General features: G+C 32.3%; 2 protein-coding genes and 1 long non-coding RNA gene across 9 annotated transcripts; all 3 read left to right on the top strand.

Annotated features, from left to right (window-relative positions):
- The first annotated feature begins 7,611 nt into the window (after positions 1–7,611).
- Positions 7,612–9,117, top strand: LOC123203624. Its single transcript, XR_006499325.1, has 3 exons — positions 7,612–8,144; positions 8,438–8,520; positions 9,039–9,117. It is a non-coding gene; the product is annotated as an uncharacterized LOC123203624 (long non-coding RNA).
- Positions 9,118–17,921: 8,804 nt separating this feature from the next.
- On the top strand, positions 17,922–54,217 carry LOC123203206 (disease resistance protein RPV1-like). Of its 7 annotated transcripts, XR_006499237.1 has the most exons (8): positions 17,923–18,480; positions 19,400–20,477; positions 20,684–20,992; positions 22,612–23,138; positions 46,047–46,808; positions 52,045–52,482; positions 52,871–53,840; positions 54,134–54,217. XR_006499237.1 is itself a non-coding variant. In XM_044619451.1 (4 exons), exons 1-4 carry the CDS (start codon positions 17,966–17,968, stop codon positions 22,497–22,499), a joined length of 2,886 nt encoding a protein of 961 aa, XP_044475386.1. In that variant the 5' UTR covers positions 17,922–17,965; the 3' UTR covers positions 22,500–22,605. The 7 variants fall into 7 exon arrangements, 2 of the variants coding, with proteins under 2 accessions (XP_044475386.1, XP_044475387.1); XR_006499241.1 differs by lacking the exons at positions 46,047–46,808; positions 52,045–52,482 and having other exon boundaries at positions 52,868–53,840; XR_006499240.1 differs by lacking the exons at positions 52,045–52,482; positions 52,871–53,840; positions 54,134–54,217 and having other exon boundaries at positions 46,047–46,203; positions 46,435–47,082.
- Positions 54,218–59,418: 5,201 nt separating this feature from the next.
- Positions 59,419–62,581, top strand: LOC123203207 (disease resistance protein RPV1-like). The gene is made up of 2 exons (XM_044619453.1): positions 59,419–60,073; positions 62,248–62,581. Exons 1-2 carry the CDS (start codon positions 59,559–59,561, stop codon positions 62,276–62,278), a joined length of 546 nt encoding a protein of 181 aa, XP_044475388.1. The 5' UTR covers positions 59,419–59,558; the 3' UTR covers positions 62,279–62,581.
- Positions 62,582–72,089: the final 9,508 nt, after the last annotated feature.

Genomic DNA, 72,089 nt, shown 5'->3' with positions numbered 1-72,089 from the left:
AATAATGAAAAGAAACCCAAGATCCTTTTCTCTTCAAGTGTGAAGCATTAATGCATATCACTAGACAACAGAATTGTTGGAATCCTTATATTGAACAATCCATACATATGAAGAAAAACTTGAACCTATTTTTTAGACCGATATCAATACATCTCATGGTTCTCAGGTTTTTAAGCTTCAAATTATGACAATACTTACGTAATAGCAGGAAAGACTCTTTGGGAGATCCTTGTAATGCATTTAGTGCATATGTTTTGGCACCCACACTTGCATGTAGGAAATGTCGATTTTGTACTTGTTTACCATGTCTAAAATAATTTTCTTCAATTGATAAATACGATCAATCACAAACATTGATTTAAGTATGTTCCTCAACAACTTTACACCAGCGTGTCTATGGTGTGGCAATATTTGATCTTGTGGATAAGTGTGTCTCATCCATACGTTGTAACACCCAATAGTCTTTATCTTTCTCTCTTGTTGATTATGCACACCATTTATATAATAGATGTACGCACTTAATCTCGTACTATATATTATTAGAGTGATCGGCTTTATATTGAATTCATGTCTCTAATGTATATATCTAAAATAATGATTTCAATTCTATTTTTGAATTATAAAAACCCATCACTTGCAAATGATTGTCCCTTTGTGTCACCTGATTACTAATGCCTAAATTCTTAATATCAACAACAGGCTCAAGAACCCGTTGAAATGGATTTGGATTATAAATATGACTTAGATATGTTCCAATATTTATAGAGTCATGACGTCTTGTGCTACATTCAATCCTCATAAACTTCTTGCTTCAACCATCAAATACTTTAGATTATTATCATCTACAATCTTTATTTAACCTATATCATCTACGATAAATATGTGCACATTTGATTGACTTCGATCGAATCTTAGACTATAACTTATTCTCTTTATGAATCATTCAAAATCAACACTTGTGCCAATGCATATCTCTCTCTCATTCCTATCAATATATCTCGTAACATTATCATCACCTGATATCCATTGCCCCTCATAACGAATCTTAAATGCAGTTTTTTCTATCTTGACTTAAAATAAACCTAAAAACATAAAAACACTTGTGTTTAAAGCCTAGGTGTTAAAAGGCATGCAATGGATTGACATTGACATTAAACAACTGTATTTAAATAGATATGTGGGACTAGGAGGGTTAGCAAAAAGTCAAGGGTTGGTGTTAATGCCAACCCTTAGTGTTCTTCATCTGGTTTTTATCCAGAATTGAATTTTCATATTTTTTAACCATCAATACAATATTAATCAATATAACAACATGAAATCATAACAAAATTAAATTTTAGATAAAACCATAAATATGAATCTATATTACATTATTTGATTTTCAATTGTTAAACAAAAAACACATAAGGGCTTGAATAAAGATTGACCTGAATGTGGATAATTTCGCTGTGAAATCTTTCCAACAAATATGAATTCTCTAAAGAAATTTGACAATTTCGTCTCTCTCTCCCTTATGTCCAAGTTGAATCTTTTATAATAGTTTTTTCTTACATGTTTTATTGTTCAATTATAGGTGTCTTCTTTATTGAATAATTTTTTTTTATATTGTAGATATTTTTTCCCTTGCTAGAAGGCTAAGGAAAAAGAGAGAGATTACTATTATGACATTTTTTCTTTCTACATAAGTTTCATCAGTGGGGGTATTTTGGAAAAATAGATTATTGTTGTGATATTTTTGTTTAGGGTTTGAGATGAGTGACATATATGTATATACAATTTTAAAAAGGGTAAAAAATTCAATATCCTTACTTTTTATATGTCTTACACCAAGACCTTCCTTTAGACTGCATGCTCTTCACAAGTGGCTTATTAGATTATTTTTTCATGTAATGCTTTAATATTAGATTAATGCTAACTAGAATTTAGGGAGATAAGATCAAGTAAGTTTAAAATTTTTTAGATTTTCAAAAATTTTTAAATTCGTTCGATCTTATCTAACACATATATAAATCTTATTTCAAATATTTATATAAAATATCTACATATGTTCTTTCTTTGCAATACATAATAAGAAATAGTGTTACCTTGTTTGGGTTCTCAAGGTTGAAGATAAAAACAATTTAGATATTTTATCATATAAAGTGGTAAACATATTTAAGATGAGAAAAGTGTGATATATATGTATAAGTAGGCCTAATTTAGGGTAAAAATTCAATTTTCCTTGTTTAAGGTGTGAGTCTCCTCTCCTCTTTTATTTCACTTGTAAAAAGCTTGCGTTAGAGTTCATGGAGCAAATGAATTATTCATATAGTCCTTGAAATTTTAAGTTCTGATACCTACATTATTTTCAGGCTATGTTTTCCTCCTTCCCTGTAACGAGTTTATTTCCTCTACATTTGATATTTCTCTGTCGATCGACTCTTTTTCCATCAACGGTTTCCTTTCTGTCAAGTGGTGCTCTCTTTGGCTTGTTTTCTTCTTCATTGGACAATACTGTCATTTTTCTTTATTAGTCGTTTGTGTCTAGGACCAGTTTTCAGTTGACCGGCCTCGACCAGAGCACCCACTGTAGTCGTTGTTCCTATTGTTTGTGGTTGTAGAATTATTGATATTCATGGTAGCTTCAATATCCACCACCTAAGAAGCACGAAAACGCACAACAGGATGCGTTTCCATGAATTTGAAACGTTTTAGTTTCTGAAACGACCTGAAACTAGTACGAAACATTTCGGGGCCGTTTCGATAATTTTAGATAAAAGGGAAACACGTTTCTTTAACAGAAACAAATTCCTATGCATACAAGGATTCTAAAAGTGTATCATAAAAGGATTTTGAAAATAAATAACAAAAATAGTTTCCTATGCATAATAGTCTTCTAGGCGTCTTCTTCTCTTCTTTGCTGTCTATCTTCTGGGCGTCTTCTTCTTCTTTGAACAGTGGTTAGAAGAAAGAAAACTCTGAAAAAAGTGTGCGTTTTCTTGCCCTTCTATGATACAAATTAGTTTATATGGATTTAAATTTAATGCATCTCTATTCCCAAGTTTAATTTTTTTTTATAAAATACATATTAATTTATTATATATACTCTATTCCAAGACTACAATTTTGCATGCCTCTTCCAGATTTGTTAGCTTTCTAAGATTTGTTAGTTTTCCAAGATTTTTATTTTATTATAAAACATATATTAAATTATTATATATATACTCCATTAGCTTGCCTTTTGCTCAAAGATTTTATATATCTTAGGCAATGCATGCTTTCTTCCAGATGTGTCAACGTTTGAATTCTAATTTATTATAAAATATATTTTAAAACATTAAATTATTTTATATGCTCTATTCCCCTTGAAATATATATATATATATATTTATTTATTTATATCAATGCAATTTGGTTAATTTTTGCAATATATATATATCATGAATATAATTTGTAATTGTAATCCATAATTTATTTTATTAATAATTATTGAATATTTGATTTTATATAATTTAATCGAATAATTTTATAGTCTGTAATTTAGTTATTCTTGTTTGATTTGAATATTACTTATAAATAAAAGTTTTCCTATAATTAAACTGATTTATTTATGTTTTCAATTTGTGATTTTATTTCAGTTGTGTAGTAAGCTGCCAAGAAGAATAGTCGGTGATTAATGTGATTTGGTTGATTTTTTTGATAAATTTTAGCAAATTGTTGGTGATACTGAATTTGGGTTAATCATTAATGGATTCTGCTACTGGTAAGAAAAATTCTAATTCTAAAAGTAGTAGTAGTAGTATGGGTTCTGCAAAAAAGAATAACGATGAAGACCAAAATCCATTGTGGAAATATGTCACAAAAATTGAGAAACTTGGAGAATCAGGGGGTACATACAAATGGGTTTGTAATTTTTGTCATAAAGAAAGGCAAGGGACTTATACTAGAGGTAAAGCTCACCTATTAAAAATTACGGGGAAAGGAATCGATGCTTGTTTTAAAGTGAAATTTGAAGATTTAGTAGAAATGAGAAAATTATATGATGAAGCTACCAATAAGATTTATAATTCTCAACCTAAGGAAGTGTCATTGCCTAGTAGTACTACTAATGTAAATCAATCATTGTCTTTATCCTTACCGTCACCGAGTGGGTCAAATCTTTTTTCAAAGAAGAGAAAAGTTGATGATTCTCCTATTGCTATATCTTTTGACATACAAACTAGAGCTCAATTAAATGAGAAAATTGCTAGAATGTTTTACACTGGTGGTCTTCCTTTTAACGTTGCTAGGAATCCAAACTATATTAGTGCCTTTTCATTTGCAGCTAATCATTCATTGGGTGGTTATGTGCCTCCTGGGTACAATAAATTAAGAACTACACTACTTCAGCAAGAGAAAACAAATGTGGACAGGTTATTGGAACCTATTAAAAGCACTTGGATGGAAAAAGGGGTTAGTATTGTTGCTGATGGATGGAGTGACCCACAAAGGAGACCTTTAATTAACTTCATGGTTGTTTGTGAATCAAGCCCGATGTTTATTAAAACTGTTAATTGTGCAGGTGAAGTTAAAGATAAATATTTCATTGCTAATTTATTGAAGGAGATAATTGATGAGGTTGGTCATCAAAAAGTAGTTCAAGTAATAACTGATAATGTTAAAAATTGTAAAGGTGTTGGGGAAATCATTGAAGGTATGTTTCCACATATTTATTGTACTCCATGTGTTGTGCATACTTTGAATCTAGCTTTGAAAAATATATGTGTAGCTAAAAATGTGGAATCTAATCAAGAGACATATGATGAATGTCATTGGATAACTGATGTTTATGGTGATGTTATGGTAATTAAAAACTTCATAATGAACCATTCAATGCGATTGGCTACGTTTAACCGATTTAGTCTTTTGAAATTACTTTCAGTTGCGGACACTCATTTTGCTTCTATTGTTATTATGCTCAAAAGATTTAAATTAATTAAGGGTGCTCTAGAATCAATGATTGTAAGTGAACAATGGGGACAATATAGAGAAGACGATCAAGGCAAAGCAAGATTTGTTCGTGATAAGGTGTTGAATGAGAATTGGTGGGCGAAGGTCAATTACATTCTTGCTTTTACTGTGCTGATTTATGATATGATTCGAATGTGTGATACAAATAAGTCATGTCTTCATTTGATTTATGAGAATTGGGATTCTATGATTGAAAAGGTTAAATCGATTATTTATGAACATGAAGGAAAGTTTTCTACCCAAGATTCTCCTTTCTATTCAGTGATCTATAGTATTCTTTAAGATCGTTGGGCAAAAAGTAATACTCCACTCCATTGTCTATCTCATTAATTGAATCCAAGGTAGATATCTAATTGAATTATATATTTCTTTCATACTTATTTGATATATTTATTTATTAAATTGGGTATTAATTTGTTAACTATTTGATATATTTATTATTTGTGAAGGTTTTATAGTGAACAATGGCTTGAAGGAGGTGAAGGAAGGTAGAGTGCCTCCTCATATGGATGTGGAAGTATCTATTGAGAGGAACAAATGTTTTAGAAGGATCTTTTCTGAAGATGAGCGTGTTAAAGCATTGGATGAGTATGCTAACTTCTCCTCAAAAGTGGATTGTTTGAAGATCCTGACTCAATTGGTGCTAGATTTAATACAGAACTGATGAAGTGGTGGGCATGTTTTGGTTCGAATGCTCCATTGCTTCAAAAGTTAGCATTCAAAGTACTTGGACAACCTAGTTCCTCCTCTTATTGTGAAAGAAATTGGAGTACTTATTCCTTCATTCATTCAATTTGAAGGAATAAATTAATTCCAAAACGTGCAGAAGATTTGGTTTTTGTTCATAACAATCTTCGTTTATTGTCAAGGGTTAACTCTAAGTATTATGATGGTAAGGAGAAGATGTGGGATGTTGGTGGAGATGACTTTGGGAGGATGGAAGATGTGGGAGCAAGGTTTTAAAAACCTAACCGGACCGACCGGTTCAACCGGTTGGACATTGAATTGGATACTGTAGCGGTTTTATAATTAGAAAAAACTGTTTTTTAAAAATTTTCAAATTGAACTGCAATTAGACCGGCGGTTCATGTTCGGTTTGCGGTCTAATCTGGTTCACAATTCCAAACCAGCCCAGCATATTCACTGTTGAGTCAACAGATACAGTGTAAAATAAATTAATAAAATATTATTTTTTATTGTGCCACAGTTTTTTACTACACCTTTTCTTTTTGACCTTTTTAATTTACGTATACCACTTCAATAGAAATTGTTTATAGCGTAGCTCAAATCTAGGCCTGTGTTGCTGTCGACGCCATTGCTTCAGTCCTGTTTACTCAAAACGGTATGGAGAAGTACTATAAGGTTTATGATGTAAAGAGAGTGGAATATATGTCCTTCTGGAATACATTAAATGCTGAGAAGAAAAGGGATTTCTTTAAAGTGAGTCTTGAAGAGCTTCAAAGACACTGAAAATCAATAAATGTTCATTTGGCAGACAAGGAAGCCATTGATTTTGCTAAAGAACACAAAACTTGGATGTCCTGGGAGTGTTGTGATTGTCGCCTGAAGTTTGGAGGTTTGGGGTTGTATAGAAAGCATTCCAGAGAGTTTCATTGGAGGAATCTTGATGGGGTGGAATTGGAGTTTCATATTCCCGGTAAAGTGATTGCGTTTATTGAGAATGGTGAGTGGAAGCCTTTAGATGTTGAATATTGGGTAGATAAAATTCTAAGTAAGATAGAATCAGAGCCTTTTAGTTCCTCCAATTGTGATTTGTTTGATGAGCGGAGCTTAAATGAGAGTCTGCAAGATTTGATTGGCTGTGAAACTAATAAGAATGAATTAGTTGAGCGTGCAGTGATTCTCAAGGGTAACGGGTCAAATCAGTCGGTTCAAACGGTTCGACCGGTCCAACCAAAACCATTACTCAAAACGGTTTTTACTCCAGTTCGGTTTTAAAAACCTTGTGTGGGAGTTCTTCAATTAGCCAACCTGTCATTAGATGAACCAGAATTGGAGTCTGTTTTTTTCGATGAAGATGCGAATGACATAATGGATAAGGAGAATGATCAAATAGAGAAAACACAATAAATATTTTACTATATTTTTAATTTTTTTCATTATATTTTATTTGATGACTTTGATATTGACCCTTGGAAATTATTATTTTGATGAAATAATATTGAGTTTGTAAGTTGATTTATTTACATTTTGATTAAATATATTGATTTATATACATGTTTATTTTCCATTTTAAAAGATGAATATATAAGTATTGATTTAATTTATACATACATGTTTCAAGAACTTGAATTTGTAATTTAGTTTTGGTATAAAATTATTTTGTTATATGTTATTTTAAATTGGTTGGAAAAAAAATTAATTGTTGTATTTTTTTAATTAAAATATAGGTTATTGTATTTTTTATAAAAATTTCATATTTATAAAAAAAAAAAACCTATATTTTTTATATTTACACCTTTCCGTTTCCTATCTTTTTAAGAAAATACGTTTTCACGTTTCTGTTTCCGTACTACCTAGTCCAGCACTGCTGCAAAAAAGGGGCTTTTCAAAAGTTATTATAATGGCAAATATTTCCAGTTTTCTTATTGCTGCTCAAATTCCTTTCAGGGTCTTGTATTTCTGTTTGGAGTAGATGTAAAATTATAGACATGGAACATCTGTGCTTTACTGCTCAAGCGGCCTGATGCACCAATTATAGGGCTGGTTTTGTAAAGGAGTCACATAATCACTGGTGACGGGAGTCAGTATGTGGCTGTGATTATGGAGTTAAGAGATGAGAGGAGCTAAAGTAATTCCAATTTTTGCTGGTGGGCTTGATTTTTCAGAACCTGTTGAGAAGTTCTTGATCGATTCAGTTACGAAGTAACCAATGGTGAATTCAGTCGTCTTGCTGATTGGTTTTGGTCTTGTGGAGGTCCAGCAAGATAGGATCATCCCAGGGCTGTTGAGGCGCTGATGAAGCTTGATGTTCCTTACATTGTTGCATTGCCATTAGTGTTTCAAACAACTGAGGAATGGTTGAATAGTAGTTTGGGGCTGCACCTTATTCAGGTAGCTTTGCAAGTTGCTGTCCCAGAGCTTAATGGAGGGTTGGAGCCCTTTTTTTTTCCCTGGCCGGGATCCAAGAACTGGTAAGTGAAGCTTCTTTAATGTGTTTGACATATGATTCTATTAAAATTGTTTATTGTCATTATTTTATAAATTTTAGTATTCATTGAAGTATCAACTAGACATACCTTAGAGGAAGAGAATACTAATTTTAGAGTATTAAGAAACTAAAAAGAAATGCTACTTAAGTGAGTTTTTACCATTTCAAATCTTTTGCGCAGGGCCAGAAATTCGTGCTTTCTCTTTATTGTCATACTTAAACTGGTTTATATGCTGTCATTCCTTGGGGTTAATGAATACTCTGATGTGATTGCAGGGAAATCACATGCTCTTCGCAAGAGGGTGGAGCAGCTCTGCACCAGAGCAATCGAATAGGCTGAGCTGAAAAGAAAGTCAAAGGTGTTTGTTTATTTTGCTGGTGTACAAAACTATTGGCTTTCCTATTTTTCCCTAGTCGGTTTTCAGCAAGCCCAATTTATTTAGAATTTTATTGTCAAACAATAGAGAATAAAATAGGCACTTCCAGTTCCAGTTTGAAACAAACCCAAGTAATCTGCTTACCTATAATGCTAGATAGACTAGTGTTTGATTCAACTAATATTTTATGATTCAGCAAGCTAAATAAAAAGATAAAGAGAGATTCAAGCACCTCAATTTTCCGTACTTTGTAATTTACAGTACTTAAAATTTTTAGGACATTTTTTGGTGATCATATGAGTCTCCTCTTCTCTTTTATTTCACTTGTATAGAGATTGCGTCAGAGTTCATGGAGCAAATGAATTATGCATATAGTCCTTGAAATTTTAAGTTCTGATGCCTAAATTATTTTCAGGCTATGTTTTCGGCTGTAATGAGAACTTGAATAGAATAATTTTTTTATTTCAGAACTCTAATGAGAATTATGTGAATTAATGCAGGCAGAGAAGAAATTAGCAATCATAGTCTTCAGTTTCCCTCCAGACAAAGGAAATGTTGGAACAACTCCTCAATGTCTTTTCCTCTATTTTTTCAGTCCTAGAAGAGCTCAAAAGAGATGGTTACAATGTTGAGGGACTTCCAGAGACATCAGAACCTTGATTGAAGAAGTTATTCATGATAAAGAAGGTCAATTCAGCAGCCTGAATCTAAACATTGCTTACAAAATGGGTGTCCGATAATATCAAAGGCTAACTCCCCGTGCCACAACATTAGAGGGGAACTGGGGAATAGCTGACATTGTACTAAGGGTGAACAGGTTTGGGTATCTTATAAAAATTTGAGGAATCGAAATCGGCTGATTCCTTAAAATAGGAATTGGAACCTGGAATCTACAAGAACAGACCCTTTAAGTTTCGGGTAGGTTTCAATTCGTACCTGAAACCTGTAATTTAAAAAAAGAAAAAATTTGTTTTAAAAGCATATATCTTGAATTTGAAAACTTGAATAAAGCTCATGATTGAAGGTTAAAATAAACTTTAGGTCTGGATAATTCTACATGTAAGCATAATTAAACTAATTTCAGGATCACAGAAAGCATACTCGGTTGCCTAAATCTGACAATTGAAGATGATTTGGTGATTCGATGCACTCCTGGAAATGTTCACAACACGATTTGCTTATTATCTCTTTCGTTTCTGCAAGAATTCTTCCAGAGAATTGATTTGGAAGAGTTCTGTGATATTTTTTTTCTTTGTATTGCTTTACTGTAATTATGCTTCTGTTAACCATCCAATGGAAGTTACATTCCATTTAAATAAAAGAGGGAGTGGCAGTTACAAAAAAATAACTGCCAAGGGCAATATAGTAATATCGCCTTCCATGGGTTAACCTTATAACCCTAATGGATCGGGTTAACCCATCATGGGTGGATCGGATCCAATATCTCCCACTCACACATGATGGGTGATCCGAATTACAATACTCTTCTACAGAAATCTTACAAAACAGAGCAATTCATACTAGCAAATGTATCGTACGACCTTGCGAGCCACCTGCACTTGGGAGCTAATTTACTATGCATCTGTTAGGAATAACACAGTCGCTTCAACCCAAAATAAAATAAAGCGTTAGTCTCGCAGCACCCCAGACTTACTCGATAACACTAGCTCCCTTTAATCCCTCATTTATTATTGTGTTATATTCCTATGTATCCATGATCAAGTCCAATCTCCTGTATGAGTGACATGACCGACCGGCCAATGGACACACATAATATATAAGTCTTCCTCATCTACTCAGAATTCTCAATTTAAACTTAGCTGTTGTTCTAGTCATGTTCCATAGACTGAATCATTCATAGTCATAGGTTCCAAGCTAAGATAGCAATACTAAGAATAAACATCAAATAACAGCAAAGAGTCAAAGGGTACCATCATGAGGTAATCCTCATAAAGTCTCACACAGTGAAGGAGCAGGGATTCATACTTCCACTACTTCAAGTGGTCGTCTTATTCATGCACACATGGTATGAATCATGTGCTACAATGTGTATCTTTTCAAAATGTCATTACCAACATTGTACAGATCTTAGTTCAGTCGCTGTACTCAGCGCCTAACCTGAGTTCTTAATCATCTCTCTAATCTTACAGGTGTCTTTATCTATTAAGAACTCACATCTAGCATTCACAAGTTATTTGGACGTGGGGAATCCAAATCGGTCATTTTCAAATCTATCAAGTCATGACCTCATCTTGATTAATCATCAAGGCGACATATCAAATAATTCATTTCTTGAACAATTCTCATTTTCTAAGTGCGCTCTTTAAGCCGCATCAACCTCAAGAAATATGTCTCATCTTTGCACGCTCTCCTCAGTGTCAAAGGTGATTGCTCGTGTGAGAGAGCCAATCAAACTTGTGTGACATTATTATCTTGTTGAGATTTCAAAAATAAACAATGTGTATATCCATAAACACCATGAATTCAAACACATAAAATAAATTCAAACTCTTTGATGTTCTAACGTTGTGTTACAAGTACAATATATACTCAACAAGTCATCTATCATATTCTACGCAAGCCAAGGGACTTAACATGTGCAAGATATACATCTCTTGAGATCGGTTTAGTTAGAGGATCAGCAATCATGTTATGCGTAGAAATATATTGTACGATCACTTCCTTCTTCGAAATGATGTCTCTGACAAAGTTATATCTAGTGTCGATATGTTTGGTTCTATTATGGAATTTGGGATCCTTTGTGAAAGCTATCGCAGCTTGATTATCATAATGCATAACAATAGGACCAACTGATGCATCCATTACACCCAAATTCTCAAAAAATCTTTTCAACCAAACAGCTTCTTGCATAGCAGCAGAACATGCTACAAATTCTGCTTCCATTGTGGATAAGGCTATGCACGTTTGTTTCTTACTGCTCCAAGATATAGCGCCGTTTTGGAGTAAGAAAGCATAACCTGAAGTTGATTTGCGTTAGTCCAAGTCACCACCCCAGTTAGCATCCGAATAGCTAACGATAAGCAAATCCTTTCCTTGGTAGTATAAACAATAATCCACAGTGCCTTTCAGATATCTCAATATCCTCTTTACAGCCTTCCAGTGTTCCCTTCCTGGATTCGATTGATATCGACTAACCAATTTGACAGCAAAGCATATATCGGGACGAGTACACATTATCGCGTACATAAGACTTCCAACCGCATTTGAATAAGGTACTAGAGACATTTCATTTCTTTCATTTTGAGTCTTTAGACACAAGTCTTGGCTCAATGAATCGCCTTTTGACACAGGATTATCTACGGGCTTGCAGTTTCCCATATTGAATCGTTCTAGAATCTTTTGGATATAACGCTCTTGTGACAGAGCCAAAAGTCTCTTTGAACGATCCCTTTTGATTTTTAACCTAAAATATAATCTGCTTCACCCATATCCTTCATGTCAAAATTTGCAGATAACCAATTTTTAATATCGCCTTCCATGGGTTAACCTTATAACCCTAATGGATCGGGTCAACCCATCATGGGTGGACCGGATCTAATAATGCGTACGGATGATTTTGCTTAATGATGGATTTGTTGCAATTTTGTGAAATTGATGCTTAGAATCATGTTAGGATGAATCCTGGATATTATTTTCATGATTAATTAGAAAAAAATTGCACGAAATCGCATGAAATTGGACGAAATTCAGAGGTCTATGCTTCACATTTAATTCGTCCCTAATGACTTGAAGACTAGAATTTAATAATCGTAGAGATTATGAAATTAAATTTAACCCTTCATATTGATGTCTGCGGATAAAAAATGGTTGGCTTCACAAAGTTTCGAATGAAAAAAACTAAAAGGTTCCTGATGCTGTTAATGATATATATTTCAATTGCTTTCAATTCATCCTATTACTATAGAACATTTGATAAATAACCAAACAATATCACTGTAATTAATTCCAGTTTTATGTGATTGTGTTTTTTTTTTTTTTCAAAAAAGAAGAAACAAAAACAAATACCATATGAAAACAAAAACTTAAAAAAAAAAAGCTTTTTTAAATCTTGAATATCCAGAGAACAAAGTTGCAAGTTCCTGATAAATTTAACAAGGCCCCAACTTGATGTGAAATTGTTTGCATTGGTATGTAATTAGTACAATTTAATTCTTAATTTATCACCAATTATTCCGGATATTCTTATTTATGTTTAAATTTCAGTCCTAGTTCCCCTTTTTTAGGAAATGGAATCAGAACCAACCGATTTCTCAAAATTGGAATTAAACCTACTTGGGATAGGCCGACTCTAAATAAGAACCGAAACTGAAAACCGGAAACTCGATAGTTCCAATTTCAGTTTGATTTGTTTGTTTACCCCTAATTGTCACCGTGATTGACATCCTGAGTAGCTTGAAAGTTCAAGATAGTAATCTTGTACATGCAGTGCTTGTTTTAGAGAAAGTAGATAAAATTTAAAGGTCATGTTTTTTCATTTAGAGAGTAAATCGTTTGAGGAGAGATTCAACTCAATTAATTGCAAAGGGGTTTGGTTAAAAGCATATTGGTAATTTACAAAAAACCCTACTGTGAATTATTTCAGTGTAATTCAGTTCAAATATTTATCCTATAAAAGAAATTCTTTTTGGTAATTTATTGTTAATTTCATTGTTTAAATTTCAATAATAATATAAGTGGTAATTTGGTTATTATACTAAAAATGGTAAATTAATCATTTATATAATTAAACAATCTAAATTAATAATTTAAAGTAAATTAATAAATGAGGTTATTGGTTATTATACTAGAAAAGGGTAAATCAGTTATTTAAACTCTAAACTAAGTGAAGATATTAATACAATTGAAAGAAATGTGGCACTTTAGATTCTCGAAATTTAATAAGCAAAACTTTGTTAATGCATCAAACCTTGGTGGGAATAAACCTTTTGACTTTTTTATTATTGTTAGTCAATTATAAAGATAATGATTTGTTTTGTTAAGAGAAATTATTTTAAGAGGGAAAATATATTGCTTTTAGGAGAAAAAATATATTATTTTAAAAAAATCACTCTAATATTTTATTGTTATTCAGATAATTTATTACATTAAAAATGATGTTTGTAAAGTTGCTTGGTTGTATAAGTTTTTAGGGTTTGGTATAAGAGTCAATTGATTAAACTTAATTTCTTTTAAGTTTGAGTTTGAATTTTATATAATTTTTTACTTTTTATGACTTTTTTTATTCGAGATTAATTCTATTATCCTTTTTTCTTTTGGGTTAATGTTATTATGGTTTTACAAGATTTTTGGTAGTGTTTTCCTTTTGAACATTAAATTAAACAGTTTGTTTGTATATACTGGTGGTAACCAATTGTATTATGGCCCTTCTTTTCGTTTTTATTTTTGTTGATTTTTCGTTTGATTATTATTATTATATTTTTTTTTTTACTTCTTGCTTTTCTCAATATAGGTTAGATCTAAATCTCTATATTTTGATGATTTTTATGCATATTGATATGTTTTTGATATTGTTTTAAATTGAAATATGATTTTTTATTTAGAATTTTATGGTTATGGTATGAATTGATTTGTTTTAGTAATTTTATTCTATCATTTATTGACATTTATTTTTCTTTAATTAAATTCATGTTATATAATGTGAACGGATTAATCATTTGGAGCTGCATCTCTTCAATCCTTCTTTTTTTTAGAGATTAATATGATTAAAAGTTACTTTTCATGTACTTTTGTGCACAAATTCTAATTAACTAGCAAGACATAGATTTTGGAGGACCCTAAACTCTCATGTATATTTATGATATTGTGTAATTTTGTTATTTTCAATAAAAATATGTATTCATATGGTTATTCTAAATACATTAAATATTACAATTTTCCGTATAAGATATGTTTTAGGAAAAGAAAGAATTATCTTTCATGACAATTTCAAATGTCATAAATAACTGTTATTATATTGTCTAGCTTTTAATAATAATTATTTTGTGTTTATAATTTACATATGTTGTAAGTAATTGTCATCAAAACTTATATGGACACATGATATATCAATATTTGGATAAGTAATTAATTATTAAATTCAAACTCAAGTTTTCTTTGTAAAAGTTACAATACTTTACCTGTTTTATTAACAGTTATTTTTAAAATTAATAAAATTATATACACAAATATTATATATAAATAATGATATAATAAAATATATTTTTTAATTTTGATTTATCTAATTATACAATAATATATTATTATTTATATAAAACTTTATATTCATATTACTACTTTAAAATAGGGAAATTATAATAAATGTCTTAAACTAAAGGGTGTTAAGCAAAATTGTTCAAAACTCTAAGGATTAAGCAAAAATACCCTCAATTTGGAAAATGACTAAACTGCCCTTATATATAAACCCCACATTTTTTACAGATTTATTGTTCAAATTCAGATAAAAATTCGGATCTCCCACAAGCGCAACGGATTTTGTTCTTTTCCATTGATTTTTCGTGTTTTTCAACAACCAAAAAAGAAAAATAAAGATAGTACATCATCCCACTTCTTGTTTGAATTAATTTATTGTTAGGAGCAAGATTTTTAAAATCGGATCAAAGTAAAAACCATTTTGAATATTGGTTTCGGTTGAACCGGTCGAACCGTTTGAACCGACCGGTTCGATCGAAATTATAGTTTTATATAATAACTTAAAAAAATTATGTTTAATTACATATGTTTTACATACTAAATTCTATGTTATGCATACTTTTCACAATTAACAAAATATATGTATTATTGAACACAAATATTATATATAAATAATAATATAATAAAATATTTTTTTAATTTTAATTTACCTAATTATATAATAATATATTATTATCTATATAAAATTTATATTCATACCACTACTTTAAAATAGGGAAATTATATAAATGTCTTAAACTAAAGGGTGTTAAGCAAAATTATTCAAAACTCTAAGGATTAAACAAAAATGCCCTTAATTTAGGAAATAACTAAACTGCCCTTATATATAAACCCTACATTTTCTACAAATTTACTGTTCAAATTCAGAGAAAAATTTGAATCTCCCACGAGTGCAACGGGTTTTGGTCTTTTCCGTCGATTTTTCGTATTTTTTGACAACCAAAAAAGACAAATAAGGATAGTACATCATCCTACTTCTTGTTTAAATCAATTTATTGTTAAGAGTATTGAGATTTGAGGGAGATTTTGAGGTTTGAATGTTTAAGATTTTGATTTTGAACAATTCATAAAATATTTTGATTCTTGGTTATTTTGTTTCAATTTCTTGAGGGGTTTTGTGTTATTGGATGTATAGATTTGATTTACGTTGAAATTAAAGGCTAAGATGATGAGTTTTAGCCAGAAAATAGATTAAATTTGTTGACGCTACGTTAATCTCCTATGGGCGCTCATGGGGAAAGGGGGGAATTTAGCGTTTTCAAAATTTTGGGGGAAGGGGGAAGAGGGGGAGATCCACAGGGGTTCATGGGAAATTTTACACTGAACTTTGAAAACTGTGGGTTGACTGAAAATTGACTTTTTTTAAACTATAGTTTGTAGGCAATGGACTTTGAACGCCCATAACGTTTGATCCGGGAGGAGTTACGGGGCCTGTAATATATCAATATGAAGCTCATTTTGAGTTTTATAATGAAAATTAGCTTTGCCGATTGTGCCTAATTTGGAGGCCCAAATAAAACTGTTTCAGTCTGTATTATGCAGTTTTTTTGTTTTACCAAATTTAGAATTTTTTATTTTTATGATTTTGAGCTTGTTTGTGACTGGGCTAGACTTTTTTAATATGTAGTTTTCAAATTTGACATCTATCTCTTTAGTTTTGTGTCTTTCGAGACATGTTTTATGATGTGATTATGAAATTTCAAACCTATTTTTTGGTTTTTTTATTCCTAAGCTATTCGAATGTGTAGTTTTCAAAATTTAGATCTATTTTTTCAGATTTTTGAGTATTTTTTTATTATTGACATTATAGGATATTTCAATATGTCTATTTATTTTTAACATGTTATTTAAATCCTTTTATATTGTGTAATATCAAAATGCCCCATTTCATTTAACCCCTAAACTATTATCAACTATCCAAATGCCCCTTTTACATAACATACAAAATAGATTTAACAAATAAAATTAAGTTTTAAGTTAAAATTCATATAAATACTTTTTTTTATGAATTGATTTTTTTGATTTGAATTCAGAAATATCAACTTATTTCTTTCAAACGAATCAATAATAATTGATATTAAATAAAAATGAGAGTGAGAGTGAGTATTTAAGTAATATAAAAAGTATATATAATAAGAGTAAGAGTAAAAGTAAGAAGGTTTATATAAATGTGGTAAAAGATAATTTTAATATTTAAAAAAAATTAGAACATTTTTATTTAAAAATAAGAAATAGATATTTTTACTTAAAAAATAAGTGAAATAGATAATTTTATTTAATAAAAAAATAAAATAAGTATTTAATATAATTTCCCACTAAAATATATCAACACTAATGTTATTGTTTATTTAAAAATACAGAACTAGGATAAATTATTTTGACAATGAGATGGCATCACGAGAAAAGTGAACTTATTGTCATCCAACTCGAGGACGCGCTCTGTCCCGAGGAGCGCAACACGTTCGCCGAAGTTACCAGCTTTTTATAACTGAACTTCTGCCAACTGAATATGTTTGACCTTAAAGAAAAAAAAAAAACATATAGAAATTCGGGACTAGATTCCCACGCGGCAAAAGCAATCCTTGGGAGGTGAAAATGCAGCAAATTTCAACCAAGACAGAGAGAGATAAGAAATAATTAATTAAAAGTTAAATTAAACTTTGTCCATGGTTTGAGACGACAGCTGATTGTACAGAGGTTTGAGAAAGGCAAGTTTTACATACAAATAGGGCTGGATTCTTTAGTGAAAATGTAATTTTTTTTTTAAAATTTTAAATTATTAATTTTAAAATTTATAAAAAAGAGATAAATTTTATTTTTTTAATATCATTAATTATCTAATTATTTTATTTTTATAATTAACAAACTTTTTAATTTTAATAATTTATAAATAAAAATTTAAATTTTTAATGCTTAATAAATGTCAGTTTGTTTTAGGTGAGAATAAGTCTGTCGGCCTAAAAAGAATATATAGAAATTTGGGACTAGATTCCCGCGCGACAGGAAAAAAAAGAAAGAAAAAGTCCTCGGTAGGTGAAATGAATGTCAATCAGGCAGAGATAAGAAATAATTAATTAAAAGTAAACTTTAATTAAACTCCCTGGTGGTTCAAGACAATAGCTGATTAGTAGGCTAAACAATCACACTTCTATGGCAAAAGTTTTTATATTGCTTTCTGAGACGGCGCTGCTTTACTCCTGAAAGTCTATTAAGTACGATGGCTTCTTCTTCTAGGGCTGTTGGATCGAGGAAGCATGACGTTTTCCTCAGTTTCTGCGGCGAGGACACCCGGACAACATTTACCAGTACTTTGCATGGAGTTTTGAAGCGGGAAAATATAGATGTTTTCACTGATCATGAACTTGACAGAGGAGAGAAGATTTCGTTGTCTCTTGTGACTGCAATTGAAGAAGCAATGATTTCAGTTATAATTTTCTCGAAAGGTTATGCGTCTTCAAGATGGTGTCTTGAAGAACTTGTGAAGATCATGGAGTGCAAGAAAACGCAAAAACAGGCGATAATACCAGTTTTCTATCACATAGATCCGTCAGAAGTAAGGAATCAAACTGGAACTTTTGGAGATGGATTTGCCAGGCTTGTAGGAAGTTTTCATGAGGAGAAACTAAAGAAGCTACAAATGACAGAAGAACAATTCAAGGAAAAGGTTCAGGCATGGAAGAACGCTTTGACAGACGCAGCCAACATATCAGGCAGGACATCGAATCAGAAAACGTAATTCTCTACCCTTTATTTTACTACTCTTGTAGTTTCAGCCGATTTAAACTTTCACATTTTATATCAAGTAGTTGAAGAGATAGAAAAAATTAAACATTTTATATCAAGATTTTAATAATCAAGGATATAACTTCTTGTTTTTATATAGAAAAATGACAACAAATGATAGTTAGCAAGATTCTTGAAAATAATTCTGATAGTCTGATTATTGCACTTTTGGATCTAAGAAGGAAACAATAATCTACTTTAGAAGCAGAGCCCTAACATTTAGACGCTTCTCAAACACACAAGACAAAATGAAAAATATTTCCCCTTGAAACCATTTTTTCGCAACAGATACACTTCAAAACTCTGTCGTTTCCATATATATTTCACTGAATTGATGAAGATTTTTTCTTCAATGCCTAATAAAAGAGACTCTCACATTCAAATTCACAAATTAAGTAGCTAGCTAAGTACTCGAAAAATATTTTATGCTTTTGTTTGAACAAGAATACTGAAATTCATTATTTGAAAATCTCATTGTCCATCATATTTTTTTAATGTTTTTATGTTAAGGCTTTCTTGACTCTTTAGAAAAATAAAAAGAAAAAAAAAGGAAATTGGGATTTTTAACTTTACTTTATCCGATTGAAAGTGATACCATGTTACCTAAAAGCTTATGATATAATGTTCCTCTACCATCCCTATGATATAACGGCAATTTGAGCTTTAATGTTTTATGAGAGTAATAAGTCACTCAACATTAAGCATGGATTTGTTTTTTTTTTTTTTAATCCGGTAGAACATGGGGATTTGAACTTTAAACTTTAGCTCCATACCTTTACCTAGACTCTCAACATTGTTTTTGGAAATTTTTTTTTCATTACTTGATAATTTATTACATTTTTAAGATTTTCTTTTTCACTTTTGTTAGGACTAATTATTATCTTGCGCAGAAAGTTTTTGAAGATGTTTTGAAGATCTTAAATTTCTTGTCCCCAAGTAATAACGACAAGAAATTGGTTGGGTTAGAATCAGTCATTCACAAAATTGTGTCTTTATTGCAAATTGGATTGCCAAATGTTAACATTGTAGGAATTTGGGGAATGCGTGGTATAGGAAAGACAACTATTGCAAAGAGTGTATTTGATAACATAAGCAATCAGTTTGATGGTTCATACTTTGCTAGAAATATTAGGGAAGAATCAACAAGTCCTTATGGATTAACTCCAATGCGGCGAGAACTGCTTTCTACTTTATTAGAGAATCCTATTGGCTTCAAAAAAGGAAGGCTTGGTCGTAGAAGAGTTCTTATTGTTTTTGATGATGTGACTAATTTAGAGCAAGTAGAATCTTTAATTGAAAACATTAATCATTTGGGTTCGGGAAGTCGAATCATTATAACAGCAACAGACAAACAAGTGCTTCAAAATTGTGGAGTTAATGATACTAATATATGTAAGATAAAGGGGCTATGTAGCAATGAAGCTCTTAAGCTTTTTAGTTGGTATGCTTTTCGACAAAATCGTCCCAATATAGATTATGAGGATTTGTCAAAAAGGGTAGTAAAATATACTAAAGGTGTTCCCTTAGCTCTTAAAGTGTTAGGCTGTTGCTTACTTGGCAAGTCAAAACAAGTTTGGGAAAGTGCATTGAAAAAATTTGAAATAATTCCACATAAGGATATTCATAAGGTACTAAAAATAAGTTATGATGAACTAAATGATGACGAGCAGAACATATTTCTAGATATCGCATGTTTCTTTAAATGGGAGAATAAAGATTTCGTGATTGACTTCTTGGATGCTTGTGATTACGAGACTGAAATTGGACTAAGTGTTCTCAGTGATAAGTGTCTTATAACTGTGACAGAAGATTACAAGATAACAATGCATGATTTGATTCAAGAAATGGGTTGGGAAATAGTTCGACAAGAATCTGCAAAAGAACTTGGTAAACGTAGTCGTTTATGGTACCATAAGGATGTGTATAGAGTATTGGAGGAAAATAAGGTAAGTGTTAAATACATTATCTAATTTTTTATTTAAAATATACCTTTTGTGAGTTATATCTGCACTTTTCCTATTTGCATTAGCTTGGATGAGTTTGACTTATTTTGAGTCACTTCAGAAGAGACTTGAAAAAAATTATATTACCTATGTTAATAAACTCTTCAAGAGTTTATTGCTAGCTAATTATCATCTTTTATTTGTATCAGATTTCTAATGCAATTGAAGGCATATGTTTAGACATGTCTAAACAAGGAGAGATCATATACTTAGAACCTAGTGCACTAGCAAAGATGGATCAACTTAGACTCTTTAAGTTGCATAATGCGCTCAATGAAGAGATTGATATTAATAAGGTGCATGTTTCCCAAGAGCTTCGTTATGTTTCGAGTAAACTACGATACTTGTGTTGGCATGGATGTCCATTGAAATCATTGCAGTCAAACATTTTTCCCAAGAACCTGATCGCCCTTGACATGCCTCATAGCAATATTAAACAACTTTGGCCTACTGTCCAGGTAATAAACAGTGACATTTATATTATGATATGTTTTGGAGATAGCAAGATCTATCGGGGCATTGAGCTATCACTCTTTTTTATATATACTCAAGTGATCAAACTTTGTTTTTTTTTTTTGTTATTTATTGAAGAGACTGAACTCCTAAAATTTTCTATTAAAATAATTTGAATTTTCAGATTTTTTTTGAATAAACTAAATTTTTAATAATTCTTATCTAAGATATTAAACAAACACAATTAAGATTTTTTATCTTGTTTTGATTTGAAAACAAAGTGATCAGTTTGATATATTTAATAGGGAATAGTAAAAGTTTAGTTTGTTTAATTTGAAAATGTAAAAATTTGATTCTTTCACTAAGAAAATTTTAAAATTTAGTATTTTGAATAGGATTGAAAAAAAAAAAAGACAAAGTTTGGTCCTTGGAAAAAATTGGATAGGTCCTTCCTCTAAACATTATTATTTCTATTTTTGAGTTCTAAATATCAAATTGTATTATTGATTATTTCTTTCCAATTTACAACTTGATTGTTTGAAACATGTAAACCTTAGCTACTCTAAACATTTAAAACTCCAAGATCTCTCACTGGCCCCAAATCCTGAGAGTTTGATTTTAGAAAGTTGTACAAGTTTGTGTGAGATTGTCTCATCCTTAGATGACCTCAATTATAAGCTTCGTATCTTAAATCTGAGGCACTGTAGAAGTCTTGTTAGTCTTCCAACAGATATTCGTCTACAATCTCTTGAAAGAGTAATCTTTTCTGGATGCTCAAATCTTAAGGAGTTTCCACGAATCTTCTGGAATATGAAAGAGTTATATTTAGATGAAACTGCAATAGAGAAGTTGCCGTCCTCTATAGAGAATTTATCTAGGCTAATTATATTGGATTTGAAAGACTGTTTTAAGCTTGAGAGACTTCCAATAAATATCTACGAGTTAAAGTCTCTTGAATATCTCAATCTCTCAGGGTGTTCAAAACTTCACGGGTTGCCTAATAACTTGGGAAATTTAAAAGCTTTGAGGCTGCTTAAAGCAAAGATGGTCACTACAAGAGAATTACCAATGTCCATTCTCAATTTGTGTTGTCTTGAAGAACTAGATCTAACTAGCTGTGGTATTGAGAAGTTGCCGACCAATCTAGGTCAGTTATCCACACTACGAAGTTTACATCTTGGTAGAAACTTTTTTGAGAGCATTCCCGTAAGCATTTGTCACTTGTCTGTATTGTCTTATCTTGACATAAGCTATTGCCAGAGGCTTCGAGCCATACCAAGGCTTCCATATAAATTAGGAATTTTAAATGCAAACAATTGCATAGCATTGGTAGGATTAGTAACTTGGTACCTTCTCCTCATCAGATATGATCTTCAATGCATCAGAATTAACTTTAGCAATTGTTTTGAACTAGAGCAAGATACCATCTATGAAGTAATTTTGGAATGGATGAAAACCGGTTATCTTCCTATGATGGTATGTATGGTTGAGAATCTTCCTATGGTGGTGTGAATGGTTGAGAATCTTCCTTATTTCATATGATGTTCATTATCATTATCAGAAAAAAAAAATTGTAAATGATATATTTTAAAGTTTAACCACGTCCTTGTTTATTTTTGTACAGGCATATCATCGAAAGGATTTTTGTATCTGTTTCCCTGGAAGTGAAATTCCAGAGTGGATGGTCTCTCAAAGTGCAGGATCTTATATAACTCTAGACCTACAGGTAGATCTTCACCCAATGAAGTTGACTTCTTTTCTTACCTGTGTTGTTGTGGAGTTTTGAGACTATCATAATAAAGGACAGGATTTGGCGATTGGGTTAGAGTTCTTGCTTACAAGAGAAAATGGTATAGTGGATGTGTTCTATGGAACTTTGAAGGGATGGGAGCGTGGTACTGGACCTGACTATGTGGACTCTGATCATGTATTCTTGGGATATGATTTCGCTTTTATGTCGACAATTAAAGATTACAAATATTGTGAGATAACCGTCCGATTTTATGTTGAGAATTATATTACTAAAAGAGCAAATTTTTGCAAAGTGAAAAAGTGTGGAGTTTGGGGTCCAAACTTACAGTCAAGGGATGAGAAACCAGAGTCCAAGAAATTGAAAACTAAAAATTTCTATGTTGGCGAATCTAGCTCAAGGTAATCTCTAAGATGCTTTCCTTTTCTTTTTCTTTATATCACCCCATTCAAAAACAATTTTATTAGAAAGAAGATTGTAAAGAAAATGCTTCAATATTTATTTACTTCAATCTACAACATACAAGACTAACATAAGGGTGTTCATACTAATATGAATTGGACGTGCTTGAAATCCTTGGGAATTTCAGTTATATGTAGTTGTTGATTATAACTTGCTAGTGCTATACGAACAAATTCAAATAAAGACCAATTTCATCATCTAACAAGTGTCTCTTAGTTTTTAGAGTATGAATATAAGACTTTGGAAACTCTTTACTTTTTTATATAAATAGACACGTGAAGAGTCAAGAGAGGTTATATGCCATTGTGATGATGTCCTTCATACATTGTGTTTGATGTGACATATGCTCATGTTGTATGTTAATTGTTATGATTTATGATGTCAAGAAGACTTGTCGGTCATAATTCATGCACATCATTGGATCGATGACACATGCCGTAGAGTTACAACAACTAATAAGGATTACTTCCCACTTCGCCTATATTTGCTTATAAAGACTCATTAACAATCACTTTTTCATCTTAGGTTTTTCTAAAAACTCTAAGAGTCCTTTGCTTTCCTAAGAGATTTCTAGTGTAAACAATTTGTTGTAGCAACCCATACAGTTGAAAAGCTTATGCATCATTTCTTTTGGAGTACAATCCTATAAGATTATCAATACCAATCAACAATAAATAGGCGATAAGTGTTCATTGGAGGTTAACAAATGACAGGCCAATCTGGTCTCCAAAAAAGAGATCACAAGATGATGAGTGCCTTTCCAAGGTAGATAAATGTAACCCTATAGAGGTAACTCGTTTTGTGGGTAGGGCATGTTTTCTCATTTCTTCTTCTTGTAACACCTTACCCTAAAAATTCTATCCTTTAAAGTGTTATTAAATCAATATCATGCATGTTTAACAATCCCAATACATATTTAAGTATGCTGGCACTAACATGCACAATTTCAAATGTCTAAATAACATCAAATATTATTAATCATATAATATCCAACAAGTCTAATTAATAAATCCAATCCCAAGCATTAAAATCATACCCAACAATTAATCAAATGTCTACTAAATGGAATCTTTAATCTCTTAAATCAAATCATAAATCAAAATCATAATATGGATCCCTATAAGTCCATTAGCTATATATTGCTACATTACTAACCAACTGTCTTGTTGTCGTTACCTGTAAAATCACAATGAAGGGAGTGAGTGAAAAACTTTTAGTAAGTAAAAATGATCTATCCTACAATCCATCAATCAAATATATCTTTTTCTTTTTCTAACCAAAATTATCTCTAGTTCAATCTAAGGTTGTCGAATCTCAATCGAATAAAAGGAATCATCATGCCCACTCTAGTGACCAATCTCTAAAACTCTCTAGTCATGGTTATTTTATCTCTTTGCCAATTAATAGACTCATAGTCTTGGTGTGTCAATATAAACCATAATTCTCAGACTTTTTATGTTTTGGTAAGTCCTAGCTAATCGACAGACATGCATTCTTGACAATTCTCTTTTCTATCTAAAGACATCGATCGATAAACTATACCCTATCTATGGGTTGCCTATGTAACAGGTTCTCTCTTAGGTTAGCCCATAATCTCATCATCTATGTCTTGTTGGTATTGACTCATCTCAAATCTCTTAAGATAATCGAATCTCTATTGATACTTGATTACTTAAAACTCTCTCAAAGATCACTCTAGTCTAATCTAACTCTATTTAGGTTCATTAATCATTTTAGGTACCCAACTCATATTTTTATCTCTAGGGCACATCACAACACCTCATTGACCTTAAATCATATTTGAAAATCAATAAAGCTCATTTGTGTATGACCTACACATAGCTAAGCCAAAAGCATACCTTTTCTATGATTGTATATATGTGTATATAGTGCAATAAATGTTCGATTAATCTCCTGAAGCCACAAGCGTACACCTTAATTCATCATGTATGATGATATCACACCCTTCATGAGCGTACATGCATAAAGAATGATGCACATACATAAATTCTTTGAGTGTTTAAGTGTATACCTCCTTGTTAATTTTCATCATGCTCTTCATTTAATCTAAAGGTTTTTCTAATCGTAATTGGTTATATACAACCATACCTTCCCAATGTAAGACAATACTTGATGTCGATAATCAATTCTGACCTAGATGGTCATGCTTTCTCTTTGCACTTTTGTTTGCTAATGAAATCAAGTTTTCAAAGAACATATGGGCATCCACACAAAATGTTTACATGCATACTCTGCAAATTTTACTCTTCTAGCCTATGTATGCTCGTGACGATGCATGGCACGACTGTACATGACATCTTGGAATTGAATTTCAGCCATTCTTGGTTGGATTTTCACCTATCTTCAATGTTTGTAATATCATGCAATCAACTTAGCAATTATAAGTATTAAAAGAACCAAAATCTTGAGGTTTAACCTATAATATGACCATTTTCTTGCACAAGCTTAAATTCAACAATAAAGCAATGTTATCTAAGACCCTACTAATGCATCATTCATTCTCTGTTTGATCTAACTATTCAAAAAGTTTAGGATTTATCAAAAATCCATCACAAAAAGTGGAAGAGTCATTCTTACTTAAGTTATGCAACTAGAGTTTGAAGACAAAACTCTCTCTTTTTCTTAAAGGATCTTGGTTGCTAGAATTCCTTTTACGACTGTTAGATGCCTCACCCTCTTCTAGAATCTATTTTCTCTCAAAATCAATAGGTGGCAAAAAAAAAAAAAGGCTTTGGAGGGACAGAGATTCGATTTTATATATATATATGTCTCGTAATTCCCCTTACATTCAAAATTTTACCTTATTCAAGATTTGTATATTAACATGATGCATGGTCGTACATCCCTTCAATGTTACTAGCATCGCAGCTTACATAGGCTACCCATGTGGAAATCAATGTACAGGAGTGCATTCCTTTTACATAGATGTACCTCATGCTAAAAAAATATATAATTTTAGTTTTGGCTCTAATCAATATCTAAGTCCCTCTTCTAGATCTTTAGCATTTGAGGGCACTGGTACGTGCTATCATTGACACCTGAATTAAATCCTAAATTTCTGTAACAAAAATGTAACAAAGGAAAGTAGGGATCGTTCCCTTGAAGAGCATTGATTAGTATGTTGTTACAAATAAATCAAAACAAAAAAATAAAAAGAGGGTTTTGAATTGAATGCAAATTATAATGAAAACAATAAATAAAAATTCAATGAAATAATCTGAAAGTAAATAATGAATTAAACAAACCTTGGTCCACGGTCACATCCACCATTGGAAATACGATTGATCATCGAAACAAAATATCAAATTAATTATTCAAATATTCGTTATGGTATTAAATTTACATGTCCTTCCTTACGATTAGTTAATCAAAAACATGTATTCCAATGAACCCTTATTGATTAATAATTCGGATACGATCTCGAATTTAATTAAACAATAGCATTACGAATTAGAAAGATCAACGAAGCAAGACAACACAAATGTATGACATTGCATTTAATCCAGTTGATTATTTTCCTAGGATTTACAGTTTTCGACGCAGCAAACGATAAACCTAGTTGCCACTTCGATTAGATGGATTGAACAAATTACGGATTCAACACCTAAACTAGTAGTAGATTATATTAATTGATAAACTAATCACGCGCCTTAGAAATCAACCAACACAATCATAAAAAATATAATTTAAAAAGATAATCAATACTCGAATAATTAAAAAGATGTATTAAAGAACAAAAATAAATCTCACAATCATTGTAGTTCCATGGTTTCAGATCCCATCAACCAAGAGAAAAATATTCAGCCACTGTAAACCATATTTTGCTCTCTAATCCTCCAATTACAATCGTAAATCCCCTAACAGAATAAAAATAAAAATATATATATTATATCCCTACTAAAAATCTGAAAATTGAAAGTCAATCCTAATCTCCTAATCCAATCAAGCAAAATGATACATATCTTCCCAAAAAGAAAGGAAAAGATATGTATATCTTTCCTCCAAAAATATATTTCCTTATCTATCTCAATTAATCCTCTTTTCCAGCTAGTAATTATCCCTTTTCTAGGAAGCAAATCTTGATATTTTATAGATCCTTGTAGCTGATCTGGGCATCCATATTTAATTTTCGAATTATGTTTTCGTCATTTCACGTGCCCACTCCTAGTCAGCATCACAGAATTTTCAGATTAACAAGTCTGCTCCAATTTTTTCATCTTTTTGGCTCATCTTACTCCAAAAATGCTCAAAGCTTCCTAAATGCAAAAACATAAGTAATTTCATTAGATTTAATTAAATTTCCACACAACATAAGAAAATTATAAATCAAAATAATAACAATTAATGGCGTTATCAAATTCCCCACACTTATCTTTTGCTCGTCCTCTTGTAAAACAAAAACAAAAACAAAACAAACACAAAAAGGTTCCATCAATTTCTTTTCTCATGATACCAAAAAGTGTGCATACCTTAGGATTCAAACCAACCAAGACTCAAGCATCAACACACATCATCATCAAACTTCACAAAGAAATATGCACAAAGACAAATCAAGATAATCACATTCTAAAGCATGTAAAAAGTTTTGGTGAATCTCCTCACGGTTATCACTCATATCACTCATGTGTTTAATGGTTTGGTGTTTCGCTCAACTTCTTCCAATGCAAACATTCTACCATAAACTTGCTTATGCACCGAATCTCCACCACTTAGATTATATACATGCATAAATCAAAAGCACTTTATTTTAGGTTGCAATGGGGCTTTAGGTAAAGGTGAGGATTAATGGATACAGAAGGTTAAAACCATGAATATTAACAAAGCATTTAAACACATAAAGAGAACAAAAATGTAAAGCTAAAACCACCACATTTCTTTGCTATTTGCTATTGCCTTTCTCTTCTCTTTTTTTTTTTTTTTTTCATTTCTTTTTTTTCATCTTTCCTTTTTTTTTCAACTTTTTTTTCTGTTTTCTTCTTTTCATCATTTATTTTCTTTTTTTTTTCTTGAATAACTAAGAGAATTAGATAGTAAAGATAACAACATAAAGCAATAACAATAACAATCTTCATGCCAACTTCTTTTCATCATCTCATCTTAATGCATTTAAATCCCTTTTTTCCCCCACACTTAAATTTCTCAAGATAACCAATTAACCAAGCAACAAATTTTAGTTTAAATGCCCTACTAATTTTCATGGTTGGGTGAGGATATTTGTTTGAAGGCTTGGGTTTGTAATATGGTTTTAGCACAAAGAATCAAGGGTTTTGTAAGGCTCAAGGGGTTAACTAGGGAAATTAAAATAGGTTGGCTTTTTAAGCTAAAAGTTTTAAACAAGAATGCCTTTATCATTTTCATGCATGCACATATCAATGTGGTCTTAAAATGATTCAAAGCAAGTTCTAGAGATATATTCACATGGGAGAATATCACTCATCAAAGAAAACAAAGATTGATATGTATGTTTCAATCTTTTTCAGCCTCAAAACTCACGGGATAAATAAATTCACCTCAACTTCAAACAAAACTCTAGCACTCAATTAACAAAATTTGTTTATGTGCATACCCCTAGTTAATCTAACAAATCAGTGTGTACAATGCTCTACTACTGAATCAGCTAAATCCCAAGGCATGCATACAAATTACTTCATTCAAAATGAGATTAATGGAATTGTTTGGCTGACTAAAAACAGGGAAGGATACACCAACTACCATATTAATAAAAACCAAACTTTATCTAGTAATGAACAACAATATACACAAAGCAAAACAAGGCATACCCAAAATAAGCATAACACAAAGAAGAAAAAAACTGATAGAAAAACAAAACAAGTAGACATAATAAACTAAAAGTAGAACAAAAGGACAAAAATAAGAATAAAGCAGAAAAAAAAAGAACTGAAAGACAGAACAGTAAACAGCAGAAAAATAAAACACAAATACACCCTCTCCCACACTTAAACCAAACATTGGCCTCAATGTTTAAACAAAACAGAATATAATGAGAATTGAAATTTAAAAGAAAAGGAAGAGGAAACTTTTCTGGTTTTGGGGAAAAGGAACAATAGTTCAAATTATGGAGAGTTGCAATTCTTTGGATTTTGATGATAGCTCTGGTGTAGGAGGCCTCTGATAGGTGGATTATGTTGGTCTTTGATGGTGTGAACAGGTTCTAACCATGGCATTGTAGAATAAGTATAGGGGCTGCTAGGGCTCAAGTGGGAAAGAAAGTGTAGTTTGACGGTATTCGCAAATGAGATTTGATATAACCGAACATTATACTTGCATTTAAGCATATGGGCCCCTTATGTTTAGTAGAATAACAAAGCTAGGGTTGGAGTTTGATAGAAATGCATGACCTAGTTCCAAAACACCAAAATACAGATTTCTCCCCCCGTGAACATTTACCGAAAGCTAACTAGAACCTGCAGGAGGAAGAAGACGATTGAACAGTAACATTAAAATAAACCTAATCGAAAATCATAAAATAATTGCTAATTAAACATCCAAAAATCTTAAAACTGAAATTTAAAACTAAAATTGGAATACATAAACCAAGATTAAAGCAAATGTCTAGAAAATTAAAATTGAAGTATTAATCAAAATAAAATTGAAAGCTTAGGTTGCCTCTCAAATAGTACCTTTATTTACAGTCATCGGCTCGACATAATGTCGTCATCTATTTATCCATGTAGACGGGATCTCTCAGCTCCACTTCTTTGACGTTTTCAGCTTGCACTCATTCGTAAAACAGTTTTAGCCTGTGGCCATTAACTTTAAATACTTTCGATGTCACTAAGCTGTGAATCTCTACTGCACCAAAAGGAAAAACGTTAGAAACAACAAATAGCCCAATCCAATGAGAACGTAATTTACCTGGAAACAATCGAAGTCTTGAATGATAAAGGAGAGCTTTTTGGCCAAGTGAAAATTCTTTTCTGGAAATCATTTTGTCATGAAATGCTTTTGTTTTCTCCTTATAAATTCTAGAACTCTCGTACGTGTCATTGCAAATTTCTTCTAATTCTTGCAGCTGTAATTTCCTATGTTCATCACTCTCATCCAACTTCATATTGTATTGCTTGACAGCCCAATATGTTTTATGCTCTAATTCAACTGGAAGATGACAGGCCTTATCAAATACCAACCTATACAGCGACATCCCAATTGGCATTTTATACGCTGTTCTATATGCCCACAACGCATCCTCTAATCGCAACTCCAATCCTTTCTTGTTGGACTAACAGTTTTCTTAATGATGGATTTAATTTCTCGGTTTGAAACCTCAACTTGTCCGCTAGTTTGAGGATGGTATGCCGTAACAATTTTATGTGTTACACCATATTTTTTTAGCAGTGCCTCCACTGTTCGGTTACAAAAATGTTTCCCTTGATCACTAATTAGAGCCTTCGGAATGTCAAACCTACTAAATATGTTAGATTCAAGGAAACCTGAAACAACTTGAGAGTCATCAGTTCAGGTAGCTTTCGCTTCTACCTACTTCGAGATATAATCAACTGCTAATAAAATATAAACATAACCAAACAAAGATGGAAAAGGCCCTATGAAATCAATACGCCAAACATAAAAAATTTCACAAACTAAAATAGGAGTTTGAGGCATTTCATTTTTCTGGGAAATATTACCTATTTTCTAACAGCGTTCACAAGATTTGCAAAAAGAGTATGTCTCGAAATAAACTTGGCCAAAAAAATCCACAATCTAGAATTTTTCTTGTTATCCTTTTAGCTCCAAAATGGCCTCCACAAGCATATGAATGGTAGAAGGTAATAATAGAAGAAATTTCAGTTTCAGGTACACACCTTCTTATAACTTGATCAGCGCAATGTTTCCACAAATACAGATCATCCCATACGTAATATTTTGCATCATTTTTCAGTTTGTCTTTTTGAGCCTTAGATAAATCAGCTAGTAGTGTATTAGTAACCAAATAATTCACAATGTTTGCATACCAGGGCAGTCTGTAACTTGTTGAAAATAACTGCTCATCAGGAAATTGCTCCTGTAGATGCTGCTCTATTTTTACATGAACCAGACGGCTTAAATGGTCAGCAACACGGTTCTCTTGTCCAGCTTTATCTTTGATCTCCAGGTCAAATTCACTCAGCAGTAGAATCTATCTTACAAGCCTTGGTTTTGCCTTTTTCTTTGTTATCAAATACTTAAGGGCTGCATAATCAGAATAAATAACCACTTTAGTACCCAATAAATAAGAACGAAATTTTTTTAATGCAAAAACAACAGCTAAGAGTTCTTTTTCAATGGTCGAATAATTTTTCTGTGTATTATTTAAGGTCATCAATGCATAATATATAGCATGCGACACCCTTCCAATTCGCTGCCCCAAAATAGCTCCTATGGCATAATCACTTACATCACACATTATTTTAAATGGGAGACTCCAATCAGGTGGCTGGATTATTGGTGCAGAAGTCAGCAGCTGCTTTAACTTGTTGAATGCATTTTTACAGCTTTCATCAAACTCGAAAGCCACTTTTTTTTAGCAACTTGCACAATGGCAATACGATACGCGAAAAATCTTTAATGAAGCGTCGGTAAAAACCTACATGGCTAAGGAAAGCACGAACTTCCTGCGCACTAGCAGGGTAAGGTAAAGATTGAATAATATCAATTTTAGCCTTATCTACCTCAATACCCCTAGCTGAAACTACATGCCCCAAAACTATACCTTGCTCAACCATTAAATGACATTTTCAAAATTTAAAACAAGGTTAGTTTCAATGCATCTTTGTAAAACAAGTGCGAAATTATGCAAACAATTATCAAATGAGTCCCTATGAACAGTAAAATCATCCATAAAAATTTCTATAATGCGCTCAACATAATCTGAAAATATACTAACCATACACCTTTGGAAAGTAGTCGACACATTACAAGCTCCGAATGGCATTCGTCGATATGCAAAAGTTCCAAATAGGCATGTGAAATTCATCTTCTCTTTATCTTCTAGAGCAATTACAATATGAAAATATCCTGAAAAACCATCTAGAAAACAATAGTAAGCTCGACCAGCTAGCCTTTCCAATATTTAATCAATAAATGGCAATGGAAAGTGATCTTTACAGGTTACCAAATTTAATTTCCTATAATCTATACAAACCTGCCACCAATTTTGAACTCGAGTAGGCACCAATTTATTATTTTGATTTTTTACCACTGTGATACTAGTCTTCTTTAGTACAACTTAAACAGGGTTGACCCATTCGCTGTCTGAAATTGGATAAATCACTCCAGCTTGAAGCAATTTCAAAATTTCCTTCTTTACCACTTTCATCATCAGCGGATTCAACCTCTTTTGTGGTTGTCGAACTGGTTTAGCTCTCTCCTTAAAGAGAATTTGATGCATGTAAGTAAAGGGACTGATTCCTTTAATATCAACAATGGTCCATCCTATGGCTATTTTGTGCTTCTTCAGAATATGCACTAGTTTCTCTTTTTGCTGCTCATTTAACTTGCTAGAAATAATCACTGGTAAGGTACACATATTTGAGGTGATTTGGAAGAGGTTTCAGCTCCAGCTCTGGTACTTGTAAAATAGAAGGTACCAGTTTTTCATTAGGCACTGGCAACTCAATATAAGATACATTACCTGTATTTTTTAGCTCTCTGAACTCATTCATCTTTGCCACTGTATTTTGCACATCTGAAATTAATTTAAATTCATCTCTTTCTTTCAAAATATTTTCATGGTTAGCTACTTCCAACTCATCTTCATCATCAAAAATATCCTGCGCTAGAGAATCAATTAAATCAACTGAATACACAGGAAAATCCATCCCAGGATATTTCATAACATCATAAATATTAAATTGGATAGCTTCACCATCAAATTCTATGGTCAGTGTGCCTTTATGAACATCAATTTTTGTTTTAGCTATTTTCAGAAAAGGTCTTCCTCGCAAAATAGGTGCAGATTGGTCATTATTTTCCATGTCAAGAACATAAAAATCAGCTAGAAAAATTAATTTTTCATTAACCTGAACAAGAACATCTTCAATTAACCCCTTAGGATATGTATTCGATCTATTGGCCAACTGAATAACTACACCAGTTTGTTCTAAAGGTCAAAGATTAAAAGCAGAGTAAATGAAATATGACATTACATTAATAGATGCTCCTAAATCTAACATGGCCTTTTCAATTTTTATGTCTCCTATTGTGTAAGGGATGCAAAACATACCTGGATCTTTGCATTTTTCAGGAAGACTTTTTTGAATTATGGCTGAAACATTTTCTCTTACCCTTATTTTTTCACATCTTTTGAGTCTTTGCTTCCTTTTCAATGTACATAGCTCTTTCAAAAATTTAGCATAGCGAGGCACTTGTTTTATTGCATCAAAAAGTGGGATATTGACTTCACACTTTCGAAAGGTCTTATATAAATTCGCATTGCGTTTGTACTTCGGTTTTAAAGCTTCAAGAAAAGGAGGAATAGATTTATATTCGCTAAAAGAAGGATATTTACCTGTCACTGCATTTTTGGAAGAATTCTTTTTTGCTCCCACTTCCTCTCTATTTTCTGCTTGTTGTTTTGGTGTAGGTTGTGCACTAATCGACATTTCTAACTCCTTTCCACTCCTCAACACTATGGCACTTACATTCTTCTTTGGGTTCATTATAGTTTGTGACGGCAGTTTACTTGAATTTTGTGCTTCCAGCCTACTAATTGCAGTAGCCATCTGACTTATTTGATTTTCTTGATTTTGAATACTGGTTTTGGTTTCCTATTGAAATTTCACAGTGTTAGTAGCCAAAGTTTTAACAATATCTTCAAGAGATGTATCTGAATCAGAATTTTGAGTTGGTTGCTGTTGTCTAGGAATATAAGGCTACTGGTATGGCTGAAAGTTATTCGAAGGCTGATTCGTATATGCATTCCCATAACGAAGATTAGGATGATCTTTCCAACCTGAGCTGTAAGTATTCGAATAAGGATTATAATTATGATTTCGCTACTGTTGTCCTAAAAATCTACCTACTATATTAGCTTATTCAGAGCAGTCCTCCTGAAGTGTTGGGCACATATCAGTTGGATGTCCTCCCACTGAATAGATTTCGTAAACTTTTACTGCCTTTATTTTTCCTACAGCCATTTGACTTACAAGAGTAGTTAGATCATCAAGTCGTCTTTCAAGAGAAGAGACGTTTACCTCATTGACACACCGAGACAAATGGTCTAATCTATTTCTAAATTGTCATGAATTTGATACCATGTTTGTAATTAAATTTCAAGCTGCTTCAGGTGTTTATTCAGCCAATGCTCCACCACTTACTGCATCAATCATATTTCTCTCATTTGATAGGAGTCCTTCATAGAAATATTGAATAAGCAGCTGGTCACTAATTTGGTGATTTGGATAACTTGCACAGAGTTTTTTAAAGAGCTCCCAATATTCATATAAAGACTTTCCACTATGTTGCCTAATGCCACAAATTTCTTTCCTTATGCTGGCAACTCGTGATGCTAGAAAAACTTTCTCTAGAAATAGTCTTTTCATCTCATGACAAATGGTGATACTTTCAGCAAGTAGATAATACAACCAATCTTGCGCATCATCTTTCAAAGAAAACGGAAAAACCCTCATCTTGATTTGTTCTTCGGTTACTTCATTCGGTTTCATACTTGTGCATACCACATGAAATTCCTTTAAATGTTTATGAGGATCTTCACCTGTGGAGCCACGAAAAATAGGTAAAAGATGAATTAGTCCAAATTTTAATTCAAAGGTAGTATTAACATCTAAATTAGGAAAAGTAATATAGTGTGGTTGTTGATTCAAATCTGGAGCAGCAAGCTCTCTTAAAGTCCGATTCTCAGCCATGTTTTCCTCTGTTTCACAAACAGATCTGTGTGCGTGCAGTCTCCTTTTTGTTTCTTTTCTCAGCCCTTTTGTAGTCTTTTCAATTTCTGGATCAAATTGTAAACTAGATTGTTTCGAAGATCATGTAACGAACATACAAATTAAAAAACTTCTCGACAACGGCATCAAAATTTGGTACATGTTATCATTGCCACCCAAATTAAATCCTAAATTCCTGCAATAAAAATGTAGTAAAAGAAAGTAGGGATCGTTCTCTCGAAGAGCTTTGATTAGTATGTCATCACAAATAAATCGAAAGAAAGAAATAAAAGGGGGGTTTTGAATTAAATGCAAATTATAATGAAAACAATAAATAAAAATTCAATGAAATAATCTGAAAGTAAATAATCAATTAAACAAACCTTGGTCCATGGTCACATCCACCATTGGAAGTACGATTGATCATCGAAACAAAATATCAAATTAATTATTCAAATATTCGTTGTGGTATTAAATTTACTTGTCCTTCCTTATGATTAGTCAACCAAAAACATGTATTCCAATGAACCCTTATTGATTAATAATTTGGATACGATCTCAAATTTAATTAAACAATAGTATTACGAATTAGAAAGACCAACGAAGCAAGACAACACAAACGTACGACGTTGCATTTAATCCATTTGATTATTTTTCTAGGATTTACAATTTTTGACGTAGCAAACGATAAACTTAGTTGCCACTTCGATTAGATGGATTGAACAATAACGAATTCAGAACTTAAACTAGTAGTAGATTATATTAATTGATAAACTAATCGTCCGCCTTAGAAATCAACCAACACAATTATAAAAAAAATAATTCAGAAAGATAATTAATACTCGAATAATTAAAAAGATGCATTAAAGAACAAAAATAAATCTCAAAATCATTGTAGTTCCATGGTTTCAGATCCCTTCAACCAAGAGAAAAATATTCAGCCACTGTAAACGATATTTTGCTCTCTAATCCTCCAATTTCAATCGTGAATCCCCTAGCAGAATAAAAATAAATATATATATATATTATCTCCCTACTAAAAATCTAGAAATTGAAAGTCAATCCTAATCTCCTAATCCAACCAAGCAAAGTGATACATATCTTCCCAAAAAGAAAGGAAAAGATATTTATATCCTTCCTCCAAAAATATCCTTCCTTATCTATCTTAATTAATCCTCTTTTCCAGTTAGTAATTATCCCTTTTTTAGGAAGTAAATCTTAATATTTTATGGACCCTTGCAGCTGATCTGGGCGTCCATATTTAATTTATGAATTCTGTTTTAGTCATTTCAAGTGCCCATGCCTAGCCAATATAACAGAATTTTCAAATTAACAAGTCCGCTCCAATTTTTCATCTTTTTGGCCCATTTTACTCTAAAAATGCTCAAAGCTTCCTAAATGCAAAAAGATAAGTAATTCCATTAAATTGAATTAAATTTTCACACAACATAAGGGAATTATAAATTAAAATAATAACAATTAATGACGTTATCAGACACTATATAATTATGTCCTAAGCTTGCCTTTATCACATCCATGGTGAGGGAATGTGTTATGACAAGTGATTGGGCAAAGCTTCAAGAAATGGTAGCATCTACAAATCTTAAAATGGCTATATAGGATGGAAATGCAGGAATTAAACTAGTTGGAAGAGTCCATAATGAATTTTTTAGGAAACCACTCCCTATGAGGCCTCAGGGGTAAACTGAGATACTTTTCCAACTTGTAAGGCAACTAATACTTACTTGATGTTGGTGTCTTAGCCTTCTCACTTTTTCATGTTTGCTTTTTCTTTTTATTTCTCTTTCTTTGTAAATGAATACTAACATTAATATACTGAAATTTTTTGCAAAGGTTCTATTTCTCTATTTTTATTATCATTGTATTCTTAAATATTTCTAGAATATTTTGCTTAAGTGAACGATTGATTTATAAAAGCCAACATGTTCAATAAGTAATTATGTATATCTTGTTTATCACTTTATTATAACATCATTGTTTTAGTGTAATGATTTTTAACTAAAATACTTAAGTAAACAATAAATTTAAACAAGATAATGTGACATTGAGTCTTGTACATAAAAAATGTTTGACTTGCAAGTATAGTGACATGATTTAGTTTGCCAGTTGAAGTTAGTTATAACAGTAATGTGCAAAGGTATTGAATGGATGTTATCCTCTTGATTGGAAGCCTAGTCTATGTGTTGAGATATGTTATCCATCAATTTCCATTTTGGCCTTCAAACTCAATAGCTTAAGTTACCTCACATGCTGTATTTGGATGAGGAACTAGGACACGATGGTTATATACAGATAATGTTTGCCTCATGGAAACCTTACCTATTACAAGAGACATTATTAATGATAGTGCATTTGGCCAATTCTCTGGAGAGGTTTGACAAACATTGAGGTGGTCCTTCATGGCTAATCTTACGGTTAGGTAGTTGACTTTACTTATGTTGTTATAAATTGGTATAAAATGGTTGTTTGGCCTCTTAATGCATTAAGTGGTAGTTCTAGTCCTAGAGTGTATAGTTGATCAAGTAAGGGGTAATGTCACGTGCTTGTGAGAATTTTTCATTCTTCCATTGTAGGGGACTTTGGTGAAAGACATTAGGCCATGGGATGGAATTAGAGTTTGTTTATATGTTGAAGTAATTTGAATTTTGGCTTGATGCACAGTTGTGCATTAGAGATGCATGCCTATACACTAGGTTGCCATGTGTATGAAAAGAAAATTGTGCCATATTATTAGAAAATGTCAAACATATAACAGTGCATGACTATAACATCTCTCAAAAGCAAAATTGTATAAAAGGACATATTCTAAGATTTTTGTGACGTAATAGCATTCAACCTTATATGTTTCTTTTAAAATTGTCCTTATCAAAGTGATTGTGTAAGATTCAAGAGCAAATTCAAGCCGTTAGAGAAAGGTTGCTACAATGCTCAGAGTATGGGAGAATGCTAAATTGAATCTACAAGGTTTGGAAAATTTTTTGTGATATGATGGCTTGTGAGTACAAAATTGTTGGAAACAATTAAGCATGCCAAATCAAATTCTGTAAATGACAGTAAACATAAATACATGTATCCGACTTCAAGTTTGTGACGAAATCCATTCGAACATGGCATGAGATGTTGACGTGAGTCATTTTTATAACCCCATCTGTCTCACGTATTGCATTCCTTTAGGAGATATGATCTTTGTGTTTTTGGTTTCCAGGAGGAGAAACAGTTCTCCTATATTATTAAAATAACGTATATCACTTCAGGGAAAACAGTTTGGACATTTAAATAGATTTAAGGTCATTTGGGGGATGTTATCTTTGTGTTTTTGGACATTTGCTAATAACTTTCGTACACTAACTGCCCTTGGTAGTTAAAATAAACAAGGTTGGGTCGACCTGTCATGGGTAGATCTAGACCCAATATCTCATACTCACATATGATAGAAGCCTAAACCAAATACTTAGCCATAAAAATCTCATATGATAATACGTTTCATACTTGCAAATGTGTCATGTGACCTCACGAGCAATCTGCACTTAAAAGCTAAATATTATACATCTGTTAGGAATAACATAGTTGTTTCAATCCGAATAAAACAAAATAATGTGTTAAGCTCGTAACACCCTAGACTTACTCGATAACACTAACTCCCTTTAATCTCTCATTTATCATTGTGTTATTTTCTTATATACCTATGATCAAATTTATTCTCCTATATGAGTAACATAATCAGCCGACCAATAAACACATGTAATACATATATATATATAGTCTTCCTCTTCTATTCAAAATTCTCAATTTAAACTTAGTTGTTTTTCTAGTCATATTCCATAGACTAAATCGTGTATGGCTATAGGTGTCAAGTTAAGATAACTAAGATAACACCACTAAGAGTAAACATCAAACAAAAACAAAAGGTCAAAAAGTACCAACATGAGGTAATCCTTATAAATTCTTACACAATGAGAGAGCAAAGATTCATTCTCTCACTACTTTAACTGGTCATCTTACTTATGCACATATGGTATGAATCATGTGCTATAGTATGTATTTTCTCAAATGTCATTCATAACACTGTATAGATCCTAGTTCAATCGCTACACCTAGCACCTAACCTGAGTTTTTAATCATCTTCATATTTGTAGGTATTTATCCATATTAAGAACTCAGATCTAGCATTCACAAGTTGTTTGACTATAGGAAATTCAAATCGGTCATTTTCAAATGTATCTATCCATGACCTCATCTTTATCGATCATCAAGACGACATTTTAACTTCAATAAATCTTTTCTTGAGAAATTTGTCTCCTACTGACATGTTTTTCCAGTATCACTTTTCTCAAGAATAATGTCTCATCTTTACTCGTTCCCTCAACGCCAAAGGCGATTGCTCATCTAAGTGAGCTAATCTCTAAATTATGTGACATTACAATCTTGTTGAGCTAAAAACGATGTGTATGCAGTGAAAAATCCAAGAATTTCAAGACGCAAAGTTTAAATAAAAATAAACTTGAATTCATGGTTTTCGATGTTTTGTTACCAGTACAATATATTTGCTCAACACTTATCAATCATAGTCTACACAATCCAAGAGATTTAACATGTGCAATATATACTTTTCTTAGAACAATCTAGGTTAAAGGATCAGTGACCATACAATGCATAGAATAATATTGTACGCTTGTTTTCCTTTTAGAAATGAAGTCTCTTACAATATTATGTCTAATATCAATATGTTTGGTTATCCTATAATACTCATGATTGTTTATTTCAATAGACAATTATTGTTCCAACACTCTCGTCCTATTGACTCAAATTCACAAAAACTTTTCTTAACCAAACAGTTTCTTACACAATCACTTAACAAACTATATACTTGGTTTTTGTTATGGATAAGACTATGCATATCTGTTTCTTATCGCTCCAAGATATGGGCCCTTCTGGAGTAAGAAGACATAGCTAGAATTTGATTTACGTTAGTCTAAATTACTTCCCCAACTGACATCTCAATACCCAATCAAACACAATCCTTAATCACATAAACAATAATCCACAGAGCCTTTTAAAAATATATCAATATTCTATAGATAATATTTCAATGCTCTTTTCAATATTGACTTATATCGACTAACTAGCCCAACAACAAAAACAAATGTTTTGGCATGTGTGCATTATAGTATACATAATACATCTGATGACATCTAAATAGGTAACTATTAACATTTTTCTACTTCTATCTTAAGTTTTGGGACATATCTTTTGGCTCAATAATTCATCATTTGATATAGAAATATCAACGAGTTCACAGGTTAACATATTGGATTGTTCTAAAAAATTTTGAATATTATGCTCTTTTGACAAAGTCAAAAATTTCTTTGAATAATCCCTCTAGATTTAATTCCTAATATGTAATATGTTTTCTCACACCCTACAGGTCAAAAGTATGGACAACCATCATTTGATGGTCATCTCTTACTTCAAATTATTTTTAGCTATCTACATATCATCATATTCATTAATAGAATTACAAATTTGTCGTAAGACTTTGTTATATAGACATGGTGGGCTTGATTAATCATTTTAAAGTCATAAGGTATTAATACTTATGAGATTTTAAGTATCAGTATTTGGATGATAATTTTAGGTTATTTAACGTTATTGAAGCTTGCACATTCTGTTTCAGACCTCTAACAACAAGATCTATATCTCATTTCACGTAAATTTCTTTATCAAGTTCTCTACTACAAAAATTGTCTTGACATTTATCTAGTACAATTGTAAATTTAAATATGCTACTATAGCTAGAATTAAACATATTAAAGTAAATCTTATAAATGATGAAAATGTTATTCTTCACAATCTATACCTACTCATTGGATATAGTTATTCGCTATAAGACAAAATTATATCCATTTATTGAGTTATCTGCCTTATGATTGATTCAGGAAATCTACTTATTTCTAATGGGTTTTCGACTCAATAGTGAGTCAATTAAAACCTAGAATTGGTTTGCTTTCTATGTATTTCATCTCTTCTTCCAATGCATCTCAACATTTTTCTTAGCAAGAGATGAGTTAACTTCTTTTATGATTTTAGGTTCTTCATCATCTTGAGGAGTGGTTATGAAAACCTTGTTTTTAATTTAAAACGTCATTAGAGTACTTTCAGACGTCTACTCCTATGCATAATCTCAATGTTTCCACCAGGTTAAGATGAACGAAGCAAATAATTGAAGGTTGGAGTTCAATTGCATTCACTCTCACTGCCTAGAATAAGTGTAGGTATTATCTTGTAGGACTCAACTAATGGTTATTAAGATGTACCTATCCTCATTCTTCTCTCATCTCATTCAGATGAAACCTTTTATCAATATCATCCCTGTTAAGAAAAATATTCTATATGAACATAGTATCACATAATACAATTTCATTTAATCTTCCAATGAAATCTTCTCTAATGAATATATACCCTTTGGAGTGCTCTGCATATCTGATAAAGATACATTCCTTTTTTCTCAGTTTCAGTTTTTTAAACTCATGGGAAAAGCTATGGATAAACATTGCTAACTACTAAGATTGCAATTAATTGACTCAGATTTTTTACCTATGCATAACTCATAAAAAGTGGAAGCAACTGATTTAGTAAGCACTTGGTTAAGTACACAAACAGTAGTTAATTTCATATCATTATAAAGTGACATTGGTGTTTTGCTTGTGCCATCATTGACTTAAACATTTCTAATAGAGTTTAATTACTCTCCTTTGCTATACTAGTTTGTTGTGGAGTTCTTGAAATTAGTAATTGTCATACTATTTCTTTTTCATCACTTAGTTCTTCAAACTTTTCAAACAAATATTTAACACTTCAGTGAGTCTAAAAACTTTTATCCATTTTGTCTAATTGATTCTCAACCTTAATTATGTATAATGTCTAAAACAATCTATTACTTTTGACTCATGGGAGATCAAGTAGACAAGACTTAATCAAGCATAGTCATCAACACAAGTAATGAAATATAAGATACTTTCTCAAGCTTTACATTTATAGGAAAATATATACCTAAAAGTATAAATTGCAAAGGAAATCAAGCTCTTACAGCTTCGTCAAATGGTTTTCTAGAAGTTTTTTCAACTAGGCAATTCTCACACATGGGCAGTTTTATTTATGTGAAAGTTTCTAATAAACTTTCATTGGTTAATTTATCCAATCCATCTTGACCAAACGTGTGTTAATTTAGCATGTCATATATTTGCATTCACATTTATACATATAGGAGAAGCAAATAATGAAAAACTTAACATTATCATAATAAAGGTGACAAACACTATATAACCATTCAACCAACAAACCAAATCCATATAAATCAATTTTATTGCATTTTGATAAAACACCCAAAGAAATTCAAATTATATCATTGTTTAAGAAGAACAAGTACTTTAACCAAGATTCATCAAATATTTGGAACATATTGGATTCTATATAAACATAAGATTCGATCACCTCTCAAAACTCATTTGCTAGTGTTCATTCCTTTTACTACAATGTTTGTGTTGTTGCTACATACAGCCAATTCACCTTCTTTGAAATTCGACAAAAATATACTAAAGATCTTCGATTATAAGCTACTTGGTTAGTGGTTTTTGGGTCCATAATCCATGTAGAATAATATTCAGTTAATATCATAGTACTAAAAAATTAAATTCCTGCACTTTATATAGAATGAGACAATCATTTTCTACTTCCTTCATTCATGGGAAAAATAACGTTCATTGTTTCTGTTACAACAATTCATCTTGTTTCTGTCTCTTCTTCTAGTACTTTATTCATTCTCCCATTTTATTTCTTTGTTCTTATTCTTTGAGCATTCTATGAGCTTTTTCTCTACTTAGACTTAGGCCACTTACTTTTGAAACTTTTGGAACTCAACTCTACAACATATACATGAGTACCAAGTCTAGCTGCCTCAAGGGTGTTGTCCTCTATTCTATATGGCGAGAGCAATTAATAAAAGTTATTCTATTCTCATCATTGGTCATATGCACCTTCATACGCTCCCACTTTCAAGAAGAGATCACTCGATTAAATGAACCTATTGTTCATTTGTTAGGTTATACATAACTGACTTTAGTTTCATAATCATACTTGGTATTCTATCAAATTTAAAGATCAATTGCCTTTATTTAAGGACTGTAATTCTTCCAAACTTTTCAAACAAAACCATACTTATAACATATACAGTTGAGCATTACTAATACTCGTATATCAGAGCGTTATTCATGAAATAAGTCAAGATATCACATGAAATAAGTCTTGCTTCTTACATCGTGATATGCATCCATATCACATTTGTGTAAGACACAATTTGGGTTTCTATCCCTTAGTCAGTCGCGACTCTATCTTAATTGATATATGACCTTTAAAGGCTTTTGCTCACTAGGATATTATGCATTTTAAATACCATACGTTGGAATTATCCTTATCTAGTATCATTGTCATTCAAATCAGTCATCATGTCCTATGATGTTATGGTTAACTAGATTACAGAGACATATATCAAACACTACTCAATCAATGCAATCAAATATATATTAATTGTCGTAATTATGTATTAAAATTTAAAATATCTCACATAAAGCACAGAATCGAAAGTTCACTCTATTCTCAATCATTTTTATAACATAAATGTTTGACATTTTAAAATTCAATCTAATTGTGTCAATATTAATTCTGAATGAGAATTTCATTAAATTCTATCAATCTCAAAATTTTCACATCTAAAAAAACATATGATACAACAAATGCATCATTTATTATAACTAAGACTATTTCATCAATCTGTATCATTTTAAAAGTCACTTTATCCATGATAAAGTCTTTATGAAACTTGTAGTAGGTCAAATACCTCGTAATTCATTAATTTGGAAATAACATCAGAGCAATGGATGCTTTCTCATACATTACTAAGCGTAACTTTTTAGTAAGTTGTAATGTATCCACTCAGTCCCAAAAGTTTTTCGAATTCTTGTCTTAAAAAAATCATTAATTACAGAGCTTATATTTATTCATGGATATTATTAGAAAATGTACTATCTCTTCTAATTAAAAGAGTATGACTAATTATATATAGTCTCAATATGCACCATTAGATCATCAGATAATCACATCATATACATAATATAATGGTCCTTAGTCAACAAACTTATATGAATTAGAAACATATATTTCGAAACACCAATATGTGTTTTAGGGATTCGAAATAAGGTATTACATGTATTTACACATTGTAAGACCCATAGAACACACTCCACATGCAAATCTGAGCTTTACATAGCTACCACATTTTTCACGTGCCAAAACACGTCTCATAAGCCAAAATAAGGTCCTACACGCCTTCACGCATTAAGTTGACATCACATGCACTTTCATACACTGAAACAGAGCCTTCACCTACTGTCATGCACTACCATGTGCCAAGAAAAGATGGTCACGTGCATCCATGACCTCACATGCATCAGTCAACATTGATGGTCAACCTTTGATCGTTGACCATTCAACTAACCCAAGTGGGCATTGACTGTTCGAGCTAACCCGGTTGATTATGCAGGTTGACCCATTGACCGATAGGATTTGACTAACCCATTGGAATTGGGTTTTTCCAACCTGATTTCAACCCAAATTATGCAATAAACCCTAAAAATTAGGCAATTTAATTGGCCATCTTTCAGCCAGTTTCCAATGATAAACCATGGGGCTTTTATAGCCCACTGGTCAGAGGTTTTTCTTGTACCAACGGGTGACCTCCAACATAGTTGGATGTTGGCGATATGGTGGCTTGAAGAACACGCTTTTTTATCTCGATTTTCATCAATTCCGGCGTTATTTTGACTTAATTCTTAATTTAAAACATGTCAAACAATTCCACAACAATCCAACATGTTTCCCATCACCAAATTCATGCAATTTGGTCAAATTCAGTTTGTGCCTAAAATCTGAATTTAAAGATAATTTCAATCGCAAAATCAAAATTGAAGTGAATATAGATTTAAATTGGTGTGAAATTGTTTGATTTGCAAATATTGTTTGGCCTTTTGCTTATTGGTAGTGAGTTCTATGCGTTTGTTTGTGTCGAAAGGTTAATAAGAATCAACTACCTGTTTTATAATTAGTCTCTTATTTCTCCGTACTCCATTTATTGGAGAACATTTTCTTCTATTTTGTTACAGTATTTTCTTTTATTATTTATTTTTTTAAAACCAGCATTCGTCATATTAAAGAATCGGAAATTGTACTTACGTAACTACGGTTCTAAATTAGGTAAATGATTACAAATATTATATACACATGGTTTGATGTAGGAATAATGGAACGGATGTTCCACAAGGTAGGAATAGGCCTTATAGACGTCATGAACAAGAACAAAGCTGTTCCAAAAGCACCTTGGTCATTCCCTATCAGAACGGGGCATTCCACAGGTTATTCTAAAAACACCTTTGGTCGTTATATCAACATTTGTTGCTTGGGAAGTTGAATGAGCTGGCATATGAGGTTGTTCCTTACTCAAAGACCAAGAATCAAGTGTAGAATTGGCATTCCGTCAAACAAGCAACCATTCCATCGAGTTTGCTTTAGACGTTTTAGGAATTTTCTAGTATTAGATTTTGAATTAATTGTTTTTTCCTTTTTGTTTATTTTCAGAGCTACTTTTTTTAGGATTTTTCGAAGGTTCTTTAGCTCCAAAAAACATTAGACTTTGATTGATTATTATTGTTATTATTGAGGTCGATTTTCCTTGCAATAATTTAACATAAGGGTTATTGCATTAATCCACTATTCAAATCTTGATACAATTTGGTGGCTGTTATTGTATCAATTGTTCTTTTTGTGATTATACTATGGTCTCTGTTATTGTTAAGACATCTTTTGTTATCATAGATAAGGTTTATTATCAATGGCTCGGCAATTGAATCGTGGTCAAGGTAGATGAGGTCATGGCAGGGTTGTGGTGTTTTTGTAAAAGATGTTGATTACCGACATGATCCACGAGAAGTAGAGATGGCAAATTCAGGATATCCAAAGGCGGCTTGAGCAGGTATAACTTTCAACAGAATTCGAAGAGCAGGTTTCATAATTTTTATAGGTAGGGGAGCTTTGAATTTTTATTAATTATGTTGATTTCTTTGTGAATTCTGGTATGGGTTTCTTGAATGTGGACGGACTACAGTCCTGTAGAAGGGTTTTCAACAATAGTGCTATTTGAGGTGCTTGTGTATATTCTTTGTTATAAATTCACTATTTAGTGATTGCTTATGATGTAGCACAGTAGGAAGCATTGTGTGTGCTTTGCTGGGCATGTGGAAGAAGTAAAAGCTGTTGCTGAATGCTGAGGCATCACACTCTAGATTTTGTGAAGCTGTTGAGGCTGGATTTCTTTCTGGATAAAATAATTATGGAGACCTAATTCTGAATGAATTCCTGTTGTTCCCGTATTTTTCTAAAATGTAATTTCTGAGTGGTTCCAGTAGTTAATGTTGTAAGGTCTCAAATGGGAATCCTATACTCATCACTTTTGTAAAGCAAATGTTGCTACTGCTCTTTCAATCATTAGCACTTTAAATGGTCTGCTTGAAACTGAAGGCAATGTATGTAAGAGGAGATGTATTGCAGCTAAAGTGATTTAGAAGCAGGGAAAAGCTGGTATCTGGCTCTAGATGTTGTGGTTCTCTCTTTCTCTATCGCTAGCTGTTCATATTTGCATTAAAAATTTATTAGCAGAATCTAGAAGCTGCTGTTGTAACTTATGAGAATCTAGGGATGTAATTCATTTAGATGTTGGTGAAATTCTTAACTTTTTCTTATACTGTGAGATTTGTGTTATGGACCTCCCTTTATCCTTTTCTGTGTAATAAGTATACGAACTTATCTGAGTGTATTTGTTAGTTCTATAGACAAAATTAAAGATTTCAGCTAAGGAATTACATTCGGTTACGTATGCAATTTCAATTGAGTCAATAATGATGAAACCTCATTTATGTTCTTGGACAATTTCTGCTAATCCCATTTTTTTACATATATTCATGACTAATATTGTATAGATAGTTATTTTAATAAATTTTTCTAAGAAAAATCAATATTTTTACGAAGGGCATTATGGTTGTTGGTGGAGTTACTCTTGGAGGGAAGATCTGCCTAACGTTGTTTCTGTTTTGCAGGTGTCTCTAGAGTGTGAAGCATCTATATCTTGGGGATCTATTTTGTTTCTGTTGGTTAGGTGGCAGAGCCACTTCAGTTCAGTCGGTGCCTTCCCCCGTTCTTGGTTTGGCGGTCCAGCCTTGGGTTAGTGTTAGCCTCCTTGAACATGTGGATTTGGGTTATTATACGCAAATCCAACAAATCTGAAAAGCGTTTATTGCATTTCATGTACAGCTCCACTTTTACACCACAACTTATGTTACAAGCAACATATTTTCTACAGGGTAAATTGAATTGGAGCATGTGCCTATCTATGTGCAGAAAGAATGGGAAACAAAGCATCTACAGTGTCAACCGCAGTTTACAAACTGCTGCATAACTATCATCTATCGTTCGACCAACTCGTGTAATTTCCAAGCAAAGAAAATATTATATTATCTGGTTAATATGCCGAACGCACAAATGCTATGACCTTCAGTGCCGTCTTGTTGAACAAGAGTGGTGTTTATAAAGCCATAATTTTATTAATATACAGCACTTACAAATTGGTACAATACCACACTTACACAAATACTAACACCACTCACTCACAAAGCACTCACACATAACACTTACATACACACACTCAAAACTCACCCACTCACTAAACACTAGTACTTTTGCTTTTCTGCTCATACTCTAACTCACAGCTTGCTCTTTGCACACTCACAGCTCTCACTGCTTCTTCTTTTGCACACAGTGGCTGCTTCTATTTTTGCACACATACATGTTTGGGCTTCAAGCCTATATATACTACCGTAATGTTAATTGATTAACCGACTTTAATGTTTCTATAAATTTTTTGAATGACAGCAGAAGTTGGATGTTTACTTGGCTTGGAAATTCTTCAATGGTGGCTGCAAGTTGTTGGAGTAATCCTTGTTTGTGGGAATAATCTAGATAATTGGTTTGAATACTTCATGATACTTGTGGACCAAATGAGAGAGGCGGTGCATGTTTTATTTAACACTCCCCCTCACCGACTACTCTCGTGTACTGTTGATCTTGTATACAACTATATCGAGTTGTCTACTATTCTGAGATCTTTTCTTAGTGTTGCGTTCGTGTCTACGACCGGCTTTCAGTTGATCGGCCTCAACCAGAACACCCACTGTTGCCGCTGTTCCTGTTGTTTGTGGCTGTAGAATTATTGATATTCATGGTAGCTTCAATATCCACCACTGCTGCAAAAAGGGGCTTTTCAAAAGTTATTATAATGGCAAATATTTCCAGTTTTCTTAATTATTGTTCAAATTCCTTTCAGGGTCTTGTATTTCTGCTTGGAGCAGATGTAAAATTTTAGACTTGGAACATCTGTGCTTTATAGCTCAAGGGGCCTGATGCACCAATTATAGGGCTGGTTTTGTAAAGGAGTCACATAATCACCGGTGACGGGAGTCACGATGTGGCTGTGATTATGGAGTTAAGGGGCGAGAGGAACTAAAGTAACTCCAATTTTTGCTGGTGGGCTTGATTTTCCGGGACCTGTTGAGAAGTTATTGATCGATTCAGTTATGCAGTAACCAACAGTGAATTCAGTTGTCTCGCTGACTGTTTTTGCTCTTGTGGGGGTCCAGCAAGACAGGATTATCCCAGGGCTGTTGAGGCGCTGATGAAGCTTGATGTTCCTTACATTGTTGCATTGCCGTTAGTATTTCAAACAACCGAGGAATGGTTGAATAGTACTTTGGGGCTGCACCTTACTCAGGTAGTTTTGCAAGTTGCTGTCCCAGAGCTTGATGGAGGATGGAGCCCATTGTTTTCGCTGGCCGGTATCCAAGAACTGGTAAGTGAAGCTTCTTTAATGTGTTTGACATATGATTTTATTAAAATTGTTTACTGTCATTATTTTATAAATTTTAGGATTCATTGAAGTATCAACTAGACATACGTTAGAGGAAGAGAACACTAATTTAACAGTATTAAAAAACTAAAAAGAAATGCTATTTAAGTGAGTTTTTACCATTTAAAATCTTTTGCGCAGGGCCAGAAATTAGTGCTTTCTCTTTATGGTCATACTTAAACTGGTTTATATGCTGCCATTCCATGGGGTTAATGAATAATCTGATGTGATTGCAGGGAAATCACATGCTCTTCACAAGAGGGTGGAGCGGCTCTGCACCAGAGCAATCGAATAGGCTGAGCTGAAAAGAAGGTTAAAGGTGTTTTATAACACACCTTATAACACACGGTGTGATGTAGGCATAATGAAACGGATGTTCCACAAGGTAGGAATAGGCTTTATAGATGTCATGAACAAGAACAAGGCTGTTCCACAAGCACCTTGATCATTCCCTATCAGATCGGGGCATTCCACAGGTTATTCTAAAAACACCTTTGGTCGTTATATCAACATTTGTTGCTTGGGGAGTTGAATGAGCAGGCAAATGAGGTTGTTCCTTACCGAAAGACCAAGAATCAAGTGTAGAATTGGAATTTCGTCAAACAAACAACCATTCCATCGAGTTTGCTTTAGACGTTTTAGGAATTTTCTAGTATTAGATTTTGAATTAATTGTTTTTTCCTTTTGGTTTATTTTCAGAACTAGTTTTTTTAGGATTTTTAGAAGGTTCTTTAGCTCCAAAAAACATTAGACTTTGATTGATTATTATTGTTATTATTGAGGTCGATTTTCCTTGCAATAATTTAACATAAGGGTTATTGCATTAATCCACTATTCAAATCTTGATACAATTTGGTGGCTGTTATTGTATCAGTTGTTCTTTTTGTGATTATACTATGGTCTCTGTTATTGTTAAGACATCTTTTGTTATCATAGATAAGGTTTATTATCAATGGCTTGGCAATTGAATCGTGGTCGAGGTAGACAAGGTCATGGAAGGGTTGTGGTGTTTTTGTAAAAGATGTTGATTACCGACATGATCCACGAGAAGTAGAGATGGCAAATTCAGGATATCCAAAGGCGGCTTGAGCAGGTTTAACTTTCAACAGAATTCAAAGAACAGGTTTCATAATTTTTATAGGTAGGGGAGCTTTGAAGTTTTATTAATTATGTTGATTTTTTTGTGAATTCTGGTATGGGTTTCTTGAATGTGGACGGACTACAGTCCTGTAGAAGGGTTTTCAACAATAGTGCTATTTGAGGTGCTTGTGTATATTCTTTGTTATAAATTCACTATTTAGTGATTGGTTGTGATGTAGCACAGTAGGAAGCATCGTGTGTGCTTTGCTAGGCATGTGGAAGAAGAAAAAGCTGTTGCTGAATGCTGAGGCATCACACTCTAGATTTTGTGAAGCTGTTGAGGCTGGATTTCTTTCTGGATAAAACAATTATAAAGACCTAATTCTGAATGAATTTGTAATTTGCTTGATTCCTGTTGTTCCTGTATTTTTGTAAAATGTAATTTTTGAGTAGTTCCAGTATTTAATGTTGTAAGTCTTGAATGGGAATCCTATACTCATCACTTTTGTGAAGCAAATGTTGCTACTGCTCTTTCAATCATTAGCACTTTAAATGGTCTGCTTGAAACTGGAGGCAATGTATGTAAGAGGAGATGTATTGCAGCTAAAGTGATTTAGAAGCAGGGAAAAGCTGGTATGTGGCTCTTGATGATGTGGTAGAGGAGATGTATTTCTCTATCGCTAGCAGTTCATAGTTGCATTAAAAATTATTAGCAGAATCTAGAAACTGCTGTTGTAACTTATGAGAATCAGTTATTATTATTAGCAGTTCATATTTGTATTTTATTTTGTTTTCTTTGTAATTTGAAGTCAAAACATTCCTACCTAATCCTCCAATTGATATTGATGTATTTCTCTTCTCAGGAATGTGTATGATCCTAATTGTAAAATAGGGATTAGAAAGTACTCGCCACCCGAATAAATATCAAATGATGCAAAGAACTTACCACCAGCTTAGGAATTCACCACTCAATGGAATCCCTCCTAACCATAGAGATAGTACCAACTCACCAATCAAATAAATCTACCCAAAGTGAAAAAGAAACCAAGTTCTGAATTTCCTGCTTAATGATTTGGCATAAAGAGTCTGAATAGGGATGTAATTCATGTAGATGTTGGTGAAATTCTTAGCTTTTTCTTATACTGCGAGATCTGTGTTATGGACCTCCCCTTATCCTTTTTTGTGTAATAAGTATATGAACTTATCTGAGTGTATTTGTTACTTCTATAGACAAAATTAGAGATTTCAGCTAAGGAATTACATTAGGTGATGTATGCAATTTCAATTTATATTCTTGGACAATTTCTGCTAATCCCATTTTCTTACATATATTCATGACTAATATTGTATAGATAGTTATTTTAATAAATTTTTCTAAGAAAAATCAATATTTTTACAAAGGGCATTATTTTCCACGAACCAGACAGTACTTCCATTCCTTTCAAATTCATTCTTATATCCAAATAATGTAATCGCTATCTGATGCTAACATTTTATTCCCTTGCTTGTCATTGTCCATAGTCATATTATCATTCCATTTTTATATAATGAACCAAACATGGCCTTAGGTTCTTGTCAAGCATTAGTTTTTTGATGATGAAACAGTTCTAAATTTGTAATTTAATTTACACAAGAAAAGATAAATGTTACTGTTATCGAAAGCTAGTACTTACTAGGATTGAATATTACTGTCATATTCAATTGGCGGATTTCGATTATGGCTGTTGGTGGAGTTACTGTTGGAGGGAAGATCTTCCTAACGTTGTTTCTGTTTTGCAGGTGTCTCTAGAGTGTGAGGGATCCATATCTTGGGGATCTATTTTGTTTCTGTTGGTTAGGTGGCAGAGCCTCTTCAGTTCAGTCGGTGCCTTCCCCTGTTCTTGGTTGGTGCGGTTAGTGTTAGCCTCCTTGAACATGTGGATTTGGAAGTGACATATTTTACTACAACAAAATTCTCAAAAGAATAGTTATTATAGGCAAATCCAACAAATCTGAAAAGCTTTTATTGCATTTTATGTACAGCTCCACTTTTACACCACAACTTATGTTACAAGCAACAAATCTGAATTGGTGCATGTGCCTATCTATGTGCAGAAAGAATAGGAAACAAAGCATCTTCTGCGTCAGAAACTGCAGTTTACAAACCACTGCTTAACTATCAGCTATCGTTCGACCAACTCATATAATTTCCAAGCAAAGAAAATTTTATATTATCTGGTTAATATCCTTCAATGCCGTCTTGTTGAACAAGAGTGGTGGTTATAAAACGATAATTTTATTAACATACAACACTTAAAAATTTGTGCAAGACCACACTTACACAAATACTAACACCTCTCACTCACAAAGCACTCAAACTTAACACTTACTAACACGCACTTAAAACTCACCCACTCACTAAACACTAGTACTTTAATTCTCTGCTCATATAACTCACAGCTTGCTCTTTGCACACTCACAGCTCTCACTGCTTCTTCTTTTGCACACAGTGGCTGCTTCTATTTTTGCACACATACATGGCTGGGCTTCAAGCCTATATATACTATCGTAATGTTAGTTGATCAACCGACTTAAATGTTTCTATAAATTTCTTGAATGGCAGCAGAAGTTGGATGCTTAGCTGGCTTGGAAATTCTTCAATGGTGGCTACAAGTTGTTGGAGTAATCCTTGTTTGTGGGAATAATCTAGATAATTGGTTTGAATACTTCATGATACTTGTGGACCAAATAAGAGAGGCGGTGTATGTTTTATTTAACACTCCTCCTTACCAACTACTCTCACATGTTGTTGATCTCGTAGACAGCCATATCAAGTTGTCTACAATTCCGAGATTTTTTCTTAGTGTTGCGTTCGTGTCAATGACCAGTTTTCAGTTGACCAGCCTCAACCAGAACACCCACTCTCGCCGCTGTTCCTGTTGTTTGTGGCTGTAGAATTATTGATATTCATGGTAGCTTCAATATCCACCACTGCTGCAAAAAGGGGCTTTTCAAAAGTTATTATAATGGCAAATATTTCCAGTTTTCTTAATTTTTGTTCAAATTCCTTTTCAGGGTCTTGTATTTCTGTTTGGAGTAGATGTAAAATTTTAGACTTGGAACAACTGTGCTTGATAGCTCAAGGGGCCTGATGCACCAATTATAGGGCTGGTTTTGTAAAGGAGTCACATAATCACTGGTGACGGGAGTCACTATGTGGCTGTGATTATGGAGTTAAGAGGCGAGAGGAGCTAAAGTAATTCCAATTTTTGCTGGTGGGCTTGATTTTCCGGGACCCGTTGAGAAGTTCTTGGTCGATTCAGTGACGAAGTAACCAACGGTGAATTCAGTCGTCTCGCTGACTGGTTTTGCTCTTGTGGGGTCCAGCAAGACAGGATCATCCCAGGGCTGTTGAGGCGCTCATGAAGCTTGATGTTCCTTACATTGTTGCATTGCCATTAGTGTTTCAAACAACTGAGGAATGGTTCAATAGTACTTTGGGGCTGCACCTTATTCAGGTAGCTTTGCAAGTTGCTGTACCAGAGCTTGATGGAGGGATGGAGCCGTTGTTTTCGCTGGCCGGGATCCAAGAACTGGTAAGTGAAGCTTCTTTAATGTGTTTGACATATTATTCTATTAAAATTGTTTATTAACATTATTTTATAAATTTTAGGATTCATTGAAGTATCAACTAGACATACCTTAGAGGAAGAGAATACTAATTTTACAGTATTAAAAAACTAAAAGGAAATGCTATTTAAGTGAGTTTTTACCATTTCAAATCTTTTGCGCAGGGCCAGATATTCGTGCTTTCTCTTTATTGTCATACTTAAACTTGTTTATATGCTGCCATTCCTTGGGTTTAATGAATACTCTGATGTGATTGCAGGGAAATCACATGCTCTTCGCAAGAGGGTGGAGCAGCTCTGCACCAGAGCAATCGAATAGGCTGAGCTGAAAAGAAAGTCAAAGGTGTTTGCTTATTTTGCTAGTGTACAAAACTATTGGCTTTCCTATTTTTCCCTAGTCGGTTTTCAACAAACCCAATTTATTTACAATTTTATTGTCAAACAATAGAGAATAAAATAGGCACTCCCAGTTCCAGTTTGAAACAAACCCAAGTAATCTGCTTACCTATAATGCTAGGAGAACTAGGGAAAGGATGACATTGTACTTGGAGTGAGCAGGTCCAGGTATCTTGTAAAAATTTGAGGAACCAGAATCGGCTAATTTCTTAAAATAGGAATTGGAACCTAGAACCTACAAAAACCGTCCCTATAGGTTCCGGGTAGGTTCCGGTTCCTACTGGGAACTTGTAATTTACCAAAAAAAATTAAATTTGTTCTAAAAGCTTTTATATGGGATTTGAAAATTTGAATAAAGCTCGTGATGGAAGATTAAAATAAACTTTAGATCTAGATAATTCTTCTTAATTTAATTTGTCCCTAATGACTTGAAGACCAGAATTTAATTATCATAGAGATCTTGAAATTAAACTTTAACACTTCATACTGAGGTCTGCGGATATAAAATGGTTAGGACAGTTTCTCAGTTGTTTGAAACACTAATCTTATTTACTTTAGATTTCGGTTTTAAGTTCCCCTTTTTAAGAAAATATAACTGGAACCGGCCAGTTTCTCAAAATTAGAATCAGAACCTACTTGGGTTAAGCCGGTTCCGAGTAAGAACTGAAACTGAAAGCTGGATATTCGATGGTTTAAGTTTCAGTTTGATTTTTTTCCTCACCCCTAGTTGTCACCATGATTGACATCCTTAGTGGCTTGAAAGTTCAAGATAGTAATCTTATACATGCAATGCTTGTTTTAGAGAGAGTAGAGCAATTTAAGGGTCATGTTTTTTCATTTAGAGAGTAAGTCGTTTGAGGACTAATTCAACACAACTAATTATGATTGTAGAGCGGACGGGTTAAAAGCATATTGGTAATTTACCAAAGACTCTACTGTGAATTATTTTAATGTAATTTAGTTCTAATATTTATCCTATAAAGGAGATTCATATTGTTAATTACAAGGTTTAAATTTTAATTTGGATATAAAGGGTAATTTGGTTATTACAATAAAAATAGTAAATCAATAATTTATAATCATTTACATAATTAAACAATCTAAATTAATAATTTAAACTAAATTAATAAATAAGAGTGTTAGTTGTTATATTAGAAAAATTGTAAATCAATCATTTAAAATCTAAACTAACCGAAGGTATTAATAGTATTGGATTAAAATCTAAACTAAACTAACCGAGCAATTTAAATTAACCGAAGATATTAAAATCAATCATTATTTTTAAAATAAAAAATTATATACACAAATACTATATATAATATTATATATAAATAATGATTTGATTAAATATTATTTTATTTTTAATTATTTAATTATATAATAATATATTATTATTTATATATAAAATTATATTAAAAACATTAATATTTTAAAATTTATCAATACAGAATTAGGATAAATTATTTTAAGAATGAGCATGATATCACGAGAAAAGCAAACTTAAAAGTTAAAATTGTCATCCACCTTGAGGAAACGTTCGCCGAAGTTTGCCAGCTTTTTATAATTTAACTTCTGACGTTAAAGATAAAAAACAAGAAATATCAGATAGAAAAGATACAGAAATTCAGGACTAGATTTCCACGCGGCAAAAGAATTCCTTGGGCAGTGAAAATGCGACGAATTTCAACCAGACAAAGATAAGAAATAATTAATTGAAAGTTGAATTAAATTTTGTGGATGGTTTGACACAACAGCTGATTAGTAGATCAAGCAATCACACTTTTGTCATAAAGCAATTTGGTGTTTCAGGGTATAGAGGAAGCTAAAAAAACATATAATAGCCTTTTTTTATGACGAGAACTCTTATTTTATTTAAATTTATAATTTTAAATTTTGTTACTGGTTTTATAATTATAACATCAAATAATTCAAAATTTTGATTTAGATATAATATTGATAAATCTCAAACTCAAATCTTCTTAGGATTATTTTAAAACACTTAATTATTCAAATTAAAGGTCTAAATATCTGTGAATAAATTATTTTGAGAATGACCCTACTATCATGAAAAAAGTAACTAAAAAAGTTAAAATTATCATCCAACTATTGAATATTAAACATGCCAAATATTAAAAGACTAAAAAAGAAACATAAAAAAAAATGGCCCAAATTTAGCGTAAACATAAACTCATATATGTTAATTTTTTAAAATTCAAATACTCATTTATTTGTTAAATTTTATTATTATTACAAAGATAAAATTATTATTTAAGAATTTTATTTAAATTTATATTTTAAGATTATCTCTAAGTTTTCAAATTTTTATTTTTATACCCTAAACTCATATTTTTCAGGTGTAAAAATTGATTTTCCCTCTAAGTTTGGGGTAACAAAACTTTATCTTTTTGTTATATACAACCACCCTTAGATTTCTAAAAAATTTCAATTGCACCCCTATTCTTTCTTTCTACTTCTCTTTGGAGATGATTCATTGTCATCGGTCGTCAGTCTCTCTCTCCCGCCTTCCCAATCACTCTCTCTTCCTCTCTGGGTGTCTTTGTCTAGACGAAGACAATTTCGCCTTCGTCTATAATAAAGACAAAGAGTTTTCATTTGACGAAAACCTTGATTATGATATTATTTTATTTTTAATTTAAAATCATCTAATCATGTCATGACACATATAAATATATACATATTTATTTACTCAAAATAGATATACATAATTTCATTATCTGTGTGTGTGTGTGTGTGTGTGTGTGTGTGTGTGTATATATATATATATATATATATATATATATATATATATAATTTTGCATTTAACCAGCAATTACAAAAAATTTATAAAAAAAAGTTGTTATAGAAAAAAATATTTATATGGCTATTATAAATACATTAAATACCGGAATTGCCTGTATAAATTATGCTTAAGAAAAAGTGAATTATTTTTCATGACAATTTTAAGTACTATAAACAAATAATTGTCATTATACCGTCTAACTTCTAATAACAATTATTTTGTATTTATAATATACCAATGTTGTAAATAATTATTGTTAAAACTTATAACAACACAATACAACGATATTAGTTTATATATGATAAAAATATTAACGACATTTCACTAAAATATCATAAAATGGCTATTATGCTCTTAGGATTGTTTTAGAGATATCACACTTAACCATGCTACCTACAGGCCTAGATACATCAATATTAATGTTATTGTATGTTTAAAAATACATAACTACAAATAAATTATTTTGAGAATGACCATGGTATCAAGAGACCAGGGATGCTAGAGAGGGAGGGAGAGAGATTGATAAATTTGTCAAAGACAGAGAGAGAGAGAGAAACCAGGAATGAAGATGGTTGGAGAAGGCAAAGTTTGTTAGAAAGTGTGACAGAAAAAACGTTAAGAAAAAAATAGTCACTTTTCAAATTTTCAGTGGAAAAAAATTGTTAAATTTTTAAACTTAAGGGGGAGGAGAAAATGTGATAAATTTTTAGTTTTTTTAAAAATATTTTTAGCTAAATGATATTTTTTACTTTTAACCCTAACAGTGATTTTAATATAATAGTAAGTATTTGAGTTTGTTAGAGTTAATAGATAAGAGTTTGAAATTTCACCAAACCTTGGGTTGTTTTTACCATAAAATCATCATCAAACTTGAGGAAATATTTGCCAAAAGTTGTCAGCTTTTAATAATTTAATGGTGACTCTAGGGGCCTAAAATTTTTTTTTAGGGGGCCTCATATAAGGTATGAATATGAACCGAATTGTGTTCAAACATCTCTTCGATTAAGTTTAATTTAAATAAAAAATAGTTCGATTTGAGATTGTCACACCAATATTAATGTTGGTTTGAATAAAAAAATTATTTGCCTTGATTTTGTTTGAGTTTGGTTCAAATTTATGACTTAAATCGATAGTTTAAATTCATAGCTTGATCACAAAACGATGTCATTTTATCTGAATAATAGACAAAACCACTGATTCAATCCACAAGTTCGAACTAGCAAATTGAGCTTTAAAATCGCATCAAACCAAGCCAAAAATTTGAATCACTAATTTAAGTTATAAATTCAAATTGAACTCAAACCAAATCAAAATGAACAGCTTCTAACTCAAATTTATCTCAATTTAAAAAACTAGTTAAATTTTTTTGTTCGAATTCAAATAAAATGAATTCACACCAAATTGAATTGAGTCAAACTAGCTTCCAAGACCAAACTCGCTCAACTTGGATCCAACCTTACCTTCATAGCTTTACCATTGTCAATCATATAGTGAAAACTTAAGTAAAATGCACCAATCCTTAAATAAAGGAAATAATATAAAAAAAAAAAGTAAAAAGAAACGAAAAAAAATATATATAAATGATCAACTTAAATCCAATGTAATCAAACATATTTATATTAGTTACAATTTATGAAAAATATTTCACACAAATTTAGTATTCAATCATAGTTTTAATGCAAGTAAAATACTTAAAGTTTTACAAAAAATATTTATTAAAGTTATCATATAAGTAATCAATTTTCATGTTTTACAACTTCAAATCTAGTTGTTAAATAAAAACTTAATTATCTAGATTAAAGATCTACATATTTTACCGTATACTAATAATAAAATCAAGTTAGAATAACACATTTAAATATTTGAATATCAATTATTTAATTTAACACTATTTTTCAAAAGCCTGAAGCGCTATCTTTAGAAACGAAATTAAAGATCCAAGAAAAAATCCGATTTCTGTGAATTTCAATTGATATAAAATTTGAGTTAACAGCATAATTGAAGTCCATTTGACAGTCGAGTTAATAACATATTTTTATTATTTTTTGGTCCAAATCTGTTTAGGATCAAAGGTGGGCTTAGGTAATTTATCTTTAATTTTACTTAAATTTGAAGATGGGCCTATAGAAAACTTCTTTTGCATCTTCTAATGTGAGGGTGGGTCTAGGCCTACCCTTAAGAAGCCCAGATCTGCCCCTGCCTACTGAGCATGTCTATCACTAAAAGATTAAAAAAGAAACATCATAAAAATAATATATAGAAATTTGGACAAAGAAAAAGTCTCTGTAGGCTGAGATAAGAAAGTGCAACGAATTTCGGTCAGGCTGAGATAAGAAATAATTAATTAAACGTAAACTTTAATTAAACTTCGTGGATGGTTCAAGACAATAGTCTGATTGGTAGGCTAAACAATCACACTTCTTTGACAAAACTTTTTATATTGCTTTCTGAGACGGTGCTGCTTTACTCTTGAAAGTCTATTAAGTACGATGGCTTCTTCTTCCAGAGCTGTTGGATCGAGGAAGCATGATGTTTTCCTCAGTTTCTGTGGCGAGGACACCCGGATCACATTTGCCAGTACTTTACATGGAGTTTTGAAGCGGGAAAATATAGATGTTTTCATTGATGATGAACTTAACAGAGGAGAGGAGATTTCGTTATCTGTTGTGACTGCAATTGAAGAATCAATGATTTCAGTTATAATTTTCTCGAAAGGTTATGGGTCTTCAAGATGGTGTCTTGAAGAACTTGTGAAGATCATGAAGTGCAACAAAACGCAAAAACTGTCGATAATGCCAGTTTTCTATCACATAGATCCATCAGAAGTAAGGAATCAAACTGGAACTTTTGGAGATGGCTTTGCCAGGCTTGTAGGAAGTTTTGATGAGGAGAAACTAAAGAAGCTACAAATGACAGAAGAACAATTCAAGGAAAAGGTTCATGCATGGAAGAACGCTTTGACAGACGCAGCCAACATATCAGGCAGGACATCAGATCGGAAAACGTAATTCTCTACCCTTTAATTTACTACTCTTGCAGTTTCAGCCGATTTTAACTTTCACATTTTATATCAAGTAGTTGAAGAGATAGAAAAATTAAACATTTTATATAAAGATTTTAATAATCAAGGATATAACTTCTCGTTTTTATATAGAAAAATGACAACAAATGATAGTTAGCAAGATTCTTGAAAATAATTCTGATAGTCTGATTATTGCACCTTTGGATCTAAGAAGGAAACAATAATCTACTTTAGAAGCAGAGCCCAAAAATTTAGACGCTTCTCAAACACACAAGACAAAATGAAAAATATTTCCCCTTGAAAGCATTTTTTCGCAAGAGATACACTTCAAAACTCTGTCGTTTCCATATATATTTCACTGAATTGATGAAGATTTTTTCTTCAATGCCTCATAAAAGAGACTTTCACATTCAAATTCACAAATTAGTAGCTAGGTACTTGTAAAATATTTTATGCTTTTGTTTGAACAAGAATACTGAAATTCATTATTTGAAAATCTCATTGTCCATCATATTTTTTTAATGTTTTCATATTAAGGCTTTCTTGACTCTTTAGAAAACAAAACCAAAAAAAAATAATTGGTTGTTTTCTGAGCTTTTGATATAATGTTGGTTTACCATCCCTATGATATAACGCCAATTTAAGCTTTAACGTTTTATGAGAGTAATAGTCACTCAACATTAAGCATGGTTTTTTTTTTTTTTTTTTTTAAAATCCGGTAGTACGTGGGGTTTGAACTTTAAACTTTAGCTCTATACCTTTTAAAGTGGTCATCCCACCTAGACTCTCAACATTGTTTTTGGAAAAAAAAATTTTCACTACTTGATAATTTATTACATTTTTAACATTTTCTTTTTCACTTTTGTTAGGCCTAATTATTATCTTGCACGGAAAGTTTTTGAAGATGTTTTGAAGATCTTAAATTTCATGTTCCCAAGTAATAATGACAAGACATTGGTTGGGTTAGAATCAATCATTCGCAAAATTGTGTCTTTATTGCAAATTGGATTGCCAAATGTTAACATTGTAGGAATTTGGGGAATGTGTGGCATAGGAAAGACAACTATTGCAAAGAGTGTATTTGATAACATAAGCAATCAGTTTGATGGTTCATACTTTGCTAGAAATATTAGGGTAGAATCAACAAGTCCTTATGGATTAACTCTAATACGGCAAGAACTGCTTTCTACTCTATTAGAGAATCCTATTGGCTTCACAAAAGGAAGGCTTAGTCGTAGAAAAGTTCTTATTATTTTTGATGATGTGACTAATTTAGAGCAAGTAGAAGCTTTAATTGAAAACATTAATCATTTAGGCTTAGGAAGTCGAATCATTATAACAACAACAGACAAACAAGTGCTTCAAAATTGTGGAGTTGATGATATTAATATATGTAAGATAAAAGGGCTATGTAGCAATGAAGCTCTTAAGCTTGTTAGTTGGTATGCTTTTCGACAAAATCGTCCAAATATAGATTATATGAGGATTTGTCAAAAAGGGTAGTAAAATACACTAAAGGTGTTCCCTTAGCTCTTAAAGTGTTAGGTTGTTACTTACTTGGCAAGTCAAGACAAGTTTGGGAAAGTGCATTGAAAAAATTCGAAATAATTCCACATAAGGATATTCATAAGGTACTAAAAATAAGTTATGATGAACTAAATGATGATGAGCAGAACATATTTCTAGATATCGCATGTTTCCTTAAACGGGAGAATAAAGATTTCGTGATTGACTTCTTGGATGCTTGTGACTACAAGACTGAAATTGGACTAAGTGTTCTTAATGATAAGTGCGTTATAACTGTGACAGAAGATAGCAAGATAACAATGCATGATTTGCTTCAAGAAATGGGTTGGGAAATCGTCCGACAAGAATCTACAAAAGAGCCTAGTAAACGTAGTCGTTTATGGTACCATAAGGATGTCTATAGAATATTGGAGGAAAATAAGGTAAGTGTCAAATATATTATCTAATTTTTTATTTAAAATATCTCTTTTGCGAGTTATATTTGCACTTTTTCTATTTGCATTAGCTTAGATGAGTTTCGCTTATTTTGAATCATCTTAGAAGAAACTTGAAAAAAAATTATATTACCTATGTTAATAAACTCTTCAATAGTTCATTGCTAGCTAATTATCATCTTTTATTTGTATCAGATTTCTAATGCAATTGAAGGCATATGTTTAGACATGTCTAAACAAGGAGAGATCATATACTTAGAACCTAGTGCATTAGCAAAGATGAATCAACTTAGACTCTTTAAGCTGCATAATGCACTCAATGAAGAGATTGATATTAATAAGGTGCACGTTTCCCAAGAGCTTCATTATGTTTCGAGTAAACTACGATACTTGTGTTGGCATGGATGTCCATTGAAATCATTGCAGTCAAACATTTTTTCCAAGAACTTGGTCGCCCTTGACATGCATTATGGTAGTATTGAACAACTGTGGCCTACTGTCCGGGCAATAAACAGTAACATCTATATTATGATACATTTTGAAGATAGCAATACCTATCAAGGCATCGAGCTATCATTCTTTTTTATATATATTCAACTGATCGAATTTTGGTTTTTTTTTATAATTTATTAAAGAGATTGAATTATTAAATTTTTTAATTAAAATAATTTGAATTTTCAGATTTTTTAATTGAGTTTCGAAACTATCATAGCGAAGGCTAGGGTTTGGCGGTTGGGTTGGAGTGCTTGCTTACAAGAGAAAATGGTATAGTGGATGTGTACTATGGAACTTTGAAGGGATGGGAGCGTGGTACTGGCCCCGACTATGTGGACTCTGATCATGTATTCTGGGGATATGATTTTGCTTGTATGTCGGGAATTGAAGATTACAAATATTGTGAGATAACCATCCGATTTTATGTTGAGAATTATATTACTGAAAGAGCAGATTTTTGCAAAGTGAAAAAGTGTGGAGTTTGGGGTCCAAACTTACAGTCAAGGGCCGAGAAACCAGAGTCCAAGAAATTGAAAACTGAAAATTTCTATGTTGGTGAATCTAGCTCAGGGTAATCTATAAGATGCTTTCCTTTTCTTTTTCTTTATATCACCCCATTTAAAGACATAATTTTATTAGAAATAAAATTGTAAAGAAAATGCTTCAATATTTATTTGTTTCAATCTACAACATACAAGACTAACATGAGAGTTTTCATACTAATAGAATTTGGACGTGCTTGAAATCCTTGGGAATTTCAATTATATGTAGTTGTTGATTATAACTTGCTAGTGCTATACAAACAAATTCAAATAAAGCGGAGTTTCACCATATAACAATTGTCCTTCAGTTTCTAGAATATGAATATAAAATTTTGAAAACTCTTCACTTTTTTATCTAAATAGACACGTGAAGAGCCAAAATAGGTTACATAACATTTTGATGATGTCTTTCGTACATTGTATTTGATTTGACATATGTTCATATTGTATGTTAATTGTTATGATTTATGATGTCAAGAAGACTTGTTGATCATGATTTGTTTGCATCATTGGATTGATGACACGTGTCGTAAAGTTATGACAACCAATAAGGATTACTTCCCACTTCACTTATAAAAACTCATTAACAATCACTTTTTCATCTTAGGTTTTTCTAAAACACTAAGAGTCCTTTGCCTTCCAAAGAGATTTCGAGTGTAAACAAGTTGTTGTAGCAATCCATACAATCGAAAAGCCTTATGTATCATTTCTTTTTCCAAATATGTTGTCATCTAGAAAGCATCTCATTCAATTTACTGGGAGTGACAATTCCAAGAGCTCACACTCTGATTTTTCATTTGAGGTATCCAATTTCAATCTTTTGGAGTACAATCCTACAAGCCTATTGATACCAAGTCAACAATAAGTGGGTGATGAGTGTTCATTGGAGGCTGACAAATGACAGTCCAATATGGCCTCCAAAAAAGAGATCACAAGATGATAAGCACCTTTCCAAGGTAGATGAATGTAACCTTATAGGGGCAACTCATGGTGTGGACAAGACATGTTTTCTTATTCCTTTTTCTGGTAACACTCTATCCTAAAAATTCTATCCTTTAGGGTAAAATGCTACTAAATTAATATCATGCATGTTTAACATCCTAATACACATTTAAGTATGCTAACACTAACATGCACAAATTCAGATGTTTGAATAACATCAAATATTATTAATCATATAATATCCAACAAGTCTAATTAATAAATCCAATCCCAAGCATTAAAATCATACCTAACAATTAATCAAATGTATACTAAATGGAATCTTTAATCTCTCAAATCAAATCATAAATCAAAATCATAATATGGATCCCTATAAGTCCATTAGCTAGATGTTGCTCCATTACTAATCAATTCTCTCGTTGTTGTTACTTGTAAAATCAAAAGAAAATGAGTGAGTGAAAAACTTTTTGTAAGTAGGAATAATTTATCTTACAATCCATCAATCAAATATGTCTTTTTCCTTTTCTAATCCAAATAATCTCTATTCTAATCTAAGATTGTCGAGTCTCAACCGAATAAAAGGAATCATCATGCCCACTCTAGTGACCAATCCCTAAGACTCTCTAGTCATGGTTATCTTATCTCTTTGCCAATCAACAGACTCGCAATCCTAGTGTCTCAATATAGCCCAATTGTTAGACTTTCTATGTTTTAGTAAGTCTTAGCCAATCGATAGACATGCATTCCTGACAATTCTCTTTTCTATCTAAGGACACCGATTGATAGACTATACCCTATCTATAGGTTGCTTATGTCACAGGATCTCCCTCAGGTTGACCTATAATCTCATCATCTATGTCTAGTAGGTATTGACTCATCTCAAATCTTTTAAGATAATCAAATCTCTATTGATACCTGATTATTCAAAACTCTCTCAAAGATCACTCTAGTCTAATCTAGCTTTACCTAGGTTCATCAATCATTAAGCGCCCAACTCATATCTCTTTTTCTAGGGCACATCACAACACCTCATCGACCTTAAATCATATTTCAAAATCAATAAAGCTCATTTGTGTATGACCTATACATAACCAAGTCATAAGCGTACCATTTCTTTTATGTACAACTGTATGTTCAATCGTGTACGTGCATATGTGGTGTAATAGACATACGATTACTCTCGTGAAGTCACGAGCATACATCTTAATTCATCATGTATGATCATATCACACCTTTCATGAGCGTACATGCATGAAAGATGATGTATCAACGTAAATTCTTTGAGTGTTCAAGTGTATACCTTCTTGTTACTTTTCATCATATTCTTAATTTAATCCTAACGTTTTTGCAGTCATAATTGGGTATGTACAACCATACCTTCCCAGCGTACGTTTATATGTGATGTTGACAATCAATTTTTGACCTTGATGGTTGTGCTTACTCGTTGCACGTTTGTTTGCCAACGAAATCAAGTTTTCAAAGAAAGAACATATGTGCATCCACGCAAAAAGTGTACATGTGTACTTCGTTGCAAATTTTACTCTTTTAGCCTATATATGCTCATGACCATGCATGGCACTACTGTATATGACATCCTGCAATTGAATTTTAGCCTTTGTTGATTGGATTTTCACCTATCTTTAATGTTTCTAATATCATGAAATCAACTTAGCAACCATAAGTATCAAAACAATCAATATCTTGAGGTTTAACCTATGATATAGCCATTTTCTTGCACAAGCTTAAATTCAACAATCATTCACGATAAAGCAATGTTATCTAACACCCTACTAATGCATGATTCATTCTCTATTTGATCTAACTATTCAAAGGGGTCAAGATTTATCAAGCATCTATCCCAAAAAGTGGAAGAATCATTCCTACTTAAGTCATGCAACTAGAGTTTGAAGACAAAACCCTTTCTCTTTCCTAAAGGATCTTGGTTGTTGAAATTCCTTTTGAGACTGTTAGATGCCTCACCATCTTTTGGAATCCACTCCCTCTCTAAATCAATAGGTGGCAAAAAAAAAAGGCTTTGGACATACATACATATATATATTCCCCTTACATTCGAAATTCTACTTATTCAAGATTCGTATATTAACATGATGCATAGGCGTATATCCCTTTACTTTTGCTAGCATGGCAGCTTGCATAGGTTGCCCATGTGGAAATCAATGTATGGGTGTGCATTCCTTTTGCATAGACGTACCTTATGCCAAAATAAAAATCTAATTCTAGTTTTGGCCCTAGTCATTATCTAAGTTAAGGGAAACAACAAAAAATCTCTTGGATCGTACCTGAGGATGTTATACTTCCTCTTCTAGATCTTTAGCATTTGAGGACATTGTATAATTTTGTCTTGAGCTTGCCTTTGTCACCTCCATTATGAAGGAATGTGTTATGACAAGTGATTGGGTGAAGCTTCGAGAAATGGTAGCATCTACAAATCTTAAAAGGACTATTTAGGATGGCAGCGCAGGACTAAACATGTTAGATGAGTTCATAATGGATTTTTTAGGAAACCACTACCCTTGAGGCCTCAGGGGTAAACTGAGATACTTTTCCAACTTGTGAGGCAACTAAAGCTTACTTGAGGTTGGTGCCTTAGCTTTCTCACTTTTTCATGTTTGCTTTTTCTTTTCTTTCTCTTTCTTTGTAAATGAATAGTCATATTAATATACTGGAATTTTTTGTAAAGGTTGTTGTTTCTCTATTTTTATTATCGTTGTATCCTTAAAGATTTATAGAATATTGTGCTTAAATGAACGGTTGATTTATAAAAGCCAACATGTTCAATAAGGAATTATGTATATCTTGTATATCACTCTATTATCACATCATTGCTTTAGTGTAATGATTTTTAATTAACACACATAAGTAAACAGTAAATTTAAACAAGACAATGTGACATGAGTCTTGTACATAAAAAATGTTTGACTTACAAGTATAGCAACATGATTTAGTCTGCTAGTTGAAGTTAGTTATAGCAGTAGTGTGCAAGGGCGTTGAGTGGATGTTATCCTTTTAATTGGAAGTCTGGTCTATGTTGAGATACGTTATCTATCAATTGTCGTTTTGGCCTTCAAACTCAATAGCTTGAGTTACCACACATGTTGTATTTGGATGAGGAACTTGGACATGGTAGCAGTATACAGATAGTGTTTGCCTAATGAGGGTCTTACCTATTATGAGAGACATTATTAATGATAGTGCATTTGGCCAGTTCTCTGGAAAGGTCTGACAAACAATTAGATGGTTCTTCATGGGTAATCCTAAGGTTGGGTAGTTGAGGTGACTTATGTTGTCATAGATTGGTATAAAATGGTTGTTTGGCCTCTTAATGCATTGGGTGGTAGTTCTAGTCCTAGAATGTATCGTTGATCAAGTAAGGGTTATTGCCATGTGCTTGTGAGAATTTTTCACTCTTCCATTGTGGGGGTCTTCGGTGAAAGACATTAGGCCATGGGTGTGTAACATCCGCAGCTATGAATTAAGGTTATTTTGGTCTTTTAATAAAGTTATTATGTATTATGGAATTGGAATTTATTTATATGTTGAAGTAATTTGAAGTTTAGCTTGATGCAGAGTATTTTTCTTCTATTTGGTTACAGTATTTTCTTTTATTATTTATTTTTTTAAAACCAGCATTCGTCAAATTAAAGAATCTAAAATTGTACTTACGTAACTAAAGTTCTAAATTAGGCAAAAGACTACAAATGTTATATACTCATGGTGTGATGTAGGCATAATGGAACGGATGTTCCACAAGGTAGGAATAGGCTCTATAGACGCCATGAACAAGAACAAGGCTGCTCCAGAAGCACTTTGGTCCTTCCTATCAGAATGGGGCATTCCACAGGTTATTCTAAAAACACCTTTGGTCGTTATATCAACATTTGTTGCTTGGGAAGTTGAACGAGCAGGCAAATGAGGTTGTTCCTTACTGAAAGACCAAGAATCAAGTGCAGAATTGGTATTCCGTCAAACAAACAACCATTCCATCGAGTTTGCTTTAGACGTTTTAGGAATTTTCTAGTATTAGATTTTGAATTAATTGTTTTTTCCTTTTTGTTTATTTTCAGAACTATGTTTTTTAGGATTTTTAGAGGGTTCTTTAGCTCCGAAAAAACATTAGACTTTGATTGATTATTATTGTTATTATTGAGGTTGATTTTTCTTGCAATAATTTAACGTCAGGGTCATTGCATTAATCCACTATTCAAATCTTGATACAATTTGGTGGCTGTTATTGTATCAATTGTTCTTTTTGTGATTATACAATCATCTCTATTATTGTTAAGACATCTTTTGTTATCATAGATAAGGTTTATCATCAATGCCTCGGCAATCAAATCGTGGTCAAGGTAGAGGAGGTCAAGGCAGGGTTGTGGTGTTTTTGTAAATGATGTTGATTACCGACATGATCCACAAGAAGTAGAGATGGCAAATTCAAGATATCCAAAGGCGGCTTGAGCAAGTTAAACCTTCAACAGAATGCAAAGAGCAGGTTTCATAACTTTTATAGGTAGGGGAGCTTTGAATTTTTATTAATTGTGTTGATTTTTTGTGAATTCTGGTATAGGTTTCTTGAATGTGGACGGACTAAGTCCTGCAGAACGGTTTTCAACAATAATGCTATTTGAGGTGCTTGTGTATATTCACTGTTTTGTGATTGGTTATGAAGTAGCACAGTAGGAAGCATTGTGTGTTCTTTGCTGGGCATGTGGAAGAAGTAAAAGCTGTTGCTGAATGCTGAGGCATCACACTCTAGATTTTGTGAAGCTGTTGAGGCTGGATTTCTTTCTGGATAAAATAATTATGGAGACCTTATTCTGAATGAATTCGTAATTTGCTTGATTCCTATTGTTCCCATAATAGCACTTTAAATGTTCTGCTTGAAACTGGAGGCAATGTATGTAAGAGGAGATGTATTACAGCTAAAGTGATTTAGAAGCATGGAAAAGCTGGTATGTGGCTCTAGATGTTGTGGTTCTCTCTTTCTCTGTCTCTAGCAGTTCATATTTGCATTAAAAATTTATTAGCAGAATCTAGAAGCTGTTGTTGTAACTTATGAGAATCTAGGAATGTAATTCATTTAGATGTTGGTGAAATTCTTAGCTTTTTCTTATACTCTGAGATCTGTGTTATGGAACTCCCCTTATCCTTTTCTATGTAATAAGTATACGAACTTATTTGAGTGTATTAGTTTTAGAGAGAAAATTAAAGATTTCGAGCTAAGGAATTACATTAAGTGACATATCCGATTTCAATTGAGTCAATAATGTATAGATCGTATATTTTTGGACAATTTCTGCAAATCCCATTTTCTTTAATATATTCATGACTAATATTGTATAGATCGTTATTTTAATAATTTTTTTAAAGAAAAATCAATATTTTTACAAAGGGCATTATTGTCAACGCATCATATAGTACTTCCATTCCTTTCCAATTCATTCTTATATTCAAATAATGCAATCGCTATCTGATCTTACTTACATTTTATTCCCCTGTTTGCCATTGTCCATAGTCATATTATCATTCCTCTTTTATATAATGAACCAAACATGACCTTAGGTTCTTGTCAAGCATCAGTTTTTTGATGATGAAATAGATCTAAATTTGTAATTTAATTTACACAAGAAAAGATAAATGTTACTATTATCGAAAGCTAGTATTTACCAGGATTGCATGTTACTATCATATTCTATTGGCGGATTTCGATTATGGCTGTTGGTGGAGTTACTCTTGGGGGGAAGATCTTCCTAACGTTGTTTCTATTTTGCAGGTGTCTCAAGAGTGTGAACGATCCATATGTTAGAGATCTATTTTGTTTCTGTTGGTTAGGTGGCATAGCCTCTTCAGTTTAGTCGGTGCCTTCCTCCGTTCTTGGTTTGGTGGTCCTGCCTTGGGTTAGTGTTAGCCTCCTTGAACATGTGGATTTGGAAGTGACATATTTTACTACAACAAATTCTAAAAGAATAGTTGTTCTAGGCAAATCCAACAAATCTGAGAAGCTTTTATTGCATTTTATGTACAGCTCCACTTTTACACCACAACTTATGTAACAAGCAACATACTTTCCACAGGGTAAATTGAATTGGAGCATGTGCCTATCTATGTGCGGAAAGAATGGGAAACAAAGCATCTACTGTGTCAGAAACAGCAGTTTACAAACTGCTGCATAACTATCAGCTATCGTTCGACCATCTCATGTAATTTCCAAGTAAAGAAAATGTTATATTATCTGGTTAATATCCCGAACGCACAAATGATATGACTTTCAATGCCGTCTTGTTGAACAAGAGTGGTGTTTATAAAATGATAATTTTATTAATAAACAACACTTACAAATTTGTACAAGACCACACTTACACAAATACTAACGCCACTCACTCACAAAGCACTCAAACGTAACACTTACTAACACACACTCAAGACTCACCCACTCACTAAACACTAGTACTTTAATTTTCTGCTCATACTCTAACTCACAGCTTTCTCTATGCACACTCACTGCTTCTTCTTTTGCATACAGTGGCTGCTTCTATTTTTGCACACATACATGGTTGCACTTCGAGCCTATATATACTACCGTAATGTTAGTTGATTAACCGACTTCAATGTTTCTACAAATTTCCTGAATGGCAGCAGAAATTAGATGCTTAGCTGGCTTGGAAATTCTTCAATGGTGGCTGCAAGTTGTTGGAGTAAACCTTGTTTTTTGGAATAATCTAGATAATTGGTTTGAATGCTTCATGATATTTGTGGACCAAATGAGAGAGGCAGTGCATGTTTTATTTAACACTCCCTTTCATTGACTACTCTTATGTACTACTGATCTTGTATACAACCATGTCGAGTTGTTTACTATTCTATGATCTTTTCTTAATGTTGCGTTCGCATATTTGGGATTTGGTTTTCTTATTCTTGTGGACCTCTTGAGTTGGAATACTTCCTCTTCTTGCTCCATTGATTAAAGTTCTTCCTTTGCCCTTAGAGGTATTTTACTTTGTCATTGACTATTTAATTTTTCAGAAGACTCAGGTCGAGCCTCTTAGCATTCGACAATTAGTTGCTCTTTTTCACCTGGCAGCCCACGGTCAAGCTTATCTTTTAGCCTTTCCTAGAGCTTTTCTTTTGTCTCTCTAAAATTTGTTAGTAATTCTACCTTCAATGGCCACTATAAGGATGCCTCTTTAAACACCACTTTCTTGGATACGTAACATTACCCCGTTGTTGGATCACAACACTTTCAACCTTTCCTCTTATCATCACAACCCACAAAAATGCAACAGATTGCGTTTTTATCAAACTTGTTTCATTGGTGATTAGACACGAACACATAACAGATGCATCCAAATATTCTAAAATGGCTCATCGTGGGCTTAAAATATCTCAACTTCTCAAATTGTCACTTAAAGCCAAGCCTTGCTTTTGGTAACCTATTGATCACGTGTCATTGTCTTCATACATTCGACCTAAAAGTTGAGGTGGGACGTTCTTTGCATGTAACATGTTTTTACAAGTCTTTGCCAACTGGCGATTCTTTCTTTCAGCAACTCCATTTTGTTGCGGTGTGCTTAGACAAAAGAATTGTCTACGTATCTCACACTCATGTATGTATTTTGAAAACTCCTACAATGTATACTCTACCCTATTGTATATGTAAACACTGTATCTTTCTCTATACCTTTTTCTTAACTTTCTCTTTGAATTCTTTGAACTTGGACGGGGCCTCTACTTTCTCTTTCATATAGTAAACCTAGATTTACCTAGAAAGGTCATCAATGAAGGTTATCATATACTTGAATTCATTAATTGATGTTTGCTTCACTGGTGCAAATACATCTGAGTGGATCAGCTCAAGTAGTGTCTTGTTCTTATATGTTGACTCTTTATATAAGAGTTGATGATTCTTCCCAAACTGGCTCCTAATATATATTATATCTTTTTTCACGTACAATTGTGAGAGACCCTTGAGCATAGCTTTCTTCATCATTACTTTTAATTTGTGGAAGCTCATGTGTCCAAGCCTTGAGTTATCTACAGTGG

Source organism: Mangifera indica, chromosome 19 (genome assembly GCF_011075055.1).
Source record: "Mangifera indica cultivar Alphonso chromosome 19, CATAS_Mindica_2.1, whole genome shotgun sequence".
In the NCBI taxonomy this organism is placed as follows: Eukaryota; Viridiplantae; Streptophyta; class Magnoliopsida; order Sapindales; family Anacardiaceae; genus Mangifera; species Mangifera indica.
The sequence above is the reverse complement of the archived record's forward strand: the minus strand, read 5'-3'. Positions and strand labels throughout refer to the sequence as shown.

Coding starts and splice junctions, on each gene's coding strand:
- LOC123203206 (XM_044619451.1), top strand. CDS start 17,966: ATGGCTTCTTCTTCTAGGGCTGTTGGATCGAGGAAGCATGACGTTTTC. Junction 18,481..19,399: donor AGGACATCGAATCAGAAAAC/GTAATTCTCTAC, acceptor CACTTTTGTTAG/GACTAATTATTATCTTGCGC. Junction 20,478..20,683: donor GAGTATTGGAGGAAAATAAG/GTAAGTGTTAAA, acceptor TATTTGTATCAG/ATTTCTAATGCAATTGAAGG.
- LOC123203207 (XM_044619453.1), top strand. CDS start 59,559: ATGGCTTCTTCTTCCAGAGCTGTTGGATCGAGGAAGCATGATGTTTTC. Junction 60,074..62,247: donor AGGACATCAGATCGGAAAAC/GTAATTCTCTAC, acceptor TATTTGTATCAG/ATTTCTAATGCAATTGAAGG.